The 71,680-nt window shown below is 37.3% G+C and overlaps 5 protein-coding genes and 1 pseudogene across 6 annotated transcripts; 4 read left to right on the top strand and 2 right to left on the bottom strand.

Annotated features, from left to right (window-relative positions):
* Positions 1-2,833: 2,833 nt before the first annotated feature.
* Positions 2,834-6,043, top strand: LOC137727468 (B3 domain-containing transcription factor ABI3-like). Its single transcript, XM_068466324.1, has 6 exons — positions 2,834-4,705; positions 4,803-4,895; positions 5,049-5,149; positions 5,300-5,352; positions 5,571-5,647; positions 5,882-6,043. The coding sequence occupies exons 1-6, from the start codon at positions 2,834-2,836 to the stop codon at positions 6,041-6,043; spliced, it is 2,358 nt and encodes a 785-aa protein (XP_068322425.1).
* Positions 6,044-13,185: 7,142 nt separating this feature from the next.
* On the bottom strand, positions 13,186-17,046 carry LOC137727625 (LRR receptor-like serine/threonine-protein kinase RGI2). Its single transcript, XM_068466449.1, has 2 exons — positions 14,073-17,046; positions 13,186-13,703 (listed from the first exon to the last, which is right to left on the bottom strand). The coding sequence occupies exons 1-2, from the start codon at positions 17,044-17,046 to the stop codon at positions 13,186-13,188; spliced, it is 3,492 nt and encodes a 1,163-aa protein (XP_068322550.1).
* Positions 17,047-41,149: 24,103 nt separating this feature from the next.
* Positions 41,150-43,554, top strand: LOC137729301 (uncharacterized). Of its 2 annotated transcripts, none has more exons than XM_068468201.1 (4): positions 41,150-41,502; positions 42,504-42,565; positions 42,691-42,795; positions 42,996-43,554. In XM_068468201.1, the coding sequence occupies exons 1-4, from the start codon at positions 41,271-41,273 to the stop codon at positions 43,143-43,145; spliced, it is 549 nt and encodes a 182-aa protein (XP_068324302.1). In that variant the 5' UTR covers positions 41,150-41,270; the 3' UTR covers positions 43,146-43,554. The 2 variants fall into 2 exon arrangements, with proteins under 2 accessions (XP_068324302.1, XP_068324303.1); XM_068468202.1 differs by having other exon boundaries at positions 42,782-42,795; positions 42,996-43,116.
* Positions 43,555-45,809: 2,255 nt separating this feature from the next.
* Positions 45,810-48,059, top strand: LOC137730211 (pentatricopeptide repeat-containing protein At5g48910-like; annotated as a pseudogene).
* Positions 48,060-53,075: 5,016 nt separating this feature from the next.
* On the top strand, positions 53,076-56,301 carry LOC137729500 (putative kinase-like protein TMKL1). Its single transcript, XM_068468461.1, has 2 exons — positions 53,076-54,547; positions 55,284-56,301. Exons 1-2 carry the CDS (start codon positions 53,164-53,166, stop codon positions 55,922-55,924), a joined length of 2,025 nt encoding a protein of 674 aa, XP_068324562.1. The 5' UTR covers positions 53,076-53,163; the 3' UTR covers positions 55,925-56,301.
* A 1,032-nt stretch (positions 56,302-57,333) lies between these two features.
* On the bottom strand, positions 57,334-62,095 carry LOC137729440 (probable pectate lyase 8). Its single transcript, XM_068468386.1, has 7 exons — positions 61,889-62,095; positions 61,743-61,796; positions 61,086-61,151; positions 58,325-58,967; positions 58,107-58,210; positions 57,796-57,934; positions 57,334-57,567 (listed from the first exon to the last, which is right to left on the bottom strand). The coding sequence occupies exons 1-7, from the start codon at positions 62,020-62,022 to the stop codon at positions 57,352-57,354; spliced, it is 1,356 nt and encodes a 451-aa protein (XP_068324487.1). The 5' UTR covers positions 62,023-62,095; the 3' UTR covers positions 57,334-57,351.
* Positions 62,096-71,680: the final 9,585 nt, after the last annotated feature.

Here is a 71,680-nt window from a genome sequence, read left to right as displayed (position 1 = left end):
AAAGTAACCAGCTATAAAACATAAGAATTAAGTCAAGGGGACGAGCTTCATCCACACAAATTCTTTCTCCGTGTATATTTAGGAAAAATCAAGAGAGACAAATTTCAATTAATCTGAGGTGGCTGTTCGTTATTGGGTTACATCACCCAGACCCACGTGAGACTCCACAAACCCTAAGTCGCATAGAACAAATCCGAAGTGACTGTGATGTACGGAAACAAGAAAGCCTAATAGCAAGCAGCCAGCTACGAAACTGAAAAGGGTCCCGCACCACAGGAAATGATTCGGCCGTCAGGAATTGTGGAGCTGTATAGGTGTGAATCTAACTGTCGCTTGTACAGTGGCGTCAGCTATCGGGAAAAGATAGAGTGAGTTGAAACGGAAAGAAATTTTTCAATATGACCGGCACACTAGATGATATATTAGTGTTATTATACAAATAATGAAATATATATATTAAAATAAGAAATTATTATTAACATTCTAAAAATTTCATTTTACACTTCATACAAGTGTAGTTTTCTTACTAATTATAAAAAATTTAAAGTGCAAAATAAAATTTTTAGAGTACAATAACAGTTCTCTTAAAATATTAATAATTTAAAAAAAAAATATTTCTCATCACTTTCCATAAAAATACATATACTAGGGTTTAGGAGCTATGTACTATTAATGTTCTCGTTATAATTAAAAATTTCTTGTTACGTCAGAAGTGCATGGACGCGTAGCAGCAAATGGTGATTCCCGCCGCTTCACCCAGGAATCCAGACAAGGCTTGTTAGGTCAATTATGGAACCTTCATATTTTATTTTCTTTGTTTTTAGAAAATATTTTGGACTTTTTGTAGTTGAGTTAATTACAATCTAACCAATAGAAATTACAAAAACCTAGTCGGTCCATTCTCTCTCTCTCTCTCTCTCTCTCTACAAATTCTGGAGAAAACAGAGAAAAAAAATCAAAGATAATAACCGTTGCATCTAACATTTATTTCGTAAATTTAGTTGGTTTACACTGTTTTTGCTCGTTTAACGGTGGCATTTTTGCAAACTGAATGCATTTACATGCATCATGCAATTCCTTTCGTAATTAGGGTTTGTTTGCATGCTTTATTTTTGTTCATTTATTGGTATAACCATGGCATAAATATGTAAGAGAAATTAACCCTTTTGAACTGAAAAGAAATGACCTTGCACAACGGTGTGAATTCAAACTTATCCATTGACCTCCTAATCTAACTTCTAATCTAACAAATTTATCGTTTGAATAAATAAAAAAATGGCAATAGTTCTTTAGAGAGTTTTAACAATTTTTGCATTAACATTTGTATTTAGATATTTTCACTTTAATAAATATCACGTGTAACCTTTTTGCACCAAAAAACAAACTTTTTAATGTTGGTTAAAATTAGAAATGGAAAATAAAAAATATAATTCTGACTTAATATGTCTTTATTTTTTAGTAAAAAATAATACATGACATTTGTCCGAGTAAAAAAATTTTAAAAATTAGTGCAAATTACTAACATGCTTCTAAGTCTTAGTACCAATGGTTAATGTAAGATGGTATGCGTTAATGATGATGAGGGTGAGCAGATGATTAGGTGTGTGATGAGTGTATACCATAGTTATAGTGATGAGTAAAAATGTTCTCTAATAATAATAGTAAGAGAAATACTAAAATGACTTTTCAAAAGTAAAACTTTCTATAAACTCTCCGTCATCTCATGTTGATGGTGGAGAGTCCATAAAAAAAGTCACTTTAAGAAAACCTCTTTAATTAGCATTCTCTTTCTGTAATGGTAAAAGGCTGAGGCACCGCACGGTGGCACCATTCAGGTGGGAACGTAAGGCGGGTGTCACAATATCCGGAGTCAGGGCTGAGAAAGTAGAGGCACGTGGTTTTGTTTTCTTGTTTCTATAATCCTTCGTCTCTTTACTCTCTCTCTCTCTCTCTCTCTCTCTCTCTCTCTCTCTCTAAAACTGCCTATTCTTCTCTCTCTCTCTCTCTCTCTCTCTCTCTCTCTCTCTCTAAAACTGCCTACTCTCTCTTACTTAATGCGTCATGTATGTACGTGAATGGATAGTGGGATGAAATTCAGATCAGAACCCCGGGAAAAAACCAATTGAACTTTATCTCCGCAAAACAAAACAAAAAACAAAAACAAAAAATATCAGAAAAGTTGGTGGTGCAAATACATTGAAACTCCCCAGAACATACCAGAACACACATGGGGGTTGTTGAGAGCTTTTCCTGTTCCCCCTCCGTTTAACCATGCGCCTTCTCTCTCTACACAACTGAAGAAGATCGATCACTTCTCACCCCCACTATTCTACTCTCTGTCCACCGCGGCTCCGCCGGGTTCCAGCCGTGCCCGTGAAGAACTAGGGTTTATTGGAGTTGTTTTTCTGTTAATCTGCACAGAATTAGTGTTTGGTGAGTTTTGTGATAATGACGGGATTAAATATGAATAGATTCACGGATTAGAGAGTGGTGACGTCGCTTTCTGCGGCTAAAATAGGTTTATGTTATTTTAAATAATATTATTTTGTGTGGTTTAGATGTCTTTGCTGTTGTTGATAGACCAGATGCTTTATGTTGCTTCTGTGTAAGGGTTTGATACCAAAAGCGGGCCCTTTCATTCTCTTGCTTCCTTAATCCAATACGGTCTTTCTTCCTCCCCGCTTGCACTTATCCGTACACAGAAGAAGAAGAACAATTAATTCACTCTCCCTTACATCAAAATATCTGATACCAAAAGAAAGAAAAAAAATACCCAATATAAACCCCAAAAAGTGTTGATTTTGTTCATTGAGAATCAAAAGTTTCAAGAGATATGAAGGGCGAGCAAGTTCAAGTTCAAGTTCAAGTTCCGGTTCATCACCAACATCAAGATCTGCATGCAGGAGATCTGGATACTGTTGGAGTGGACCCCAGAAAGACGTGGCTTGACGATTACCAAGAAACCGCTCTCGATGTGAATGACCCTTCCATCTTCTACAACGACAAGTTCCCTCCTCTCCCAGACTTCCCATGCATGTCCTCCTCTTCCTCTTCATCCTCCACTCCTGCACCGGTCAAGACAGTCACGTGCTCCTCATCCTCGTCCTCGGTTTCCTCGTCCTCCTCCGCGGCCTCTTGGGCCGTTCTCAAGTCGGACGCGAAGCCCGAAGAAGGGGAGAGAAAGCAGCAGCAGCAGCACAACAGTTACCACCACCAGTACTCGCAGATTGATGATCAGACGGTTGATGCGCATGCCTTGTCCTCCACCGCCTCGATGGAGATCTCTCAGCCGTTGGATCTAAGTGGCGGAATAGATTGCATGGATGAGATGGGGACTTTTGGTTACATGGATCTGTTTGAATCCAACGAGTTTTATGACCCTTCTTCCATTTTCCAAAGTGATAGCCTTTTCATGGAGCAGTTTCAACAAGATCAAGATAATCAGCATTTAGCCATGGCCCACCAATTACAAGACCATCATGAAACCGCTACTACTATTCAGTCTAATGCCCAACAACAAAAACAAGTAGTTGGACAGGATGAGGAGAATACTAATAAGGATCAGAGTAATGATAACAAGGATCCGGATGACATGGCCATGGTGTTCTTGGAGTGGCTGAGGTCCAACAGAGAGACGGTCTCCGCCGAAGACTTGAGAAGTGTGAAGATCAAGAAGTCGACGATCGAGTGCGCCGCCAGGCGCTTGGGCGGAGGAAAAGAGGCCATGAAGCAGTTGCTTAAACTTGTCCTTGAGTGGGTTCAGACCAACCATCTCCAAAAGAGGCGCAGCAATAGCATCACCACCAAAGACTCCAATCTAGTCGTCCAACAACAATACCAAGACACTTATCAAAACCCTAACCCTAACTCTATCCCTAGAGTACTTGAATCAAACCCTTCTTGTAATTTCACCCAGACACCATGGATGGCGCCTCCACCACATGCAGCCGCCTATGATCCGGCGGCGGGGGGACTACTTGTCCCCATTCCGCCTCCAGCTTCTCCTCCGCCGACGGCTTATCCTTCCATGATGGGGTATATGACGGCTGACCCTTTTGGGAATGGGCCAAGCTCATACCAACCATCTCCAGAGTATCATCATCACATGATTGACTCCGGTCAGCCATCATGGACGTCGTCTCCGTTTGGTATGGTAACGGCCCCTTACGGGTCCTTCCCGGATAATAACATTCACCTAGCCCCTCCCCAACACCATCCCCAGGCTTTTGAAGGGTACAGCAGTCAGTACCAGCCTTATCAATATTTTCCGGGGAATGGTGAGCGTCAATTGATGAGGTTAGGGCCTTCGGCTACCAAAGAGGCGAGGAAGAAGCGGATGGCAAGGCAGCGAAGGCTTGTGTCTCACCATAGGCACCACGGCCATCAACAGAATTCTCAGCAACTTAATAATCAAATGCCAGATCATAACCATCTTCAGCAGACAAGGTTTGTTGGGAACACTACTGATCTTAATTGCACTGGTGCTGCGCCGCTGCAGCCAAATCCGGGCAACTGGTTTTACTGGCCCACCGCCACAGCAGCCCTGTCCCCTTCTGCCGTGGCCATGATGCCTAGCATTACGCCAGAAGCCGCACCACTTCCTCCAGTGCAGCAAATGGATCGGCCGGCTAGTACTCAAGCACAGATTTACAATCAGGGCCGTAGTGCTGCACAGGAAAGGCAAGAAAGACAGGAGAGGCGCCAGGTTGGTGCAGTTTTGCTACATTTCTAATTGATTCGGATTATATAAACAACATAATTGATTAAGCAATATTTACATGAAATTGTGTACTTTTTTCCAGGGATGGAAATCTGAGAAGAATCTTAAGTTTCTCCTTCAGAAGGTATTGAAGCAGAGTGATGTGGGTAGTCTTGGAAGGATTGTGTTGCCAAAAGTAAGTTATTAATCTTAATTATAATTGAACTTATTTTTCCATTTATTAATTGAAATTGGTTGAAAATATTAACTTTATTGATTGTATGGGAAACAAATTGCATTGATTGGGAATTGTTTGTGTTGTTTTTGGTGTTAATAAATGATTAAACAGAAAGAAGCAGAAACCCATCTTCCTGAATTGGATGCAAGAGACGGAATTTCCATTGCAATGGAAGACATTGGGACTTCTCGTGTGTGGAACATGCGCTATAGGTATTCTACAAAAGTTGGGTCTATTAATGTCCATTTTGCAATTACAAATATTTGGTTTATTAATGTTAATTTCGTTCGTGATCATTGGTTTTAATACATTGAGAAATTTTAAGTAATCTTGTTGTCCCCCTTTCTTCTTTGCATGTGGAGTTTCAGGTACTGGCCCAACAACAAAAGCAGGATGTATCTCCTTGAAAACACAGGTGTGCAAGGATTGCTCATATTTATTAAGCATCAAGCATGTTTTCATTGTCTTTCTAAATTGGGTTCCACTTCGGTGCTATGTAGCATCAAATGCTATGAGCATTGGATGACACTTATTAAAAGCAATAATTCAAACCAATATGGATTATCCAATGCTCGTAGCATTTACTGCATGAAAGAATTTTCCCTAAATTTCCACTGATTTATGTTGTTGAAGGAGATTTTGTGAGAGCCAATGGACTCCAAGAAGGAGACTTCATAGTCATCTATTCCGATGTGAAATGCAACAAATATGTAAGCATCAAGGACCTCACATCCTCTTCTTAATTAGTTATCAATTACACTAATATTGATCTAATTAGACACTTAGTAATTCTTCAAATGTTGTTTTTAGTTAGTATATCGCGAGTTTAACCAAGTTGGCTATTCTAATACCCTTCACCCTAAATAAAAAATAAAAAATAAAAAATAAAATAAAATAAAAAACACTTTGTTGTTAATTACGTGTTTATTAATGTATATGTATAGATGATACGAGGAGTGAAGGTACGGCAAGCGGGGCCAAAATCGGAGAGCAACAAAAGGCCGGGAAAGACACAAAGGAACCAGCATGCAAGCACTCCAGCTGTCAACAATGGATTGTCACCTTCTTCAGCCACAACCGCACACAAGAAAATAACAGTTAAGTAAGAGACAGAGGAAATGAAAGAGAAGACCAACTGCAACATAGCCACCTCTTCCGTATTTTCTTCTCTCTTCCATGCATGAATCGAATCGAAATGGATGGTGAAGCCTAGGGTTTGTTGAATCTCAGTTGATCGACGACTCTCTGCAAATCATAGCTAGCTAAGCCTCCTTATCTTTAATTGGTCAATTTTTCTCACCGGTCAAAGTTAAAGCTACTACTTCATGGATGAGATCATAATGCGTTTACAAATAGTGAAGCTTTTTACGCAGGTTTTTGGGTAAAATGATCTGATCAGTTAAAACGTACGGGCATTTTCCAAATACTGTTTTGGTTAATTAGGGTGGTTAATATTATGTGATATTATATGTGTTTCGGGTGACGCACCCAATTAAGTTTAGTGTATGTTGTGCTTGTTAATTATTGATATGTATCTTGTTAATTATTGATATGTATTTTGTAGAAGTAAAGCTCGTAAATGATGTATATATATGAGAAGGGATATAATGCTCGCTCATTCGTTATGTACTATAAAAAACATGTTTGCATTGCTGTTTGCTAGCTGCATGTTGTTACAAGTGGTCTGCTATTTGATCATATTGAATATAAACTGAACTGCAATATAAATGTATAATCTTCATTGGTGGTTATCAGTGATCTATCTGTCATTTTATATATTTTAATGAATATCATCTCATTATACTAGATCCATGGATCCAGTTATGTAAAAGGTTTCTTTCAGAACAAGAAATATATGGTCATCATTTTGATTATTCATAGGAAATTGGATTTTATCATACAAGAAAACTTTTAGAAGAGACGACATAAATTTCATGGAGAGTGCTTGAGTTCTTTCATGGAGTGCCTACTTTTTCCTCACTTATGATTAAGGTATATGTTATAGACTCAAACCTTATGCATTTTAAGTTTTTTATTGAAGTGCCTCCCCTACCACATAAATGACATAATAATAAAAGAGATGCAATAATATCAATATAACTCAACCCTTTTTTTCTTTTCTCTTTTTTTTTTTTTTTTTTTTTTTTTGCTTTCATTTACACTACTAATTCAATTATTCAAAATTGCTTATGGGTTTTCATAGATAAAAAAATTTAAAAAAGAATGCTTATGGGTGCATTCTAGGTTATAAAAAAATGGGATTTTATTTTATTTTTATAAAATATGAGTACATTTATATAGGCTACATTTCACAAAAAATGGGTACAATTTGTATATAAAAAATAAAGGTACATTCTAGATTAAAAAAATAAATAGATTTTACATTAAAAAATGGATACATTTTACATAAAAATGGTACTTAAAAAAAAAGGATACATTTTGCATATAGTAAAGTGGTACATTTGTAACGAAAAATGGGTACATTATAAATAAATTTACATTATAAATAAATTATGAGTACCAAATAAAAAGTTAAAAAAATTCTGAGTACAAATAAAAATTCTAAAAATAAGGGACAAAAAGAAATTAATATATGGGTGTAAATTAAAATTTAAAAGAAAATTGGTACAATTTTAAAAAAGGGTTGCAAATTAAAAATGGGTACAAACTACAAATAAAAATATATTATAAAAAGTTTAGCCATAAATATAAATATGCAAAATGTAACGTTTCTAACACTAAATAAATGACGTTTATTAAAACTCAAGGACCTTGATCAAAAAATAAAAATAAATAACGTGTTAATCAATGGAGTATAAAAAATAAGGATGAGAACCTAATTTCTCACTTCTTATTCAATTGGCGAGTGTTGGTTATAATCTCATATATTTGGCGAGTGGTGTTGGTATCCTACCTTTATGGTCTATCATATTTGTATTTAAAACAATAAAATAATTAAGATTGTTTTAGTTTGAAAATGGGAAACTGTTTGCATTTCTCATGCTTGATAAGGCCATGTTTGCTATGGAAAATTATAGCTGCATTTTCCTTATTCGGTAAGAGGCCATGCTTGGGATTTGGAAATGATTTTTAGGCCCATGCTAAAAAGAAAAAAAACGAAGCCCGTCATGGTGGATAATCATTTCTTTTTGGGTTTTTATCACAAATGATTCTTGAAATTGACTATCATCATCAAGATAGTCCCTGAAATTAAAAATCAATCGATGTAGTCCCTGAAAATAGGTGTCGCAAATCTATATGGTCTTTTCGTCACAATTTTGTTAAAAATTATGTTCAGTGCTAATGTGGCACATAAATGGACTTCACAAGATTTTCGGGTTTTTATCACAAATGGTCCCTCAAATTAACCCACACCATCAAGATTTCCCTGAAATTGACCCACACCATTAATATGGTCCCTGAAATTGAAAGTCAATCAATATAATCCTTGAAAATAGGTGTTGCAAATCAATATGATTCTTCCGCCACAATTATGTAAAAAAAAAAAAAAAAAGTAAAAAAAAAAAATTTGTTATGTGCCGATATGGTAATAATTAATTAAAAAATTTGTCTAAATACCTTTTTGCACAGTGGAATTTTTTTTCCTTATAGTAGGGCTTACTCCAAAGAGAGATCCTTCAAACACACAAGGCTTAACCAAGGCCCAAGAAGGGGTGTGAAAATAGTTTTCAACCAACAATAGACACACCTCGGTTATAACCTCATTATCTCAAGGCAGACCTCGTCGTTCTTTGCATCACCAAACCACCAGAGAAGTGTCGAACAAGCTCTCCAAGATTAAGGTTGTGAGGATATTGATCGTCTAAATGTTAACGATGATGTATTGATTCAAGTTCAATTCGGTGAAGGGTGTCAAAGTGCGTAAAGATGGGTGTATTGAGATTCTTTTTAGAGAATAGAAAGCGGATGAGGTAAATAAATGTGAGATGGGATCAGAGGTGATTGCAGGACTGGGTTTTTGGCAGACAATAATTTTTTTTTTAAATTTAATTAGACTTGTGTGACCCATTATGTGTCACATCAGCACATAACAGAATTTTTGATAAAATTGTGACGGAATGACTACATTGATTTGAGACACTTACTTGCAGGACTACATTGATCAATTTCAATTTCAATGACCATTTTGATGTCGTGAGTCAATTTCAATGACCATTTGTGAGAAAAAATGACTTATGGGTCCATTTATGTGACACATCAGCACTTAACATAATTTTTAACAGATTTGTGACAGAATGACCACATTGATTTGTGACACCTATTTCAAGGACTAAATTGATAGATTTTCAATTGCAAGGACCATCTTCATGGTGATGGTCAATTTCAGGGACCATTTGTGATAAAAAACCCTTTTTTTTTTTTGTTCAAATGTTTACTTTATTTATAACACAACAGATTACAGAAGAAAATGTCCAAATACAATAAGCACACAAACAAAAAGATTAGTAACCCAACAGTCCAAAACATAGTTTTGAGCCCTAAACAAAAAAAACACCAAAGCAAACCCTAGTGGCATCCTACCTCCGCCGCCAACCTGCTTGTCACACCAAAGCAAACCCTAGTAGCATCCTAGCTCTACCGCCAACCCGTTTGTCGAATGAACATCCCCTGCACCCATTTGAAATCAAAATAATTAGAGCTCCAAAGTGGATGAAGAATAAGCCACAACAGGACCCCAAAACAGAGCCCCAAACTCTTCCACATAGCACCACAGCAGTAGCCGCCACAAGCAAAAAAAAGTCAGCAGGAAAAAATCCACTAACAATAGTGCCAACAAAGGCAAACCAAAGGAAGGAGGTGGTGTGAACAACCAAGCTAAAGCTCTACTCACCTTTTGGGAGAAGCGCAATAAATTGCGTTGAAAAAAAGTGGGAGTTGATCTGGATTATGGAGTAAAAAAAGGATGAAGCTGATCCGGATCGGGGAAAGTGGGGGGAAAGAGGGGGAAAGGGTGGAAAGAAATAAGGGGAAAATGTGGATAAGGTGGAAAAGGTTGAAGGAAGACGAAAGGAAACAAAGGGGAAAAATGGAAGGAAGGAAGAAACAGGAAAAGTTGGAAAATGGACTGAAGTTAAAGAAAGCAGATGCACATGGGGTTAAGTGGCAAACAAGCCATTGGGCAAAGGAAAATGGAAGATGAAGGAGAAGGAGAAGGAAAGAAAAGGAAAAAAGAGAAAGGAGAAGAGAAGGACTGCTACCGACCCTGGCCATAGCTAGTGTTAGTGGCTGCGGTAAGAACAAGGCGGAGGACACACTCACACATTGGTGAGAAAATCTCTCACAAGGAAAGGAGATTTTTTCAATCTTTCCAGACGTAGATGTTTTCTTGTTTTAGGGTTTGGTTGCAGAGAGAAAGAGAGGGTGGAGAATCATTTCTTTCACCACGAGAAACCAATGTAAATTAATTAATTTTTTTTAATGATCAAACTACTCTAATTGATATTGAAATGTCCATCATATCCCAAAAAGTGATATTATTTCCAAAGCTCTAGGAAAAGATCGAAGAAATTATTCACATGAATTCATCAAACATAGTTTATAAGGATAGGGTTTCTTCTACACACCAAAAGTTCCTATAAGTTTAGGGATGGAGTTTCTTCTAGACACCAAAAGTTTTTAAATCTAAACTTGATTCCATATTGACTTGCTATAAGAGCATCTAAAAGAGGGGGATGTATATGGGGCTGCAAAAATGGTGAATATACCAATATAGCTCATTTTAGAGCCTGAGGAATCTTTGGGACTATAAAAAAGAATCTCTCACTATGGAGGTTGTATACCTTCCGAGTTATGAGAAATGCTAAGTGACTCTCTATGGTCTCTATGACAGTTCATGTTTTTGGCACAATGCTTTATAAGCTGGCATGAGAATTGACAATGTTAGATTTCATCACTTATCAACCGTTTAATTAGGTTCTTTTATCTCAAATCTCATATGTTAGTTTATTTCACTATTGATGCAAGAAATATGAAAGTAAAAAGAGGGAAAAAAAATGATTGTTGCTATAACAAGTTTGGCAAAAGAAACAAGAATTGAGAAGCTTGTGAACGATACGAATTTTTGAAGAAAAACAAGTGATCAATATGTATAGCAGTATAGGCAAATAGGCTCACCTTTTTTTTACTTTCCACACACTCTTCTCAATTTCTGATTGTTGGATCAAATGAATTGAAAAATATCAAAAGACAGAAATTAACAAAGGGTATGTAGGAAGTAAAAAGTTACAATATATCAACAATATTTATATTAATTATAAAAAGGTTAATCATTTATGTAGTACATAAATGCATTTAAAATAAACAAAAGTTAAAAAATATGTCACTGCAGCTGTCACTCTCTTTCTCATATTTTTGTATTTTTTTAATAGGTAAATACGGATTCAGACACTGCATTGCAGTTTATGTTATGCAGAATTTTTATATTCAGCCTATTCATTACATTTTTTGCATTACCATAGTCAAATTAAACAACTCTGATATGCAAGAGTATATTAAACAAAAATTTAACATAAGATGTGACTAATCAAACATATGTTGAAGATCAACACTAGCCTAATGAGCCCATATTTAATCAAGCCCAATCTATATGTGAAGAAGCTCCTACAAAACTCTAGAATAAGAAGTTGGCTAATAAAATAATATTCTAAAGTAATCTAAAATACTTGAGATAGAAAGAGTTTAGAAGAATGGTGAGTGTGTGTTTTAGAGTATTTCTAGCTAGTGAGAGTGTCATAGCTTCTAAAGTGTGTCTTTGAAAGTTGTTGTGTAGTAATATTTTGTGAGTTAATACAAGTAATTTGTTTACTTATTTTATCTATCCAACATTTGTGTTAGAGTTGTATACTCTAATTTTTCTCAACAATATACACTGCAATGAATAGTCTGAATCCACCTAAAGACAACCACAAAATAGACATTGCAATGTAGTGTCGGAATCAACAACAAAATTTGCAAATTAACCTTTAACCCTTCTTTGCCATGAACTGATCTTGCCAGTGTCCCAACAATCTCACCTTGATCAGTTCCCCAGCTCTCCAGTTTCCTCTCATCATCTTCCAAATTCGATTTCAATTGTTTTGTGTCTCAATTAATTTTGTTCATGCACTGCTTCCGTAATGGCTTCGACTTCGGAGGAGCCGAACGACGAGTCCAAATTCGGCGAGTCGTCATAGCGAGCTTTACCGACGTTGTTTCTGACCAAGACGTGTCAGCTCGTTAACGATCCCTCAATCGACGACGTCATCTCTTGGGACGACGACGGATCTAACTTCGTCGTCTATAACCCCCACCGTCTTCTAACTAATGTCAAAAGGAATAATTTTCTTTGTTAAATTGTTTGTTAGGTGGCCATTAATGGATGTCAAGTTCTTGCAGGAGGAAATAAGGAAAGGGAAAGGGCAAAAACTGAAGCGCGGGAGAGAGAGAGAGAAGGGTAAATGATACAAATAAAAATAAAAAAAATAAAAAAGAGAGAAGGAGAAGGGTATGTAAGTCATTCTCTAACCATTTGTACGGGCCTAAAGTTCATATGGCATTTTTCATTGACATGTGTCTAAGTAATACAATTTCTAATTGATTAAGTTCAAAATAAAAATTGATCATTTATATAACGTAATTAGTAAAGTTTTTATTGATTTTTGGCTAAATAATTTAAAAATTTGTTATCGATATATGACTAATTAGTAAAATTTATATTAATTTTTGGCTAAATAACCTAATGAAAATATATTATGTGTTAATAAACGCATAGACAATCAGAACTCAGAATAATTAGAAATTTACAACACTCATGTTAGGCAATTAACCATGCAATTAGTTGAGTATATAATGGGATGTGTTATCCACACATCCTATTTTATTTCTTACACACCTTTTAATAATTTATGTCCATTGATCTTTTTCAATTCATTCGATCCGACGGTCAAAAATTAAAAAGGTGCGTGAAAAGTAAAATAGGATGTGTGAACATCACACCCCTGTATAATAACCTTTGGTGAAAGGTTGCTTTCACTTTTCACATTCTAAATGGTTCCATGCCACTTGAAATTATGCAACCGAACTTTAAGGATATCGCTATAAAGAAAACTAACAAGTAAATTTTTGCTACTCCTGGTTGTTAAAAAATTTGTCCCTTTTACACGAGAAAACCTGAGATTTGTAACCAAACTTAAAGCAGAAAACAAATTTCCTAGCTGAAGTCTGAAACAACTTCTTATTTGATGATTAATTATTTGGAACTTTTTCGGACATTAGGAGGAGGAGAAGTGTTTAGCAATGAGGATGCTGAGAAACTTGCGCTGGTACTCGAAGGGTACGAATGTTGCTGCACCGCCATAGCCGATGAGCTTCCTCCACTGCAGGTTATGTTATTTTCTTGTCCACCATGTTCAGAAGATCCGTTTCGAAGCATGTTAGCTTTCATGCACTCCTCCCTCTCCTGCCTTATTTCTTTGAGCATTGCCGCTACGTCTTTCATGGTTGGTCTGTCATCTGGGTTTGAGTTTATGCAGAGCAACGCCACACCTAGAGTCTGCAGCATTTCTTCAATTTCGGACTCTGGCCGGGCAAGTAGGCTTTGATCGAGGACTTCAACTCCCCCTCTCTTCTGCCTAACCCAATCTACAATGTGCAACCCGTCTGGTATGGTTGGATCAATCGGTTGTTTCCCTGTTAGCACTTCTAACACAACTACACCGTAGCTGTATACGTCACTTTTCTCTGTTATCTTCATCATGTATCCATATTCTGTAAATCACAGGAAAAGGGTACATTTAGCTAAGAATATTGTTTCTTGCTATGAATGAACATTTTTGTGATGGTTTGAAGTTTATATGCCCTGTGCTTTGATGAAAATATAACTTTTTGCAACTGTGTGGCTTTGGCTCATGTTCATTCATTTCATGTTTCACGTTGCCCCATTCCCGTCAACCGAGTCAAGAAAATTGTTAACTTAGCTGATGTGGCACAAGGGCGTTTGATTTTTGGTCTGTCATACAGTTAATGATTTTCTAGACATAGTCAATGCAGTTTATAATCACTTTGTTTATATATAGAAATTGAGAATATGCAAGGAGGTTTCTGATTGTGATGAAATAATGTACGATTTGTACTAACCAGGAGCAATGTAGCCATAAGAACCAGCAACTGTGTTGGAGGATCGAGCAAAATCTCCTTCGTCAACAAGCTTGGCAAGCCCGAAATCAGCAATGCAGGGCTCAAAGTCCGGACCAATGAGGATGTTATTGGCCTTGATGTCCCTGTGAACAATCGGAGGAACGCAATCGTGATGCAAGTAGGCCAAGCCTTGTGCCGCTCCCAGCACAATCCGATATCTCAATTCCCATTCCAAGCAGTTACCACTTCTTTCGTGAAGTAAACCGCCCAAGCTCCCATTCGACATGTACTCATACATTAGCAGTCTCGTGTTTCGATTCCAACAGCAACCCAAGAACCTAACAATGTTCTTGTGGCGAATTGAGCCGAGGGTCTTCACCTCAGCTGAAAAGGAATCGCGAACACCTGCATTGATTCCAAACCTGTCACGTTGACAGTCATATCTAGTAGCGATCTTTGTTGGCCAGAGCTTCTTTACTGCAATGTCATCGTTCTCCATTTCCGCCCGGTAAACAACTCCTGAACATCCCTTTCCTATTACATTGGTTTCCACCAAACATTTTAGTACTTGATCCACCGAAAAATTTACCTTCTGGAAGGGAGTAAACTGCCAAGGCCACGAGTCCCCTCCCATCTCAGAATCGTTTTCGTCTCCCATCATCTTTCGCGTTCGATACACTGCAACAGCCCCGAAAATTGCTAAGGCAATGGTCAAGGCAATCAACAATCCAATGGCTAACTTAAGCCTCCATGACCTCCTGAAACGGCCGCTATTTGTCATGCTCACTGTGGTCCCATTGCTGACGAAACATTGGTCATGGCCTTTAGAGCACAACCCTTTGTTTCCTGCCAGGTCCGTTGGTGACAACTGTCGAAAGAGCTTTTCATCGGGGAGATAGCCGGTAAAATTGTTATATGAGATGTTCAAGGAAACAAGATTTGCAAGCCCGGATAACACCAGCAAGTCACCTTCAAGCTTGTTGTGTGAAAGGTCTAGTATGAACAGCTTGTTCAGAGCAGATATCTGCGGTGGGATTACACCGGATAAGGCATTGAAACTCAGGTTTAGAGCAATGTCAAGAGCTTCAATCTCAAACAAGTCCTCGGGGATTGCGCCACTGAGCTTGTTGCTGCTAAGATCAAGTAGCTGAAGGCTTGAACAATGACCAAGGGAAGAGGGGATCAGTCCAGAGAGGGAGTTCCTGCTGAGGATGAGCCGGTTAAGTGAAGCAAGCTTGCCATAACTCTCGGGAATCTGACCCGAAATTTGATTCACAGAGACATCCAGTACCTCAAGCCGTGTGAGGGAAGAGAAAAGGCTAGGCAATGTACCTCCAAGGGTATTGTTACTTAAGTTCAGCAGCTGCAGTGAACTGCATTTTCCAATTTCATCAGGCAGCGGACCAACAAGATTGTTTTCGGACAGATCAAGGAAGCTAAGGTTGTCGAGAAACCCAATTTCTTTTGGGATCTCTCCACTGATTCTGTTGTTTACAAGGCGGAGACGGATAAGAGAGCTGCAATTTCCAATATCAGAAGGTATGGAACCGGAAAGTTCATTAGAAATCAATAGAAGCTTGGTTAAATTTTGGAGCTGAAATAGGCCAGGAGGTAAGCTACCGGTGAGAGCATTGTGTGAGAGATCAAGAGCCTGAAGGCTCTTACAGCTAGCCAATTCGGATGGAATGCTGCCTTCGAGTTTGTTCTGCCAAGCGAAAAACACTGTCAGCTCTGGCAACATTCCAAACTGAGTTGGGATTAAACCCGAAATCTGATTAGTGTCGAGCTGAAGTTGCAAGAGTTTTGTAGCATTGGAAAGAACTGATGGGATTGAACCAGAAATGTTATTGTTGCTAAGCATAAGCTCTTGGAGATTCGAGAGGTTCCCAAATGATTGTGGTATGCTTCCAGAGACAGAATTCAAAGAGAGATCTATGGTCATCAAGCTTCTGCAGTTACCAATTTCCTCAGGAATTTTACCATCCAGATTGTTTTGCCACAGTAACATCTTCTCCAATTTCTGAAGCTTACCTAACTCTGATGGTAGCGAACCGGACAGATCATTCTCGTACAAAAACAAGTTCACAAGCTCCGAACAGTTGCCAATCTCCGGCGGAATCTCACCCGAAATCATTGTGGTATAAACAGACAGAGTTTGCAGCATGCGTAGTTTACCTAATGAAGCAGGTAAGGAGCCGGAAACTTTAGTATCAGCAAGGCCAAGCACCAGCAAGTTCTTGCAGTTTCCAAGCTCATCGGGGATTTTTCCTGAAATGTCTTTGTTCCCACCGGCACGAATAACTTCCAAGTTTACTAGTTTTCCAAGCTCGGCAGGAATACTCCCGGAGAGATAGTTGTCAAATACGTGGAGATTCTTCAGGCTGGTGCAATCTCCAAGCTCTTTTGGTATCTGCCCAGTGAGTTGATTAGAATTTAAAATCAAGTCCTGAAGATTTTGCAGCTTTCCAATGGTTGAAGGAAATTCTCCCACAAGACCGTTTGAGCTAACATCAATGACAGTAAGTGCATTGCAGTATCCGATATCAGGTGAGAGTGTCCCGGTGAGGTTAGCACCAGAAATGATGAGCTTTTGGAGAGAGGCAAGGGAGGAGAGATTGGAAGGAAAGGGAAGGGCTAGTTCAAGGGATTGGATATTGATTTCGGTGACAAAGTTTTGAGGAGAACAGGTTATGTAGGACCAGCTACAAGGGTTGGGGTCTTTAGGGTTCCAGTTGGAGAAATCCGATGAGGACGGCGGGGGCAAGGTAGAGGTTTGAAGCCATGAATGTAGTGTGACAACCTCAATGTTTGTAGCTGAAAGCGGTAGAAGTGTGGATAGCAAGAGGAAGACGAGGAGAGGAGAGAGCAAGTGGTGGTGGTGGTGGTGGTAGCAGCGAGTGGTGAGGGATTGCCTCGGCATTTGGTGGTGGTTGTAGGAGAGGAGAGAGGAGTGCTTGCTGCTCAGCATTGGCATTGACAAAGTTTGCCTCAAAACCCTAACCACAACTCTTGGTTTTGCATTGGGTCTCTCTCTTTTCTTGATTCTTTTCCTAAACTCTACTAGTTGCCTAGTGCAATTAGTCTACATTACTATATAATATATGCATGCATCCCTTGCAGTCAAGCAAGAAAAAGGAAGGAGAGAGAGAGAGATTAAAGAATTGAGGCAGACCAGCTCCACCACCTTCACCTCGGGGTTCTGTTCTTGGCTACATATTTTAAGTGCAATTGAATTGAATAGGCCTCATAGTTAGATTAGTCATGAGCACCTACACCATGTGTGTTGCATTGTTTTCCTCAAAAACTCAGTGAAATGGGCTGTTCTTAGTTTTGATAAAAGAGCCCTCTTATGAAGGCCATTGTCACATTCATCTTGGATTCTCTTGCTTTTTACTACAAATTAAAGGATTTGGTTTCAAAATTTTCAATAATGTAGCTGTTGGCTAACTAATAGTCTTTGAGCAAACAGGCAGCAATGGCCAGAATTATTATATAAACACAGGAATTCGTGTGGCACTGGTAACAATATAAGCATCACTTAGTACTATTTTAAGTTTTAAGACAAATTCATCTCTGAATGCAAGGTTTATCAATTAGTAATTTAGTACAATCTCTAATTGATTCTCAAAGTTTGCACTGTGCTCTAATAATCCATAATCTCCCGTTCAAATCTTTTAGGGCCTGTTTGGTATTGTACTTGAATCCAAGTTTTTATACTTAAAAACAATTTTCAAGTTTTAAGCCTTAAAAACTTGTTTGATAGGACTATTTTTAAAAACTGAACTTAAAACTAACTCAAAACTATAGTTTATTCTCTAAAAATATAAAAAGTGAGTTTTTAGAGTTTTTAAACTTAAACTCACTCATTTCTTTTCTCTCCCTCCTCCCCTCTTAGTCTTACTCCAAATCTATCTCTCTTTTCTTCTTTCTCTCTCCTCAATTTTTTTTTACCTTTTTCGTCTCTTTTCTAATTCGCTCTTTTCATTCTCTCACTCATCTTCCTCTCTATCTCGTCTGATCCTCTCTCTTCTTTCTCTTTCATTCAATCATCTCTTACTTTCTTTCCTCCTCTCTCATCTTTCTCCCTCTCCTGCGATTCCCTCTTTTTAGACCTCTTTGTCTAGTTTAAGTTATAAGATTTAAAAGTTTTAAATCGCAAACCAATCAAGTTTTGAAAAATGATAAAAATTTCAAATGGGATACCAAATAGACCCTTATTTTTCGGTGGGTCGCAACTCACAAGTTATAATAGCTAAGGTATTGCTAATACAAGATCATCTATAAACTCTTCATCTAGTGATATAGTTGAGTTTATGATGACCTTACAAAGTTGATTACCGTCTTTATAATTTACTTAGATTTGAAGACATTTGTCAATTCAATTTATGTTTTTGTAATACATATAGTCCAATATCTTAGTGGATATGGTGTTGGGTTTCTACCCATGCATTCATGAAAGATTCTTAGTCTTAATGATGTTCATCCGGACCTTATTATTGTAATAGTTTCGAATTCTCCGCCCTTCCCCTCTTAAACATTTCCTATTTGGCTAATATTTTACAAGGATTATCTATGAGGTGCAACTTGAAAAATAGACGGTTCGGATTGTTAAAGTTCGATGTAGTGTGGACCCCACAACTACTCCCCATTTTTATGAAGAAAAAAAAAAATGGGGATCCCTTCCCTTATAGATTTCCTATATTTATGGGGTTTTTTTTAACTTTAATCCTTCAAGAAGATTGAAATTTAAAATAAACCTGGTGTTAGATTATATATTGATTATAGTCCCTTGATGTGTCCTTAATTTAAAATAATTAATGTGCATTTTATTTAATGTCTCCCATTAAATATTTAAATATATTAATATACAAATTTTAATTTATTTTTTGACCATATTTTTTTTTAAATTTATTAATTTTTTTTAATAATATTCTTCAAACTTGAAAGACTCAATTAATATACCTAAATGTATATATCGAAATGTATTATATTAAACTAATGTATTTAAATGTTAGTACCGAAATGTATGTACTGAAATATATGCACTGAAATGTATTATATTAAATTAATGTACCTAAATATGTGTACCAAAATGTATGCACCAAAATGTATGTACCGAAATGTATTATATTGAATTAATGTACCTAAATGTTTGTATCGAAATGTATGTACGGAAATATGTGTACCTAAATGTATGCACCAAAATGTATTATAATGAATTTAATGTAGCTAAATGAAGAAAACAAAGTACATCAAAATATATTGAATAAGACAAAGTACATCGAAATATATTGTATAACAACAATTAGTTTATCTAATCCGTAGCTGTTGAATCAAATTTCAATGAGCCGGATCCATTGATCTCTAGGCTCCAGTTGCACAGATCCAGAGAGGATCTGTGTTCCAGGAAGAGTCCCACTTTTGAGAGTCTCCTTAACATTTATCTATTAATTAATTAAAGAGAGACCAAATTTGCAAACTAAATTATGTGTCATGAGTAGAAAATAAGCACGTTAATCAATATTTAAGTAATAATCTAATTATCAATAATCACATCATTTAGTTTACAAAATTTAATTTAAAATTTTGGTCTTCCTATCATTACCATTAATTAAATAAAGAAATCTCAATTTATTTTTAAAGTTAACAATATTACACCATGTCTCGCAATGTACAATGTCCAGTTCGAAATTAATCCTTCTGTCTAGTCTAATAATGCGAAGGATGAATGAAAAATAGGCATCTGTGCGGACTACGAGGTCATAAATTTCACTTATTAATCAGCTAGAGAAGAGTGAATATTGCTGGTATTTCCTCGTTATTGTAGTTTCCTAGCCAAAACAAGGAGAATTCTAAATTCCCAGGGAGAAAACAAGAATAGGGTTTTTTTGGTAGAAGGAGAATAGGGTTTGGACTAGATATACTTTCTTCCATTGAAAATTAGGGCAAATTCGTACGCAAGAAGGCTGCCACCATAAGTCCTCCTCCTTCCCGAAGAAATTGTACACAAAATCTTCTTGAAGTTGCCCATCAAATCTTTACTGAAATGTACTGCAGTGTGCAAGTCATGGAATTGTATGACCAAAAGCTCTACTTTCGTTCGCAAACGAAAGGATGATGTTGAACTCGTTCTAGTATAGGTTTCTGAACCGTTCAAACCCAACGAGAGAAAACGTACATACTTGCAAATTGCGTTGAGGTAATGCTGCATTGGACGAGTTTGCAAAGCTTAAGAATCCATTGAGATGTTATGTATGGAGACATAATAGATTTGGATCGGGATACGGATGTGATCGGAACTTGTAACGCATATGCCTTGTTGCTCCTAATTGTTGAATGTTTCAAGAATATATATATGATTTGGTGCTGCATTGTGTAGCATGTGTGTGGTGTTGTAGCGTACAGCAAGTTACAGTCAGCAACCTTTACAAAAGGTTGGGTTTCATTCAACCTTTTGTATATCTTGTTGAATGGTTACAATTTTTAGTTAAAAGACATGATACTCAAATTGTATGAGTAGAAGTAAAAGATGTAATTGGTCAAATTTATTTTCTGAAAATTCTAAATAGAAGACATGTCTTTTGGGTCAACACTATTAAGAAAAGTTGTATATCGTCAACTAAAATGAAGGGACTCGATGAACGGACGCTTTAATGTCTATAAATACATATTGTGACATAATGTGTCACACACAATTTTATAACTTTGTTTCTACATTCCTTACTCTCTTCTTTCTCCATCACATTCATAAAATTTCTTTCTAGTTATTTTTAAGGGAATATAATTCGGTTTTGCTAATCGAATCCATATTTTGTTGTATCCTGGAAGTGATTTGCCAAGAACCCTTTAATAAACTCATTCAAGTGGGACCAAATAAAACTTTAAGGAAACGATTCAAGTCGTACCTCAAAGTCATCATTCAGATTCCTCTCTATATTTCTACATTTACTCTAACAATCTTAAAGTGTTATTTTCGTCATAGAGAACAAATCTGATAACATGGCTTTGAAGATTATCAAACAAGATGTCTACAAGGTAGACAAATTTGATGGATCAAATTTCACTCGATAGAAGGACAAGATGTGTTTCATGCTTACTGTTCTATATGTCATAATGTTGGACCCGAAATTGGAGCCTATTTGTGAACCAAGTGACAAAGATTTGGACAAAATAGTTGTCGATCGAAAGAAGCATGAAAAAGATGAATTGGTATGTCGAGGACACATCTTGGGCACATTATCTGATCACTTATATGACATGTACGCACACATTCAATTTCCAAAGGAAATTTGGGAAGCACTTGAACACAAGTAAACAACGGAGAAAAGAGGTACCGATAAATTTTTAATGTTCAAATATTATGAACTCACTATGTTTGATAACAAACTCATCCTAGACCAAGTTCATGAATTATTGGTCTTGGTCTTAGAGCTTCGTGAACTTAAAATAGTTATTCCGGATCCTATGATAGTTGGGGCTATTATGGTAAAATTACCCCAAACATGGAATAATTATAGAAAGAAACATCTACACTTGGTGGAAGATATTAGTTTGGAGGATTTGAAAAAGGGTATTCAAATTGAAGAGAAACTCAAAATCGTGATAAGAATTTTGCAAATTAAGATTCCTCTAAAGTTAACATTGTCGAAGGTAACAAATAGGGGTGGGTTCAAAAAACCGAAAAACGAAAAAAACCGAAAACCGAACCGGACCGAGACCGAAAAAAACCGAACCGAAAAAAAAACCGAACCAAAATTGTCAAACCGAACCGAACCGAATCTGACCGGTTCGGTTTCGGTTTTTGAGGCTCGGAAACCGAACCGAACCGAAATATATATATATATATATAATTTTTTTGAATATTTATAAATAGTTTAGTCATACAATCATAACAAAACAGAACCTGTTGCCAAGTTGGTTTCAGTGAAACTTTACAAGCATGGAGGCATGGGTTCGAACCCTCATGCCTCTAGGATTTGTGAGATTATTTTTAATTTTTTAATCTTTTTAACAAAACCCTTAACTGTAACCCTAACCCTCCTCCTCCTTATTTTTCATTCCGCCTGGCCTCTTAATATGAATGTGAACTTTCATATTTCCTTTTTTTTTTTTAATAATTTTGGAGGGAGAAGAGAAAAAAAAAAAAAAAAAAAAAAACCGAAAAAAAACCGAAACCGAACCGAGAAAAACCGAACCGAAAAAAAACCGAACCAAAAAAAACCGAAAAAAAATTGAACCGAACCGAAATTTCGGTTCGGTTTCGGTTTTGAGAAAAAACCGAACCCAGCCCTAGTAACAAATATAAAAAGATCTTCAAAGTCAAAATTGACAAAGGGAACTTTAAGAAGACCAATTCCAACAACAATAAAAAAAATGCAAATGGTGTCTGATAAAGGCCATTACATTCGTAATTGTAGACACATAAAAGTAAGTGAGGAATATGCCAACAAGACCAATAGCCAAATATGGTGGAAAACCTTGGAATTGATAACCTTGTTGCAATGGTATCAATGAGGCATATTGGCATGATTACCGAATTGAATATGGCAGTGGCAATAAAATCCTCTGATTGGTGGCTCGACTCAAGGGCTACTATACATGTGTGCAATGACAAGGCACAATTCAAGACATATGAAGCATCAACGGACAATCAAGAGGTTTTAATGGGGACTCATAATTCCGCCAAAGTTCTAGAAAAAGGAACCGTTGAACTTGAGTCTACTTCTGGGAAGAAATTGACATTGCTAAATGTACTGCATGTTCCAGAAATTAGAAAGAATCTTGTGTTTGCAAATTTATTATGTAAGAACGATATAAAGACTATTCTTGAGTCTGACAAGTTAATAATGTCGAAAAATGGGATGTTTGTTGGGAAGGGGTATTCTTGTGATGGGATGTTCAAACTAAGTATTAATAATAAAGTGAATTCTTTTGCTTATATTGTTGAATCTTCCTCTCATTTATGACAATTACGTTTAGCACATATAAATTTTAGATCTTTAAAATGCATGCGCACACTAGGTTTAATTGCTTGCAATGATGATTATAATGATAAATGTGAAAGATGTATTCAAGCGAAAATGACTAAGAAACCTTTTCCAAATACTAAAAGAAATACAAATTTATTAGACTTAATACATTCTGACATATGTGAATTCAATGTTATTTTAATAAGAGGAGGAAAAAGATAATTTATCACATTTATAGATGATTGTTCTAAGTTAACTTATGTTTATTTATTGTCTAATAAAGATGAAGTTTTTGAGTGTTTTAAGCACTATAAAGCTAAAGTTGAAAACCAAAAATGAAGGAAAATTAAATGCCTTCATAGTGATAGAGGTGGTGAATATTTTTCACATGAATTTGATATTTTTTTGTGAAGAGCATGGTGTTACACATCAAAGAACTACACTTTATACACCACAACAAAATGGTTTGGCAGAAAGAAAAAATAGGACACTCACTTAAATAATTAATTTTATGATGATTAATGCTAATACTCCAAAATATTTATGGGGTGAAGCATTGTTTATTGCATGCCATATACACAATAGAATTACAACTACAAAGACACATGTGTCACCATATGAAATTTGGAAAGGAAGAAAACCAAATTTGTCATATCTGAGAGTATGGGGTTGCGTAGCTTTTTATAAGGCACTCAATCCTAAGAGATCTAAATTGAGTCCAAGAGAAATTAAAAGCATATTTGTAGAATATGCAGAAGATTCAAAGGCATATAGGTTGCTTAATTTAGACTCAAATATAGTAGTTGAGCCTAGAGATGTTGAATTTATAGAAAATAAACTTTATAATGACTACTCAATGCCTGGAAAACAGAATGATCAAACACCTTCCTCTAATTCGGCTACTAGTCATTCTCAAGGTGAAAAAAGAAAACAGTCTGAAACTGCTAATGAACCAAGGACAAGACAAAGGGTAAGAAAAGGAAATACTCTAGGCTCTGATTTTATTTCGTCTCAATCTATTGTATTTTTAGTCTAAGGAAATAGAAAGAAGGTTCTCAAAAAAATACCCATATTGTTGAATGTTTAGGATGACCTTAAAAGTCTAAGCGAAGCATTGACTTCAAGAGATGAAGCCTTTTGGAAAGAAGCTATAGATGATCTAATCAAACATGGGTTTTAGTAGAAGGATCAAAAGCAATAGGTTGTAAGTGGGTGTTTAGAAGAAAATACGATACAAACGGGTCTATTCAGACATTTAAAGCCAGGCTGTTGCCAAGGGTTTTAAGCAGAAAAAGAATAGACTATTTCGATACATATGCACCAGTAGCTAGGATCACATCAATTAGAATATTGTTGGCATTGGCTTCGTTATATAATTTGCATGTGCATCAAATGAATGTAAAAACGGTATTTTTAAATGGTGATTTAGATGATGAAGTCTATATGGAACAACCAGAAGGGTTTGTTCTCCCTGGTAATGAAAAGAAAGTTTGTAAATTAGTCAAGTCGTTATATGGATTGAAGCAAGCACCAAAACAATGGCATGAAAAGTTTGATATTATCATTTTATCATATGGATTTAGACATAATAGTGCTGATAAATGCATATACTCTAAATTCACAAATGATTATGGGGTTGTTATATGTTTATCTGTCGACAACTTGCTAATTTTTGGTACAAACATGAAAGGTGTATCTGAAACTAAAAAGTATCTAAACTCAAAATTCAAAATGAAGAACTTGAATGAAGTAGATACTATCTTGGGAATTAAAGTAAATAAGCATAATAGGGGTTACGCCTTGTGTCTGTCACATTATATAGAAAAAATTGCTTCTTAAGTTTAAGCATCTACAAATAAAAGAAGCAAATACCCCTTATGTAGGTTTGTTGCACATCTTGAGTATGCTAGTGTAATTGAAAGTTTAATGTATACCATGCATTGTACCAGGCCAGATATCGCATTTGCACTAAGCAAACTTTCTAGATACACTAGTTATCCAGGTACTGCCTATTGGAAAGAAATAAATAGAATTTTTGGTTATCTTAAAAGAACTATTAACCTAAGTTTAACTTACTATGAGTTTCCAGAAGTACTTGAAGGATATTCGGATGCAAGTTGGATAACAAGTGCTAATGATAATAAGTCTACATAAGGGTGGATTTTTACAATTGCCGGAGGAGCAATTTCTTGGGCTTCAAAGAAGCAAACACGTATAGCACATTCAACTATGGAATCTGAATTTATAGCATTAGCGGCAGCAAGTAAAGAAGCGGAATGTATTAGAAATTTGTTATTAGAAATAGAGTTATGGCCATAACCAATGCCATCTATTTCTTTATACTGTGATAGTGAGGCTACTTTGTCTAGAGTATACAATAAGATATACAAAGGAAAGTCTAGACATATTAACTTGAGACGTGAATATGTCAAGCAATTAATAACTAATGGAGTTATTAATATTGTTTATGTTAAATCAAGTAATAACTTGGCGAATCTGTTAATGAAAGCACTTTCAAGAACTTTGGTAGTTAGTACATTTAGTGGAATTGGGCTAAAACCCTTTACTGAAAATCAGCCACCAATAATGGTAACCCGACTTTATCTGGAACATCACTAGTTTAAAAGTTTAATGGGTAATAACAAGTTATTGATAAGTGGTTGTGAAAGCACTGAAAATTAATATATAGCTTATTCCAAAATGATCAGTGCAAGACTGCTACGTTTAGGAGGATGAATTTTATCTCTTAATGAGGTTATTTGTAGTTATGTCTGTAGTAGCAGGGACATGGGAAGAAACCTCACCTATATGAACATAAGAAGTGGTGCTGCTTCTACCAAGAGTTGGGTTTTCTCTTGTAAATGTTCATGAAACAAGGATGAAGCATAAGGCCATAATAATGCTTAATTAGTTCAGAAATTTCTTTAAGGAAATAAAACATAGTCATGTGTGTAGTGGTTCTGGTTTTAATATAAGAATGGTTGGTTTAAACTTAGGTCACCATCGCATTCGTTATAACTTTGAATTACTTACACTAATTAAAAGTTTAATTCGAAAGACACCATTATTGTAAGCATGATTATATCGGTATGCTTGTGATTAATTAAAAAGAGAGAAGTATTGTAATACCATTTATTATATATTCTTAAAATAGGAAAGGATTGTTGAATATTTCAAGAATATATATATATATATATATATATGATTTGGTGCTGCATTGTGCAGCATGTGTGTGGTGCTGCAAAGCGTAGCAAGTTACAGTCGGCAACCTTTACAAAATGTTGGGTTTCATTGAACTTTTTGTATATCTTGTTGAATGGTTACAATTTTTAGTTAAAAGACTTGATGCTTACTCAAATTGTATGAGTAGAATTAAAAGTTGTAATTAGTCAAATTTATTTTCTGAAAATTCTAAATAGAAGACATGTCTTTTGGGTCAACACTATTAAGAAGGATTCTATATCTTCAACTAAAATGAAAGGACTCAATGAACGGATGTTTTAATGCCTATAAATACCTATTGTGGCATAATGTTTCACACACAATTTCAGAAATTTGTTTCTACATTCCTTGCTCTCTTCTTTCTCTATCACATTCATACAATTTCTTTATAGTTATTTCTAAGGGAATATAATTCAGTTTTGCTAATCGAATCCATATTTTGTTGTATCGTGGAAGTGATTTGCCAAGAACCCTTTAGCAAACTCATTCGAGTGAGGGCAAATAACAATTTAAGGAAACGATTTAAGTCGTACCTCAAAGTCATCATTCAGATTATTCTCTATATTTCTACATTTACTCTAACACTAATAATGTTGACTTCACATGTTCACCATAGTTATTTGGAACCCTTATATAAGAAGGATTATGGTTTTGCCTAACCCCTAGTGTTACCTCGATTAGGGATCCTGGTGATCATGAAGTAAATTATGCCTTTGCTTATGATGTGTACCAATGACTACAAGATGTTTAGAGGTGTGAGTTATATTCCGAGGCCATAAGATCATGTCGAGTTGAAATTTGTTCATTATCCAGGCCCTTGGAAGAGTCTTAGTGGGATGATGTTCATCCAAGCTTTGGATTATTTTCTTCTTTTTATAGTTCGATTTTTGTCAATAATGCTTGCATTGGGTTCAGTTCTGCCAGAATGGAAATTGCTTCATCCTGTCATTTGATGTGTCTAGTGAACTATTTGGCGAGATATATGGTATCCGAAGATTTGAGAAAAAAGTTTTTCTACAATACTCCTCCAAGTACTTATTCTTATTGAAGTTCAAAAGGATATAGAGGAATACAATTCTTCACTTCATATATGGGTGATGAAAGATTATGGTGTGGCATTGTCGTGGGCCAAATTATTTACTCTACCACTTCGACCACTTGAACGTGTACTCAAGCCAGTTGGTTTAGAAAAGAGTGGTGAATTAGTGCTTCGTATAGATGGTAAATGTACAAGGACCAGTTCAAATGGTCAATTGGTTGTTTGGTAATATTGGTCAAAACTCGAAGTTCTACGTCTAGCATGTGCGGATGAAAAATATGGTGACAAAAGTTAATGATTTTAAATTGTTTACTGTGTGCATGGAAAATCTATATATAAAGCCGGCAGGGCTTTTGAACAGTGGTTTTTTGGGTCACAGGCTTCATCAAAACAAATTGGACATAAATGTCCCTCAAACAAAAAATTTCAAAAGTAGCTCAAAATAGTGTATCAACTGTGGCAATGGTATTTTCGTCATATAAACAGTTATAAACAGTGTTTTAATTTTAATATTTAACTATTTATTGTGCAACGATAAACAGTGTGTTTAATATTTAACTTTTTTCTGTACAATGTTTTTTTTTATTATTAGTACCTCACAATGGGTTAGTAATAATGTAATTCAATCAGTTATTTATTAAATATTATTTTCTCTATTTTTAATGTAACTTCATTAGAATGTAGATTGAAACTGAAAGACCGATTTTATTATGCGGATTCAGCTGCTTTGATTAGTTTATGGGGGGTTTCTTCTATTATGGTCTAATATTATTCATTTAAAATGTGTAAGTCGCACAGAGCAAGTAGTGATTCAAAAAATATCTCATGCACACGTGTGAGCGCGTGCATAGTATTGATGTGCTTTGAAAAAAATATTTTTGCTGTGTTGTGAGAATAAGCAGCTGTGAAATAAAGCAGCAGAGTGTTTGGTAAACTTTTTTGTAAAAGTGCTTTTGGAAAAAAAAGTAGTATTATAGTGTTTGGTAAACTTTTATATAAAACAGCTGTGACTGTGTGTTATTATGATATTTTATTTAATATTACTATTTTTATGTGACGATTTTATGTGGCCATGGGGCCCACACCCCATTACCCTTCTCCCTGTCTCTTCCTTTCTCTCTACACTCCCGAACTCTCTCAAAAACTCTCAGCTCTCTCTCTCTGTACTCTCTCCTCCACCAAGATAACTCTATACACAAACCTTCGATCTCAGACCATCTCACCACCAGATTATCATCATCTCCACCCCTACGAATTTAACCCTAAGTTTGGGTTACGAAATCATGTTTTGGGTGCTGGGGATAAGAAAATCTGAGAACTCAAATCCCTGAGCTCTCCGGCAAGAATCAAGACAAAATCAGTTAGCCACCCACTCCCTCTCTCATCCTTCTCTCTTTGTCTCTCTCTCCCATCTAGAATTCTAGAGTTATCCTTTTTGCCTAATTTTTTTTTTTCATCTGATTTTCTCCACTCTGAGGACCACATCGTCCAGAAGTTCCTTCTCATCTACCTCAAGATCGACTTTCTGATTCTCATCTACCTCAAGATCATTGACAAGATCAACTTTCCGAGTGAAATCCATACCAATATTCCTTGTTTTAGGTGTAGTTTGACCTATGGATTTGAATGGTGGCGTTGCATGTGAAGATCAAGTACTCAAAAATGAAGAAAGCTAACCCTTCCTTCTCGGTGAAAAACTCTTCGACGAGTTGACCTGAGGCTCAACGAAATTTGGGTGCTTCAAACTCAATTCAACCTTCATTTAATCTCAGGTACAACTTCTGTATCCTACATATTGAATTTTGGCATGAAATTCTTAGGATTTAACCCCAATGCCCTCTCTGTGTTCATGCCCAGAAATCCGTTGACCTTCATGGTCATTTTTCCGGCAAACTCAAGACTGAATCTACACCAATCGCCAAATCTCAACTCTGGGTAACTATCTTGACTTTATCTGTGAAGTTTGAGGTTAAATTTGAAGGACTATAGCTAATGCATGCTCTATATTTTCTGCCCAGAAACCAACGAAGCATCACCAGTGCCATTACAACTAATCAAAGACCAATTCATTCCTAATCGACGACTGGGTAAATATTTGAACCTTTGTGTGAAGTTTTAATTGGGATTAAATGAAAATTTGGGAGAATATCAGGGTCGGGGCATGTCATCTTTCATCTATTTTGACTTTTTTTTTTTTGCAAGCAAGAATATTTTTCTCGCTTGGATTCTGGACTAGTTCTTGCTCGGATTCTGGGTTAATTCTCACTCGGATTCTGGGATAATATCCAATAGGAAAATTTTCAAAAATGGTTTCTCAAAAAGATTGAATCATTTTCTTATTTGTATATTTGGAGGATCTGGACAAAGAATAGGGATGAATGTTGGTGCAGTGGTGGTGGTCGGTGTTCAACGGGAGTGGGCGAGACGGCTACGGTCCTACTCTGATGTAAGGGAAAGGGTGAACGAGTGTGAGAGATTCCAGTTTAAGTATTAAGGACATGGTCTGTCATTTTGTAAAAATGACAAGGGTGTTATTGGACTTTAGAAAGTTTCATTAAAGATGCACTGTAGCTCCGCGTGCTTTGAAAAAAAAGCCAATTTTCCAAAGCAGCATTTAGCTGCTTCGGCTTTTCTGATTATTTCATCTATCAATCACCACAGCTTCCAAAATAATCTCCTATTTTTTTAGTTTACCAAACACCTTCTGAATAGTTTCAGCAAAAATGGTAAAGTTGATGAATCAATAGACCTATACCACAAAAGTTAATGATTTTCAAATTAGTGGATGTCACTCCCTCCTACTTTTCAAAAATTGATGTGGCACTTTCATAAATGAGTACTTTTTTTATGGCTTCTCTTCGAAAAACATAAAATCTTAATGGGAAATGCTAACTGGTTAGTGATAATTAACTTGAAAATATCATCATAATCTATTTCTTTGGTACATCATGTTTTATCAATTTACTTTTGCTACGTTTAAATCTGCAAATAAAATAAATAAACAAATTCAAAGGAGTAATTGGAATTCCCTACATAGATCTTTTTGCCATTTTGGGAAATATCTTGACCTTAACTTCTTCTTTGTCTGGGACTGGTGACACTTGTACCTTCTTTCCAATTTATTTAGACTAAACATGTGTTTCTTTGCAAAATTTGATTCAAATGCTTCAATCAATTGTCAACTCAACATTTTTCTATTTATTACATACACACACACACACACACACACACACACACACACACATATATATATATATATATATATATATATATATATATATATCCACTTAATCTAGCTAACAACTAATTCCCTACAATATAGGAATTTTAAATTTGTGGCTTATTAAAAATAATTATTTAACTAATCCTTACTATCACTTCAAAAAAAAAAAAAAAAAAAGAACTTTTTGTTTCTGTTATTATATTTAGTTAGTCTATTCCTCCATTACATCATCAATACTTTCGTAACAAAACTTCATTGATTTGTCAAAATTTTACATATAGTTGTAAAAAAATGTATTTAAAATTTATGATACATTTGAAAATAAACATACCGACTTTTGGTACATTTAGATTCTAAATGTACCAAGAAACAAATTCTACCAAACAGCTAAATATATCATAGGCTTTTTAGCCAAAATGGTCTATGAGATTTGCATACCTCTTCACTTTGGTCCCTAAGATTTGAAATCAATAGAAGTTGTCCCTGAGATTATCCACCATTAATCATTTTGGTCTTTCTATGACACGCGCCGATCCCGATGTCCTTGAGACATCGGGATGGTTATTTGCTAGCCGACACCTAAAGGGTGACGAAAGCCATTTAATTTATGCAAATGCTGAGAACATGTGAAACTGATAGGAACATATTTTATGCGACTTTATTAGCCTATTTCCTTGCATTTACTTAGTTAGTTTCTATTTATTATAGTGACTTAAGGTATTTTCATGTGTTTGTAGGTCCAAAAGGCTAATGTAGCAAGAAAGTGCAATTTGGAGCATTTTAGAGCAGTTTTGAGCTTGGGATGGATAACACATGCATGGAGTAAGGTGGATGGACGAAATTGAAGTTCAAGAAGGGCTAGGAATATGCTAAAGGGCTGAAGAAATTAATTCAAGACTTGGAAGACAAGGAATCAGCAAGAAAGAAGGAAACAAGAGCCAAACTACCTTATTTTGACTTAGTCAATCCTAATCCTTCACTACTTAATTTCCAGCTGTTAAGGGGGGTCCTAATTAATTTAGGACACTTAAATATATGTTCTAGAAGCCCTAATCCCAGTCCTAAAGGGATGTTGCATCAAATCTGCAAGGAATCATTCCTTGCCGTGCAAGGAAGTCACATTTCCCTTTCTTTCTTGGCTTGCCGCATATCCCGTTCCCTTTTCCTCTTGGGATTCTGATTTGTTACCCTTTTCTTGGAGGATTTGGAGTCTTAAACCTTTTCCAATTTAATTCCCAGCTGTGCCCCTTCCTTCCCATATAAATAAAGAGCTTGCCGCAAATCCCTAAAAACCATTCATTCAACCATTCATCCATCCATCACCCTAATATACCATAACACAATTTCAGCCACAATCACCCTTGTGCCGCAACTTTTCAAGGAGAAAGGAGAGAGGATAGCTTGGAGCCGTGCTTGCCATTCAAGTTTGGATTGCTATAGCGTTTCTAGGTGTATTCAATCTATTGTTTTCAATGTTTAATTTAAGTTTTCTTGGTTTAATTGCGAACATGAGGAGCTAAACTCGTTTTAGCTAGAGGAGAATTCAAAGCTATGAACATATTTCCAATATGAATTGATTACTTCCAGTTGTGATTTCATAAATCGTGAATGCAATTTACTTAACTGCTTGATTAAGAACTTATTCTTGTTTGTTGATTAAGGGTGCACACTTAGTTTGCATGCATGAATTTGATGCTAAAATATAAGGGAGTTTCACCTAATCGTTATGAACTTATATTTGCAAGTAGTGGAGGTTACTAGTCACAATCGTGTTAAGTAGATTCCTGGCAGGAGTATCATACTGTTCATAGTTACGAATGCCTTGTCAATGCTTATGATTTTCACAAAGCTTAATGATCTTTGATTGTATCTCTATTATGTTGTTCATGTAGGGAACTATTGAAGAATAATTTGGTTGCCGATGCGTATTCCATCCAATTCAATGACTTAAGGAATCTAAGGGTTAATTAGTGCTGTTCACGATTAATCTAGGGCGTTGAGGTTCATGGTTTATTGGAAAAGCAATTGGAAATCGATTTGTATGCAAGTGTGTCATGTGTGGAGAAGGACCCTCTAGCTAGCCACTACCCGTCAATTCACCCAAATTCGTTCCTTTTACTTAGTTTTCTGCAATCTGTTTGTTTAAGTTTTAAATTTGTCAAAAACCCAATCCCCTTTACTTTGTTGTGTCAAATTAGTTAGAATCTGTCCAAACTTGTATTTTTAAGTGTTTTGAGTCAAGTTAAGATCAATTTTCGTCCAAATCACCCCTTAGTGTCTAGTTTGAGTCTATTTGATTATTTTGTGCTGTTTTGAGTCCCTTTAGTTTGTTTTGAGTCCTTTGAGTCTAGTTAAGTGTTTTTAAGCCTAGTTTAGTGTTTTTGAGTTAGTTTTAAGTAGATTAGTAATCCCTCCTAATCACCGGCTTAGAACAATCCCTACTTGCATATATACTACAATTGTCAACAAGAGGGTTTAATTTGAGTGCTTAGTTTTATAACACATCAGAAACATGCATATAATTTGGGACTAATCATGCAATAGGGACAAATAACACAATACTAAAGTTCAACTACTAACAATTTAATATTAAGATAATGCATGACATGTTCAGAGCATACGTCTAATACAAAGCACGGCGCGGAAATTTAAGATAGACAAAGTGTTATTGTAGTAGATGTCGAAGCAGAGAGAATATAGCAAGATATCACTGGTAGGGGAATGCCTCGTAGCTCAGATCAAAATCCTTGTTCCTATGTCTTGAAGGGGGCGCAAAATAAACATGAGTGGACCAAGTTGATATACATATAGTAAAACAGTTATCAACGTACTAACTCCCAGGTTTTATGAAAACACATATATCATGATAAAAATAGGTTTACCGAAACCTAGCATGCCCATGCAATGTCTCAAAACATATCTCGTATAAATAATAATCACTAGTGAATGTCCGATAACCCCCAGGCCCCATGCCAGCTCCCCGTCCTTGTGCTAATAGCCAGAGGAAAACCATCTCCAGGCCCTATGCCAACATCGTAACCGTCACCCGGGATGGAATCTATCCCTTGTCCCGTAGCGGAATAGGGACCACTAGGTAAGTACAAAACCATTGAACACACATTTATTTGAAAGGCAACTTCATAGTATAAAGTCATCCATCATCTATAATATAAAGAGGTGTTCTAAACATGTTATAAATTGTATATCGTCATCCATCAGATATTCCATAAAGAACATGAGTTAGAGGAAAAATAATAGTAATTCAATCTAGCCTCAGTAATTTTTAAATCATGTTTTTCATAGTAATTCAATCTCAAAGCATTTCATAGAACATAATTTTTAAATCATGCTTTTCCATGTATGCATGCTTTTCCATGTATGCATTTTTACTATTAAAACATGCATTTTAGAAGGGGTTCACTCACAGTACTTTGCCGTTGAAAAGCCAAGCCACCTAGCGAATAAGGAAACGCCACAAATAATTGCCCCTAAGCACATAAATGGTACATTTAGCCAACTCTACTTAAACAACTTAATTTGGGAATACGAATGTCGAAAACGGGTTAAAGACTTCAAAAATAGCCTAGGAAGGGTCCCAGACGAAAACCCGAAAAGTTAACGGTCAAAGTCAACATTGACCGTTAACCGGTCAAAGTCAAAGTCAACGCTGACCGTTGACCGGATCAAAGCCAACAGGTCCAGGTTTGGGTCAACTAGGTCTGGGCTTTGGTTAATAGGCTGGTACCTGGCCCAAGGGAAAAGGGTTTAGGGTTAATGGGTTTAAGGAAGTAGGCTTAAGGTTGGGCTAGAAGCCCAAGTTATATTTGACCCTAAGGCCATAACCCCTGGGTTTTAAACACACAGGCCCAGGCTTAATGCCTGGCCCAAATAGAAGGGTTTTTGGGTTTAGCTTAAAAGGTTTAGGGCCTTAACAGATAAGGCCCAAAGGCCTTAGTTTTAGAAAAATAATTAAAAACAAAAAGGAAAAAGTTTTGGGCTTGGTGTCACGGCCCTAAGGCCTGAGGTGTTTGAGAAATGGCTTGAAGGCCTGACATGGTGAAAGGGCACCGAAGCTTTCCCACCTTTGACCGACGACAAACAAAGACCCAAGGCCCCAATCTAGGTATCAACATGTAGAGGAAAGTGAGAGGAGTGATTTGATACCTTTGGTTCACCGTGGAACGGCCGGTGATGGTCGGATTTCCTCTCGACACCCACGACTCGCTGTAGTGGGTTTTGCTTCCCCAGCCGAAACAACGCGTAAAACCACAATCCATAACCAAATCTAGGTTAGAATTAAGCCACAATGACAAAAATGGAGAGTGTTCAAGTGTCCCGAGGCTTACCCGAAACGGAGGGACGAGAAATCTCGCTGAAGAGTTTTTCTTTTTCTGGGCTTCGCCACACCTCGCGGCGACGAGAGAGAGACGACGACGAGGTGTTGATGATGTTGATGATGATGATGTCATTGACGTTGGGGAGGGTGTGGGTCAAAGGGTGAGAGAGTGAGAGGGTTTCGAGAGGGGGAGAGTGAGTGTAGAGAGAGAATTGAAAGTAAGGTCTTGGGGTGGGGGAAAGAAAGAGAGAAGTGGGGAGAGTTGGGGTGTTGCCACATGGCAACTTGAGGGTAGAGAAAATCCAACTTTTAGATCCGGATTAGGTAAAGAACTAGAGACTACATTGATAATTCCATTGAACTTTTGGGAAAATTATGGAATTATACATATAATCGGGGGTGGGTGTAAGATTCCGTGAAAAATTATGTTAAAATAAGGATCAAAATGACAAAAATACGCTCAATTTAACGGCCAAAATGATTTGACAAAAAATTGAGAGTATTTTTGTCATTTTATTCTTATTTAATGAAGATTTTTCATAGAATGACCAAAGTGATTGATGATAGACAATCTTAGGAACCACTTCTATTGGTTTCAAATCTCATGGACTAAAGTGAGTTATGCAAATCTCAGAGACCATTTTGGCTAAAAAGCCTATACCATAAATCAAATGTACCCATATTCAATGTACCAATTAAATTAAACATACCTCTAATAAAATTGTGAAAAAAATATATTTAATCAAATTCTTAAAATGAACAGAAGTTTAATCAACGAAATTAAAAAATGAGGCACCTATATCAAAACGTCTCTTGAAAAGACATTTAAAATTGGCCCATGAAAAAGGTCCATAGAAAAAAAAATAACTCTGTTACATTTCACCATTAGTAGGCCATTTCCAATGCTCTACTTGTGAGGCTGAGAGCAATTTTAGTGTGTAAGGGCTCCCCATGGCAATAGGCAATTGAATCCCCTCCAATGAATAGTAACTACCTTTAATGAACAGTAATTGCATTTTACATATCCACGCCTAAACTAAATAGTCATAGCAATAGGTAATAAAATATTAGTCTTTTTTTATTTTAAAAAATAATTTTATTTCTAATTTCGGATAGAATTTTTAACCGGTCTCGTCAAGCTACGTGTCATTATCCGAAAGTGCAACTTTTGGTGATAGATTCGATATAATTTTTTGTGATAGATTTCGATAAGACTTTATCCAATTTCATCGCGCCACATGTTGTTACCTTTTAAAAATTATTGAGGATAGATTTCCAATAAGATTTTTAACCAATCCCGTCGCGCCACGTGTCACAATCTGTTTAGAATCTTTAAGGATAGATTTCGTTAAGATTTTTAACAAATCACGGCATGCCACATGGTATTATCTACAACCTAATCATTTCTTCTTTTTTTTCTCCAAATAACCCACCATCAATCCTCAGAAATCACACACCAAAATCAAAATCTTTATCCTTATTCATAGTTTCTCTTTCCTTCTTACAATGTCTTCTTCAAGGATGTTAGGGGAAATCGATGAACAAGAGAAAGAATTATTTAAGCATGGGGAAGAAATGTTCAATCTCCAAGAGGGAGAAAATGAGATGGAAGAGGGAGAAAATGAGATGGAAAGAGAGATGATGAAGCAAGAAGTTAAACAGCCTCACATTCTCGTCCAGTCATCCAAGTTGTGGCTGAGGTCTCCAAGCACAGACATTCCACAAACATTGATAGAAGCAAGCAATGACGAGGTAAGGATCTCTGGGACGATAATTTTGATCGTAACAGTGCATTCCCTAATGCGTACTTTAGACGTCGTTTTAGAATGCAACGACATTGGTTCAACAAAATCATGAATTTGCAACCATGATTCTTACTTTGTGCAAAAGAATGATGATTTTGGTGTCATAGCTCTCCTTCCTGAGCAAAACATTAATGCTTCCTTGCAGATGCTTGTATATGGAACATTTGCAGACCAAGTGGATGAGATAGCGAGGATGGGAAAAACAACCATTTTGGAGTCCCTAATCAGGTTTTGCTCCGTAATCAAATCTACATACACCAAAGAGTACCTCTGGAAACCCACGACAAGGGACTTGCAAAGGCTTATGAAGAATGGTGAGCTACGAGGTTTTTCTGTTATGATTGGAAGCATCGATGGTATGCACTGGACCAGGAAAAACTATTCAAATGCATGGCAAAGAGCTTATAGGGACATAAAATGAGCCAAAAGTATCATCTTGGAAGCGGTGTCATCATTTGATACATGGATTTGGCATGCTTTTTCGGTGTTCCAGGAGCTCAAAATGACCTCAATGTCCTTGCTCAATCCCCTGTGTTCAACGATGTCCTGCAAGGAAGAGCTCCTCAAGTCACATATACAATCAATGAAACTGTACACTCAGGGACATACTACCTAACATACAGCATCTACCCAATATGGATATCATTTGTCAAAAGAATGTCACGTCCACGAAGTGAAAAGGAAAAACACTTCGCAAGATGTCAAGAGGGGTGTAGGAAGGATGTGGAGTGTTCTTTTGGTATCCTTCAAGCTCGTTGGGCGATTGTCAAGGGTGTTGTCAGATTGTTTGATTTAGAGTCACTTCGATCCATCATTATGACGTGTATCATTCTTCATAACATGATTGTGGAAGGTAAGTATGATTATGATGTCGTTGATGAATTTGAGCCAAACACAATGAACAATTCCAAAACACAAAAATATTGCGCTCATGATGCCACCGAAGAACCCATGCAACACGAGCTATTAAAAAGGGATAGACGTTACAATGTAAGGCTCATTCAACGATATACTTCACTTCAATCCTCATACTATCACAAAGCCCGGCAAAGTGACTTGATAGAACACTTGTGGTCATTGAAACAAGCTCACGAAACTTAAAAACAAGCTTGTGGTGGAAGAAGAATGCTCTTAGTTTGTTTAGTGTGTTTTTTAAGTTCATTTAGTGCGTTTTTTTTTTTTTTGTTATTATTATTTTGTGTGTTTTTTAAGTTCATTTAGTGTTTTTTTTTTTTTTTTTTTGTGTGCTTATGTAATTTTATTTGGTGTGTTTATGTTGTTTGAATAAAGATTCTCTTAGTTTAAATAAAGTACCAAATTAAATCAAGATACTCTTAGTTTAAATAAAGTACTAAATTAAATAAATACGAAATTACATAAAGTACTAAATTCAATAAATATAGAAATTACATAAAGTACCGAATTAAATAAATACAAAATTACAACCCAAAGTGATTGGAAAATTATGGGCTCCGATTATACAACAAATTCCCTAGTCCCCCGTGAATAGAAAATTATCACCTAACCAATTTGTGGTGCTAGGACCATCTTCACTTTCTCCTTCGTCTCTTGTACGCCTCCTTCACACCACGTCCGCTTTCTCCGAATTCCAAAAATATTTAGAATTCGGATGCATCGCATCTACAGGCGTGTTCATAATGCCACGATCTTGTTGAGCCCTTCTTTCTTCTTTAAACATCTCCCTTTCTTGCATAAGTATATCTCTTTCTCTTTCATTAGCTTGAAATAATCTCTCAACAACTATAGCTTTTGCTTTATCTCTAGCCTTATCAGCCTCAAATTTAGCCATTTCCCTCGCCAAAGTCAATTCACCTTGGCGAGCAAGTTCTTCCATATATTTTGCATAATCATTTTTGGAAGAACTGCCTTTTCTCTTTGACGCCTTCTTACCTTGAGGCCTGAGTGGATAACGAGTCGACCCCGACACTTGCTCAAGGATCGCTTCCGGCACTTGTTCTGTGTCACTTTCATGAACATACGAGTTGTGATCTGGCATAAAGTGTAGAAGGGTGATATTCATGACAATTTCTGGACCAATAGTGTTACATCCCATATCGCCCAGGGGAGTGAATCATGTAAGCTTTATTTGTATATTCTCATCTCTACCTAGCATGAGGCCTTTTGGGAGCTCACTGGTTTCGAAGTTCATCGGAACTCCCAAGTTAAGCGAGTAATGTGCGAGAGCAATCCCATGATGGGTGACCCATTGGGAAGTTCTCATGTAAGTTCCTAAAAACAAAATCGTGAGGGCATGGTAGGGGCCCAAAAGAGGACAATATTGTCCTATGGCAGAGTCGAGCTCGAGCCGAGATGTGACAATTTGGTATTAGAGCCAATCCATGGCCGGAAGTGTGCCGACAAGGACGTCGGGCCCCTAAAGGGGTGGATTGTTACATCCCACATCGCCTAGGGGAGTGGATCATGTAAGCCTTATATGTATATTCACATTTCTACCTAGCACGAGGCCTTTTGGGAGTTCACTGGTTTCGGAATTCATCGGAACTCCGAAGTTAAGCGAGTAGCGTGCGAGAGCAATCCTATGATGGGTGACCCATTGGGAAGTTCTCGTGTGAGTTCCTAGAAACAAAACCGTGAGGGCGTGGTCGGGGCCCAAAGCGGATAATATCGTGCTACGACGGAGTCGAGCCCGGGATATGGTGAGGGCCCGGGCCGGTATGTGACAATTTGGTATCATAGCCAATCCCTGGCTGGAAGTGTGCCAACGAGGACGTCGGGCCCCTAAGGGGGTGAATTGGCCAGAAGTGTGCCAACGAGGACGTCAGGCCCCTAAGGGGGGTGGATTGTTACATCCCACATCGTCCAGGGGAGTGGATCATGTAAGCCTTATATGTATATTCTCATCTTTACCTAGCATGATACCTTTTGGGAGCTCCCTGGTTTCTGAAGTTAAGCAAGTAGGGGCCAATGCATTCCCAGGATGGGTGACTTATTGGGAAGTTCTGCTCGTGAGTTCCCAGAAACAAAACCGTGAGGGCGTGGTCGGAGCCCAAAGCGGACAATATCGTGCTACAGTGGAGTCAAGCTCGAGATGTGGGGGGCCCGGGCCGAGATGTGACAGACATGCACAACTCTGAATTTGGGACAATCTTTGACAATATTCCAACATTCCCACCGGTTGAATACTTTTTTTTTTTTTTTTTTTTTTTTTTTTGGCATTGTACCAAGTTTGTGTTTGAAGTGTATACAAAATGTGGCAGAAGACAAAATTATAATCAAAGTAGCTAATGTAAATTTGGGTATAGTACAAACAAATAAATAATATATTGTTACCTGATCCGCGTAATTTTCCTCACTTCGAATATTAGTACTAGATTGTGCCAAGGTGTTTCTCTAATGAGTAAACGATTGGCTGGGTATTCTCCAACGACTTTAGAGCGATTGTTTTGTTCTTTTGCCACCAATTTTCTCAAGAAAAAGGGAATGAATATTGCTCCACATTTCTCGCAACTGCATCTCATTACCCGTAATTGGATCATGAGTAACTTCAACCCAGCTAGAACACAATGCAACATCTTCAATAAGCGTCCAATTTGTACCTGCATTATTGGCCTTTTTTTTTTCTTTTTTTTTTTTTTTTGAAACAAAAGTATATATAAGCTTTGAGAGAAAGATTGGAATGTGGTTGAAATTATTTGAGAAAATATGAAAGTGTGGTGTAAGGTGGAAGATAATGATAAGGTATTTATAGAAATAAAATAATTTTTTTAAATTTTTTTCTGATTTTTTTAATTTTTTTTAATTTTTATTAAGTTAATTAATTTATACCGTTGGATTACACAATATTTGAAATCCAACCCTCCAGATTGTGACACGTGGCATAACGGAAACATATCATTTTTTTTTAAAGCCAAAAAACTTGGACTATTAATCTGGATTCGAAAGGACCAGATCGTGCCACGTCATCTATCGTTGGGGGAGTTTTGAAATTTTTATTTACCGTTAAATCGAACAGTCCAGAAAAAAGAGTCGTTAAAATCCAACGGGCGTTAGGGTGCCACGTTGCACCCAGCAATGACTACAGACAGCCTATCCAACGCGGGCCCTATCGCCTGCAAATCTTGTCGGTGACGCACCCCCACTCGCACTTGTGTTGCACGCGCCTGACGCAAAATTTTTAATAACGTAGTTGACGTCAGTCCCCTTCAGGCGCTTGGACCTTGAATTTGCGCTCGAGCTCTCCCTCGAGCTCTCCCTCAACCCAATAACCCGAATGTGCTGGAGCTACTTAGTCTGGAGATTTGAGTTGTTGGAGCAGCCGATCCCCTTGATGTTTAATCAGATTCTTAAAATGAACAGATATTTAATCAACAAAATTAAAAAAATGAGACGCCTATATCAAAAAAAATCTCTTAGAAAGACATTTAAAATTAACCCATAAAAAAAGCCCCACAGAAAAATAATAACCCTGTTACATTTGGCCATTAGTAGGCCCTTCCAACGCTCTGCTTGTGAGGCTGAGAGAGGGTCTTAAACTATCTCCTCCTTATCTGTGTAAAACCTCAAATGGCGGTTGAAGCTCTCCCAATTAATCTTCCGTGACATTTTTGCAGAAAGATAACTCAATGGCCGGTTCGGTTATGCTGCAAAGCCTGTGCTGCATAACCCCACAGTCCCCAAATTGTTACAAGAATCAAACCCTAGCTTTCTCCAACTCTCAGCTCTTCTCCTCCAGTTCATCTTTTAGATTAAAGAAACAGACTTTACCGTCAGCTATTCGGATTAAGAGGCGGAGGACTCAGAATCATCGCTCTGTGGTTCCTGTTGTGTTTGCTTCACAGTCCAACTTCTTCAAAGGTTAGCTGCATTTCGCTGCTTTTGTTGCTGTTCTACTTTCTCTTTTGATTTTGTACTTGTTGATTGGCATCCCTGAACATTTTTATTTGATGGGTTCTTGTAATTTTCTGTTTTCTGAATTGAGTTTGTTCTGTTTTTGGTTTTTGGTTTCTGGGTTTTGATAAATAATGCTATTGCAGCTGAACGGTAATGGTGAGTAGGAAGTAATGTGCATATGTATGCAGAAAGCATGCTGGTTTTCAGTTAGATTCTGGAATTTTGTAGTCTCTAGAGTTAGATATAGTGTAACAATTCACTGCGTTGTCCAAAAACTTTAAAAATTCGGGTGATTTTTGGTTAGTAGAATGTGCCTGGCCCGAAAAACAAATGCGATGATTTCTACATAGAGGCTCTTGTAGTGAAGTTGTAACTAGAATGATAATTTTTGTGAATACTAGAATCTTGTTGCCGTAAGATTAAAGAGGGGGACCCGATTTTAGACTATAGTTGAGGGAACTGGCTAATAATGCATAATCCATGAGAGCCTAATATTTGGCGGGTGCAAGACTAACTTATTACTGATGTGCAATGTGTAGCAAGTGTGATTTTCTTGGGGCAATTTTGGTTATGTGGCATTTTTTTCTTTTACGTTTATAGGTTCATAAGAATAGGTCCCCTTATTAGTTTTTTTTCAGTTTTCGTCAACGGAAAACTTGTATGGAGGATCCACTTCCAATTGCATGAAAAAGTAGTCCAAGAAGGTATTCTATTACGACCTTTAAATGCAGGCTAATTTTGAGTCAGAATTTTTTTAAGTGTTAGGATAAGATGTTAGGTTTGTGGTTGAGTTACATTATCACATGGAGGATGTTATTTTGTTCTTAAAACTTAAATTCACATCAAATTCAATGTTCTTAGCATCACATGAACTACTTTTGTTGCTGTCCTGCTCATACAAGAGAGCATATAGTTACTGTTGTTTATTTTTACATGTGTGTTAACTGCTGGTGTAAATTATGTAGTTCTGCAAACGGCATGGAAGGTTGGGAGAGATGGAGTTGAGGCAGGAACCAATCTTGTCCCAGTAAGTTCTATAGGGTCTCCCCTTTCTTGCGATGATTTGCATTTCAGTGCCCGGTGTTTTTCTTTCTTTCTGTACAAATTGGAGATTGTTAATATTTTGTTTTCATTTTGCTTTGGGGATGGTAGAATTCAGTACCGAGACCAGTTGCAAGGGTTTCTGTGACTATAGTTGCATTGACACTTTCACTGTTTGTGCTCAAATCTTTCCTGTCTACAGCTTTCTTTGCGCTGGTATGTTGTCCATTTCTTTCCTCCTCCAAGAACAGTAAATTGCGAATTTTGCTGCCTTACTATAAAGAAATGAGATAATACGTAGACAATTTATCGTCAATAAGAGAAGATTGTTCTTATATAGATATTAGATAGTCCTGTATTTGTAAAGTACATATATGATAAGTAATTGTATTGAAGTAAGCATTGTATGATAACAGGCTACGATGGGACTTGTATACTTTATATTCATTGCTTTGAATAAGGATGAAGGGCCCAGGGGGGGTGGAGGCACCACCTCAACGCCAAAGGAGGACGGGATAGACGACAGTCTAGAAGAAGCCAGAAGAATCATGGAGAAGTACAAGTAACAGACACATGGGTGGACCGTGGAATGGAACAAGGTATCTTCATTGACAGAACAAAAATCTCTCATTTGCTGGTTTAAGCTGTTAGGAAAGGCCTAGCATAGCGAACCTGACTGTGAGGAGCCGTCCTTTTCGGAAAGTTGACGGGAAGTTAATTAGTTTTAATCTTTGCAAAGCTCATGGAGATCTTATTATACACAAAAGAATGGTCTTTTCTGCAGAAGTTGGCATTGATGGTAGGAAATTGTCACGGTTAATATAGTTATTAGTGGCAGCATGATAAAATGAGACGGAGAGCAAGGCGTATATGATAAGTTACAAGACGAGAGGGAGACAGAGAGAAATGAGTATACGCTGCGAAGTGATTATCGCACTTCCTTTTATGAGCCGTTAAGATATATGGTTTACAATCTTATTTTCTCAAAAACTAAAGAATTTAATCTTTGAATTATTTTCTCGTTCTTCTTGTTGAATTAGAAATTTCAGAATGCTACTCACCGGGAATCACAACCGGATTGATGAGTAGCACAGAATGAAGAAGATGGTAGAAAATCACGCATATGCAGTAGATACACAAACCAGTACCCTAGTCCTAGACCACTTCTCTTCCTTTAGCCATTCCACGATCGCCGGATTATATTTCGGAACCATTTCATGTTAGAACCAATCATATTTCCATCATTAAACAATGACATGTAACTTGTGAGGCAAGTAAACATACATCATGAACACATTCATAAGCAGACATGAGGGGATTGATGTTGCCGGTGCGCTCTATGCTACTATCAACCCCACCGTTGGTCATCTCAGCAATAACCTGTTGATTTCAAAGATCAACATATAAGTAGTAATAGACCAGAAGTTACCAAAAAAAGAAAAAAATAGAGGAAAAGAAACAAGAGCATATAGATTTGCAATGCTGACCCGGGCTTTCCAGATGTGGACATCAGTGTGACAAAGTGAGGTATATTTGATCTTGAATATTACTAAACTGTAGAGCAACCTCCACATTCTCTATTGTCAATGGCTTCCCACACAACCACTGCTATAAGACCTCTCACTTACAAGTGAAGAGGGATATTACTAAACTGTAGTACTAAATAGCATGTTTTTAGAGAATTAATTTCTTAGATTGATGTGCAAGTGGAGTTCACAATGGAAAAGTAGCTAGCATTCCTTTTCCACGTAACTCAACTCAAACTCTTTCTCCTTCACCAAGTATCTTCATGAAGAAGATTTTTGGTCACTTAGATTTAGGTTTCAAATATTAAATTTCACTCTCATGAACCCCTAAAATTCTGAAACCTTCCTTGTTGTCGGCTCCTTGCTCCAGCTTGGGATCGGCTGCAACCCAGTGCCTATCCCTCCTTGCCCTCTTCCTTCTTCCCCTTTCTCCCATCCTCTGATTCCTCCCTTTCTCCCCTTCTCTCCTTGTTTTTTCGTCCTCCTCTGTCTTCCCCTTTCTTCAACCTTCTATTACCTCTATATCTTCCCTTTTCTCCCTCTATTTTCCCCTTACCTCCCCATCCCCCCTTTTTTTCTTCCGACTCCATCCCGCTTTTCACTCTTCTAAACCACCAGATGATTTGGATTTACTTTTTATGCATTTAGCTTTCAGCTTTTTTCTCTCTAAGCATTTTGTGTTTGAGATTGCTCTGAGCTTGGTCCCAATTGTCCCTGAGTTTATCTCAGATCTGGCTTTTATGCCTTGCTCCTTTCCAAATATCGCTCCTCAACGTGAAATTACAACCATCTACTCTTGTTGCTCGTTTCATTAGGTGTCTCTTCCTATGATCTCCTCCGGATGTGCGCTTTGGTGGCTTGTAGCATTTAAATTGCATTTTACACTATTTGGTAGGATTATGGGAGTATTCAACGCGGCATATCTGCGGTGGCGGTGGTTCTTTTTTGGTGGAGGCGTATGCTTTTACATTTTCATGTCGAGGCTTTTCTGGTTGTTTGTTACTTCGGGCTGCTCACTTTGGACCCATTTTATTGTAATTTTCTTTTATCGAGTTGGGCTTTTGCTTGACTTTTGTGGACTCTCCTTTTGAGTTGTCCTTACCATATACTAGCTTTCTTTTTTAATAAAATTTACTTGTTATTCAGTACTATGGTCTAGTGGTATTCCTCTTCACTCATAAATAAGAGGTCATAGGTTCGATTCTCACCAAATACGAGTTTGAACCACATTATGCTAGGCCATTGTGAGGCGAAGCCCACCCCATCCCCTTTAGTGTAGATAATATCGTTTATTCCAAAAATTAAAATTAAAATAAAATTTACTTTGATTAACAAAAAAAAAGAAATAAAGTCGTTGTTAAAGAAATAATTATCGTCAATAAATGAATCAAAATTTAAAAAAATGAAAACTAATAAAAAGGGTTTGAAAACTTTGAGTTTTAACGATAAGGACAAAATAAAGGGTAAAGTGAATAGTACCATGATTGACTTTTTAGTGTAAAAATATGATTTTTCGTTAAAATGAACAGTAACGTAAGTTTTTCGTTAAAACTCCTTTTAAAAAAAGCCTTATGGCGCATCATCAGCTAAATAGTTTCTAGCTTCAGCATATTCCTTAAATTTAAGATTTTTCTTAATAATTATTGAATCCTATCTGAACCGTCCAGTCGAAAAAATAAAAAATAATCTGAGATGGCAAGCTTCATGATGATACTGTAATACCCGTATTCTACAGAGCTGAGCCCAAACTCTTTCTCCGTCACCAAACATTCCCAGCTCCGCCATGACCCCCACCATCTGCAACCCCACAATTCCGCCTCCCTCTCACCCATCTTCCCTCTTCCCACAAATTACATCATGCAAAACCATCAGAGACCTGCACCAAGTCCACGCCCACTTCATCAAAACCCGCCAAATCCATGACCCCCTCGCCGCCGCCGAAATCCTCCGCTTCTACGCCCTCTCAACCCACCGCAGTATCCAATGCGCCCGATCAGTTTTCACCCAAATGGAGAAGCCCAATTGCTTTTCTTGGAACACAATCATCAGAGCTCTCGCAGAGAGCTCTGTTAACGACCACTCGCACGATGCCCTCTTCTTCTTTTCTCAAATTGTTGCTGATGGTTCTGTGGGACCCAATAAGTTCACCTTCCCCTCTGTGCTCAAAGCCTGTGCAAAAATGGGGAATCTTGAGGTGGGTAAGTGTGTTCATGGCATGGCTGTGAAGTTTGGATTGGAAAATGATGGGTTTGTTGTGAGCAATCTTGTGAGGATGTATGTAATGTGTGAGGTTATGGAGGATGCAAATTTGTTGTTTTATAGGAGTGTTGGGATTTTGGTGTTTTGAATGGAAGGAAGCATGAGGGCAATGTAGTTTTGTGGAATGTGATTGTTGATGGTTGTGTAAGACTTAGGGATTTTAGAGCTGCCAGGGAGCTGTTTGATAAAATTCCTCAGAGAAGTGTGGTGTCGTGGAATGCGATGTTATCTGGGTACACACAACACGGGCTTTTTAAGGAGGCTGTGGAAATGTTCCGGGATATGCAGATTGGGAATGTGTGTCCAAATTATGTGACTTTGGTTAGTGTCTTGCCTGCGATATCACGGCTTGGTGCACTTGAACTAGGGAAGTGGATACATTTGTATGCCGATAAGAATGGAATCGGGATTGATGATGTGCTCGGTTCTGCTTTGGTTGATATGTATGGTAAGTGTGGGAGCATTGAGGACGCTCTTCGAGTTTTTAAGCAACTGTCTAAAAGGAATGTGATTACTTGGAATGCCATAATCAGTGGGCTTGCTATGCACAGTCGAGTTGATGATGCACTGGATTATTTTTCCAAGATGGAACGAGCTGGTGTGGTGCCTAGTGATGTAACATATATTGGTATCTTGAGTGCTTGTAGCCATGCCGGTTTGGTGGAGAAGGGAAGAGCATTCTTCATCCATATGATTAATGTAATTGGCTTAGAACCTAGAGTTGAACATTATGGTTGTATTGTTGATTTATTAGGTCGTGCCGGATTGTTAGAAGAAGCTGAAGAGCTTATATTAAAAAGCTTATATTAAACATGCCAATTCAGCCGGATGATGTCACATGGAAGGCCTTGCTCGGTGCTTGCAAGATGCAAGGGAACATCGAGATGGGCAAACGTGTGGCAGAGATTTTGATGGACTTGGCTCCTCATGATAGCGGATCCTGCGTTGCTCTCTCAAACCTGTATGCCTCTTTAGGAAATTGGGAGGCAGTTGCAAATGTGAGATTGCGGATGAAAGATATGGACATTAGGAAAGATCCTGGAGGTAGCTCGATTGAGCTTGATGGAGCAATTCACGACTTTGTGGTGGAAGACGAATCCCATCCTAGAGCCGGAGAAATCCATTCAATGTTGGAGGAAATTTCCGAAAAATTGAGCTTGGAAGTCCATAGACCTAACACCACACGAGTGTTGCTCAACATGGATGAAGAAGAAAAACAAAGTGCATTACATTACCATAGCGAAAAGATTGCAACTGCCTTCGGCTTAATCAGTACAGCCCCTCGAACCAGTCTTCGAATTTTTAAGAACCTACGCATATGCGAAGATTGTCACTCTTCGATAAAGTTGATCTCGAAAATTTATAAACGCAAGATTGTTGTCAGGGATCGGAAGCGCTTCCACCACTTCGAAAATGGTTTATGCTCTTGCAAGGATTACTGGTAAATGCCTACACATATCAATTCAATTGTATTCTGATTCTTCTTCTAAGCTAACCATTGTGTTATGTGACGAATGTACAATATTGTGATGTTTGACAGAGTTAGGAAGTCTTGTATGCATACTTATTGCCGGGAGCTATTATTTACACTTCAAAATACTAATCATGCACTCTTTCTCGAGTGAAAAAATTGAAGAGGAAGAGTGCATGATAGCTTTTGCTAGTGGTTTAACACTTTTGTTTCCAGAGCTAGACACACTTGATTAGCAGAACACGAAAGTCACAATCCCAATATCTTCATGCAGGTCGCATGCAGCCATAGACCAAAAAGGCTTTTTTCATAGGCACTTTGACTTCCAGCCAAAAGCCATAATTATTAAACATAATGATTAAGCAATTCAATTTGGGGGAAAACAAGAAATATTATGGTGGTAATCTGGATTTACTTATGAATAGTCAACATTTAAAATTTAAATTGGAGGAAGGCATGATTTATGTTTTTTGGTTTTCAGGGCTAATTATATTTTACATCATTGAGGTCTGGGGTGATTTTTAAAAGTGTTACGAAGTTCTAATTTTCTCATTTACATTATAAAGTATTAAAATTGCATCTTGTATGCCTTTGGCTAGATTGATTGTTTGATCCTTCATTAAATTAATGACATCATGAGCATAAGATCCTTTTATGGGCAGTGTGTAAGCCACATTGATAGAAAAACTTATCAATTTAATCAAGGCTTAAATATCAAAATGGTCCCTATGTTATAGCCATTTAGCCAATTTAGTATATGTGTTTTCAATTTGGCCAATGGTTATCGTGTTTTATCTATGTTAGACAATTAGGGCCATTTTATCTAGTCTTTGTTTAAAAAAATCATAAATTATTATAAACTTATATATAAGATTCTCTATTTAATTTAAAATTAAATTAAATTAAAAATTAAAAGAAAAGTACTCTCCCCTTTTCTATGTCACAACCTTAACAATTTTTATCAGATTGAAAGTTATATCTTTTATATGTGTTATTTCTTATTGATTTGCATTTTTTTGAAAATTTGAATTTAAATAAATGGCTTTCTCAATTGCGGTCTGTAACTCAATTACACAGTTGGAGAAGAGGTGGTCAGGATTAATTTTCTTAGGACTACGATGATAGGTGGGATCGAAGTGGATCTACAAACACATTCGTCGAGTTGCAAGCGTGTGTTGCTAGGATTGGGGTTTCAATTAAAAATATTTTTCTATAATAGCTTGTAATATTTTTATGAATTTTTTAACAAAGATTAGGTGAAATGTTTTTAATTCGCTCATGAAGATAAACACGATGACTAATTGGCCAAAAATTGAAAACGTATAATTAAATTGGTCAAATGACTCTAATACAGAGACCATTTTAATATTTAAGCGCTTAATGAATGATTAAATATTCAAAGAAATAAAAGGTGCAAGTTAATACAATTTCAAGACCTCGGGGTATGGTACGAAAAAATTAAAACCTAGTGATCAGTTTTGGAAACCAACTGTTTTTTTCTTGACTGCAGTATGAGGTGCAAAACCAAAAGAGGCAATCAGTGTGTCGCCATCATGCTGAACAAGGAAGTGCTTTTAAGTTTCATTAGCTGCTGACCACTTAACAAAAAACAGATAATCTCGATTAATTATCTTAAACAAAACAAAAAAGGAGATTCTTCCAAATAGTAGATGGATCGATGATGAAAATCATGCAATTAAGGGAATGATTAATTTGAAATTGACTGGCGTGAGCATGAACAGAAACCAACTCCATCAAATCTTTATTTCCCTAATCATCAATTTGAACATTATTTCATTAAATTAATCGATACTAAATTTGATTGTGACCCACATGATGGAATGGTGGAACTCACCACATGAGAACATCACCTTTTACACCCTCACGCTAAAATCTTTTGCCTTGTATAATCTGACTCTGACCCAGCTGTCAGCCACAAAGCATGCGGACCCACCGGACGCGGCGTGTGGAACACCATCAAAACCGACGCTCGCTCTCCATCTCAAACTCCAAATCAAAGAAAATCGACACGTGTACGGTTGTATATCAAGGACCACCGCAACTACAGTACAGCCGCGCCTACACTGTCCCTTGAAAAGACAAGACTCGGTGGCTTGCTGCTCAGCGAAAGCTTTCTTCTCAAGAAAAGCAACCGTTGCTGCAACCCTATGAGATTTTAAATAAATAAATAAAACCAATTCGAAAGGTGGGCGTGCACAGCGCAGGCAAAAATTAAAATATCAAAAGCAAACCCCCAATAATTTATTGAACCAAGTGAGTAGTGTTCTGCTAAAATTTTAGTTATTTTTGGTCCCTCAACTTGAGTCTTAGTTTCACTTTGGCCCTCAAATTTTCTTTCTTCTCAAGTTGGTTATAAAATGATACTACATTATTTCTCCTTCTGCACACATATATTTGTTTCTGACAATTGAATTAAATAAATTAAACATTAATACTGAATTTGTCAGCAAGAAACTCTGTTTGGATCAACATCAAATCAATGTAGCTTCGGAAAGCCCAATTAAATTGAGACACGTTTAAAATCAAATGTGTAGATTATTGTTTGTATTACTACGCATGGGCATAATTGGTCACATGTAAGTAAGTGGAGGACATTTTTGTCAAAGTAAATGAATTTTCTAGATGCAATTCAAGAAATCAGATGTTGTTATCTAAACTTTCGTAACAAAAATCATTTCTGTCTTTATTACTTATGTTATAATAAATAGGCGGATCTCAATGAAAGTGAAGTATTCATTATGAACAATAATGTAAAAGGATTCTATGATGTTGTAAGAAGAGAATGCTAAGAAAACTTTCTCAAAGGCGAAGCTCTCTATGAACTTTGTGCCACTTAATATTTTTTACATAATATTTTATAATTTCGTCACTAAAATTGATGTTAAACTGTAAGATAACATAAAGTTCTTAAAGAATCTCACTTTGAGAGTCTCCTTAGTATTTTTTTTAGTATAACGATATATTTTATACTAAAAAATGAAAAAGTTTGACTAAACTACATAATAGACAACTTAACAGAAGTCTTCTTAGCATTTCTTGTTGTAAGAAATCAAATAGTTAAGTACAATTATAAATGTTAGGGTAAAGTACAAAAAACTACCTCAACTATTGGGGTCACGACAGTTTCATACCTCATCTTTTAAAATTGACAATGTCATACCGCATCTTACGAATTTGTGACAATGTCATATCTCCGTCAATTTTTCTGTTAGTTTTTCTGTTAAATGCTGACGTGGCAAGAGACGGGGACCACTTTCTATTAAAAAATTAATAAAATATTATTAAAAACTAAAAAAATATTTAATATTTTTTAAATATTAAAATAATAAATAAAAGTAAAATTTAAAAAAAAAAGGGTAAAGTACAAAAAATTACCTCAACTATTGGGGTCACGACAGTTTCATACCTCATCTTTTAAAATTGACAATGTCATACTGCATCTTACGAATTTGTGACAATGTCATACCTCCGTCAAATTTTCTGTTAGTTTTTCTGTTAAGTGCTAACGTGGCTTGATTCGGGACCTACTTTCTATTAAAAAATTATTAAAAACTAAAAAACAATTATTTAATGTTTTTTAAATATTAAATTAATAATAAAAAGCAGGAAAAAAAAAAACCCTCATTTTGTCCCTCCCCTCCCCCCTCCTCCCTCCTCTCTCCTCTCCCCATCTTCATCTTCTTCCCCCACCTGCAAATCCCAACAAAAAATAAAATAAAATCCAATTTGTCTTCCCCCCCACACCCACACTCAATTTCCCCACACTCACACTCTTCTCCCTCCTGCAACCTAGGAAAAAAAAAAAACCCAGATCCCGTTGGTGGGAAGAGGGTGAGCAGAGAAGGTGGAGGATGGGTGCGGAAGAGGATGTGGAGAATGGATGAAAGTGGTGGATTTGGGGTTTGATGGGTTTTCAAATTTTTTTTTTCTTTTTCCCTTCTTTTTTTTCCTCTTCTTCTCTTCTTCTTCTTCTTCTTCTTCCGCAGGGGAGTTGATGGTTTTAAAAAAAAAAAAAAAAAAAAAAAAAAATTTCTTCCTCCTTTTTTTCCTCTTTTTCTTCTTCTTCCTCCTTCTCCTTCTCCTTCTCCTTCTTCCGCAGGGGGGTGTTGATGGGTTTTCAATTTTTTTTTTTCTTTCTTCCTCTTCTTCTTCTTCCTCCTCCTTTCCTTCCTCTTCTTCTTCTTTCTCCTTCTCCTTCTCCCTTCTTCTTCTTCCGTGCCGACAGGGGGGAATTTTTTTTTTCCTTCCTCCGTTTTTTACCTCTTCTTCTTCTTCCTCCTCCTCCTCCTCCTCCTCCTTCTCCTTCTTGTTCTTCCGCAGGGGGTTGTTGGGTTTTCAAATTTTTTTTATTTTTTTGGGTTTTCAGGTGGGGGGAAGAAAATGAAGATGGGGAGAAGAGAGAGGAGGGGAGGAGGGGGAGGGGAGGGACGAACTGATGGTTTTTTTTTTTTCCCCTCTGCTTTTTATTATTATTTTAATATTTAAAAAATATTAAATAATTGTTTTTTAGTTTTTAATAATTTTTTAATAGAAAGTATGTCCCGAATCAAGCCACGTGAGCACTTAACAGAAAAACTAATAGAAAAATTGACGGAAGTATGACATTGTCACAAATTCGTAAGATACGGTATGACATTGTCAATTTTAAAAATGAGGTATGAAACTGTCGTGACCCCAATAGTTAAGGTAGTTTTTTGTACTTTACCCTTTTTTTTTAATTTTACTTTTATTTATTATTTTAATATTTAAAAAATATTAAATATATTTTTTAGTTTTTAATAATATTTTATTAATTTTTTAATAGAAAGTGGTCTCCGTCTCTTGCCACGTCATCATTTAACAGAAAAATTGACGGATGTATGACATTATCACAAATTCGTAAGATGCGGTATAACATTGTCAATTTTAAAAGATGAGATATGAAACTGTCGTGATACCAATAATTAAGATACTTTTTTGTACTTTACCCTAAATGTTATACGCACATTCAAAAGTCTAGGACCTCTTTTCAAAAAAAAAAAAAAAGAAAAAAAGTAGTCTAGGATCAATATGAGACCAAAATAATTGTGAAGGCCGAAAGTGATAAAACCTCAAAAATTTAGGAGCAATTACAAGAAATTAAAACTTTATGCTCCAATCCAACGGTAGATAATTAACATAGTACGGATGTGAAATCAAATCAAAGGCCCCTATACATATACTAGGAGATCACTTGTAGTTGACACTCCTGTCAGCTTTTCCAAAAATAAGAGAGCTTCTTTGAACCGCCCACCACCTACAATACCACCTTTCCTGTCTGCTCCTTCCATGGAGGTTTCGAAACGTTTCTCTCTCTACATTTTCCTCCTCTGCTTCCTCCTACCCTTGAACAGCAAACCCACCGACTCTGTTTCTGCAGATGTCGAGCTCCTCCTGGGAAAAATCAAAGCTTCACTGCAAGGTAACTCTCAGAACTTGCTCTTATCTTCCTGGAACTCCTCTGTGCCTCTCTGCCAATGGAGGGGACTCAAATGGGTTTTCTCCAACGGCTCTATTTTGCTCTGCACCGACCTATCCTCCCCTCAGTGGACCAACTTGTCACTCTCCCGAGACCCAGCTCTCCACCTTTTTTCCCTTCAGCTCCCATCTGCCAATCTCTCTGGTTCTCTTCCCAGAGAGCTGGGGGAGTTCTCTATGCTCCAAAGCTTGTACCTTAACATAAATTTCCTCACTGGGACCGTCCCATTGGAGCTTGGGTACAGCTCTTCCCTCTCTGACATCGATTTGGGAAGCAATTTGTTGAATGGGGTTTTACCGCCGTCGATCTGGAACTTGTGTGACAATCTGGTTTCCCTTAGGGTTCATGCGAATTCGCTATTCGGTTCGGTTCCTGAACCTGCATTGCGAAACTCTAGCTGCAAGAATTTGCAGTTTCTTGATTTTGGTGGGAACAAGTTTTCTGGGAATTTCCCAGAATTTGTAACCCAGTTTGGTGGGCTTAAAGAGCTTGATCTTGGAAGTAACATGTTTTCGGGTCTCATTCCTGGGGGTTTAGTGCAGTTAAACCTCGAAAAATTGAACCTTTCGCATAATAATTTTAGTGGGGTGTTGCCTGTTTTTGGTGGATCAAAGTTTGGTGTGGAGGCTTTTGAGGGTAACAGCCCTGGACTTTGTGGGGCGCCTTTGAAAAGTTGCAGTGGAAGCTCTGGGTTGAGTCCCGGTGCAATTGCCGGCATTGTTATTGGTTTGATGACTGCAACTGTGGTTTTGGCTTCATTGTGTATTGGGTATGTGCAAAACAAAAAGAAAAACAGCACGGAAGAGAGTGAAGATGAAATAGAGGAAGAAGAAGATGAGGAAAGTGGGGGCGGAGGCGGTGGCGGTGGTGATCAAGGAAGGCTTATTTTGTTTCAGGGCGGTGAGCATTTGACGTTGGAGGATGTGTTGAATGCAACAGGACAAGTGTTGGAGAAGACCAGCTATGGGACTGTGTACAAGGCAAAGCTCTCAGATGGAGGGACCATCACTTTGAGGCTGTTGAAGGAAGGTAGTTGCAAGGATGGGAGCTCTTGTCTTCCTGTGGTGAAGCAACTGGGGAGGATTCGCCATGAGAATTTGATTCCGTTGAGAGCTTTCTATCAGGGGAAGAGAGGGGAGAAGCTTCTGATATATGACCATCTTCCTCACAGAAGCCTTCATGATCTTTTACATGGTATGCATATATTTCGTGCTTATCTCTGTCTTTTGTTGCTATTCAGTTGTTCTGTGAGATTGAATAGTTTTGTTTGCCTATTAAAAAATTAGCTTTGAAATACTTTGTTTTGTTATTGATACATCGTATGTCTTTGGCCTCTTGTGATTGTTGAAACATTTCAAATCATCAATGTTCGATGATCGCCCTAGATATTTATCAGTTTCTATTAATAGCTAATTGTAATACCGGAAAATACGATCAAACGAGAGTTTGAACGGTTCACTGCCCTTGGCTTAGTAGGCCTCTGATACCTGAAAGGATTCACTGGCATGAAATGTCTCAGGAGATGGATTGGTTTCACTGTCCGGCATATGATTACAGGTTTACTTTGTACAATTTACATGGATATGAAAGAGTGGAAACTTAGTTACAGGGATCTTGCAGTCAACTGTTATGTAGGAGTCGTTTTGAGAATTCATAAAAGCCCTTTGGAAGATTTGGAAACAACAGATTATATTTAGGCTGTCTCACGTTAAGCAACTTCAAAGACTCTTGCTTTCCTAATCCTATGTTTCTCAAATTGGAATCAACATATCTTCCACAACCAATGACCTATAGAGTTGTGAAAGCATCTTGAAGAAAATGTACACATCCTCAAAGGGTTCACATATTATTTGCTGCCTATTTCTTAACTTATCGACACTCACTGTGGAATTGTTTTAACTATTTTTTCATCTGTTTTTGTTGGATGCAGAAGCCAGAGCAGGGAAACTTGTGTTGAACTGGGCTCGGCGACACAAGATTGCACTGGGAATAGCTCGAGGACTAGCATATCTTCATACTGGTCTTGAAACACCTATCACTCATGGGAATGTAAAATCTAAGAATGTGCTAGTGGATGAGTTTTCTGTAGCTAGGATCACAGAATTTGGGCTTGACAAGCTAATGATCCCTACCGTGGCTGACGAAATGGTGGCGGTCGCAAAAATTGACGGTTATAAGGCACCAGAGCTTCAAAAGATGAAGAAATGTAATTCAAGGACAGATGTTTATGCATTTGGAATTATTCTGTTGGAAATTTTGATAGGCAAGAAGCCTGGTAAAACCGGGAGGAGTGGTGAATTTGTGGATTTGCCTTTGATGGTGAAAGTTGCAGTCTTGGAGGAGACGACACTGGAGGTTTTCGACGTGGAGGTACTGAAGGGGGTGAGGAGTGCAATGGAAGAAGGCCTGGTTCAGGCATTGAAACTCGCAATGGGTTGCTGTGCGCCGGTTGCTTCGGTTAGACCCTCCATGGATGAAGTTGTGAGGCAGTTGGAGGAGAACAGGCCAAGGAATAGGTCTACTTTGTACAGCCCAACAGAGACAAGGAGTGAGATTGGTACCCCGTTTTGAAGCTTCCATTTCTTAAAAACATGTCCAAAATTATGACTTAATTGAAGGCTTCACCTGCTCGCGCTCTAACGCATGCTCTCTTATCGATTAGCCTCGGCATCTTCGCAATTGAAAATGTTATGTATCTCTGATTCAGTAGAGAATTGTAGGAGTTCATGGTGATAGGATTTCTTCATATGGTGGTTATATTTTTAGGATGAAAAATTAATTCATGGTCGCTGTGTATTTTATGATGGCATTGCCTCTCTTTTAGTCTTCCTTTTCAAGCAAGTGTGCTGGAATGTGTACCAAAATCTCAAATATATTTATGTTTATGCTGCAAATTTCAATGCAGAAGAACCCAAATGTTTCACTATAAAACAATCCATTAAGACATAAACACACATATTTGTAATAATCAAGAATGTCTAAATTCTTTTTTATTTATTATTTATTTTTGTTTATTATCAATTTAGCTCATGAGAAAAATGTATTTATTAAGACATAAACACACATATTTGTAAGAATCAATAATAATACCACTATTATTATTGCAGCAATCTTCTAAAGGAGAACTTACTGTTGTGTCTGCAACATTTGATACTTTATTTATTCTATAATAAAAAAAGATTGAAATATTCTCATTTTAAACTAAGCGGGGTTGGTGTTTTTACAAGAAATCTCTGGCCAACCTTTTGCGATTGATATGTTGTGATAATATCAACAACACATCGATATAGGGAAATGGTTTTTGTACTACTTTTTAGTTTATGATGTTTGAACAAGTAAATCAAAGAAAAATTAAGGAGCTGGAACAAAGGGAGAACAGTGGAAAGAGAAAACGGAAATGATTAGAATTAAAGAGCTGAAAGAAAAGGAGAAAGGGGAAGGAGAAAACGAGAATGACGAAGTCATTTCATATGGATACAATGAGACCATTCGTTACCGTAATAGTGCTATTTGGGAACATTAGCCTAGCCTAGGTTTCTCATTGCCTAACCACATGGCAAGAACAAAGAGGGTGACAACTGCGTAGCTTATACATGCAAAATCTCAAACAAGCTTAGTTGGATAAAATGTGCCCATGTTTTTTTAGGTCACATGCAAAACAATGTGGCCTTGTCATCAAATATTTCATTGCCTAAAGTGCAATTACAATATTATATGGACCAAAGAAAATAGAAAATTACAAACAAAAAAGAAAATGTGACTAGAAAAAAATGTACACTTCTTCAAATACTTGATTGGGGCAAATAGGGTGGAAGGAAGGGATGTAAACTTAATGGCTCCACACCAATAATCAAGGGAAAGAAAGAATGAGTAATAATTTCTTTCTTCCTTCTGTTCTTGTTTCTTCTGTTTCTTTTTTTTTCTTCTTTTTTTTTTTTTTTTTTTTTTGGGTGTTTGGGGGGGGGGGGGTGTTGGGGGGTGGTGGGATTGAAATATAATTAACATTGGTAACCCCTCCGGCAGCTGAGGACGCCGGCGCTAGCCGTGATGGAGCCAACCAGTGAAGATGACTTGGCCCCCAAGCTAGAGGCCCTGGCATAGCTTGCTCCAGAACCAGTTCCCGATGCAATGAAATAGGCTCCATTGAGCATCAGGTCTCCTTCTGATCTCCAGTTCCAGTGCGTCCAGTCATTTGGATCAACTCTATGTGTGACCTGCAAATTATCAATTAAACAAATTGCAAATGTTGTCAAATTCCAACCTCATCATCTTAATTAGAAGAACTAAATAGACGGGATTGTAAATTGCGGTTTGTATATAGCTTATTGTTTATTTACCGTCTTTCAATTCATTTTTTACTAATAGTTTGTAATAGGTTTTATTTGTGCCTATTTCAATCGCTTTATCAAAATTAGCTTCGTTTTTGTATTCCGAATTTATACCTCCTTTGCAAAAGCATTGTTAGGGGCCAGATATCTGTTGCCCTGGCTGTTAATTGTGGGTTCAGCACTTCCACCAATGGCATACATTTCCCAATGTGTGTAGTCATTGTTCACCACATGGAAATACCCGTGCCTACACCTGCAAAATTAATTCAGTTGGCGACCAATTAATAAATTTAGAATGTGTGACTCTTTATGGTTGCGGAATGTGATCAGCTGGTAGACCGGCAGAATACAGCCGGTCGATCCGCGACTCACAAACTGCAAAGTTTATCAAAGAAACTAATAGTTAATCACTTCAGAAATGTTACCTTGGCATCCTTTGAATAAGTCCCTCACCAAAATGATTGTAAGCAATTGTAACTTGCATAAGCTTGTCCCTTACATAGGAATCACTGTGACCCAGTAACATAACCTGTTGCAATCACCAACATAAATGTTCGTTAATTTCTTATTGTGTTTTTAATAAAAGTGTTTATGAGTATCAATGCTTCTAACGAAAGCAACCCAGACGAGCCTAGTTATGTACCTCATTATGATGGGTGAAGTAGTTGTTGGAAATGGTAATTGCAGTAGAGCCCATAATAGCATCAATGAGCCCATCAGCACAATTAGAAAGGGAATTGTGGTCAATCCAAATGTGGCTAGATCCAAAAATGGAAATGCCATCCCCGTCCGCCATCGTCCTCCACCCGTAATGGCTCGGCGAGCTCCGGACCAGGGCATTTCCGGTAGATTTGCAGTCATGGATATGTAGCCCATGGATAATGACATTAGTAATATATTGAATCGTAATGCATGCCCCATATGCAATGTGCACATTGACTCCACGTGCATCAATTGTCTTGAAGCTGTTCATAATTAGCTCTTGCTTTAGTGTGATCACCATGTCACGCTTGAACACAATCCACAACGGCCTGTCCTGGATGACGGCGTGGCGGAGGGTTCCGGGTCTAGGATTGACGGGATCATCATTGCTGGGGTCGTTCACGACGTAGTATCTCCCGTCGCGGCCACCCACGGCGTTGCGCCCAAACCCTATGCCGCAGTTTGCAAGGCGCTTGCGGTGGAGCTGCCACTGTGGGTCACATCTCCAACAATCATCAATTGGATTCCCCGTCGCACATGAAAAGAATCCCAAATTTCTTCTCTCTGTGCTATTACGAATGGTCCTGAAAATAATTGCAAATAAACAAATAAATCATCAAATTTATATAATATAAATAAATAAATAAGCATGTGAAGCAAATAATGTAATGTCACATGCATAAATAATCTTAAGGGGCCTAAGGGCCATGTGAATACATGGTAGGGACATACTATGTTTGGCCATAATAAACACCAGGGATAAGAAGGATACGGTCCATACGGAATTACGCCTTTTTTTTATTATTTATAATTATTTTAATGTTTTTCCTAAATTTAGTGACACAAAGTAATAAATGGGGAGGTGAACAATTTGTTTGTTCATATTGCAGTGTCGGTGGAGAATTAGGGTCTTATAAAAATTGCATGGAAGTATTTAATGAGGTCGCGGCGGATCCATTGAACGACGTAGTTTCTGTCAGTAGGGTTAGCTGTTGTATCAGCTAAAAAATGAAGCAGAATTCTGTTGAGAGAAAGTCTTTTGGTACATAAACCAGATCTGCGATCTCTTCACCAGGCTGGTGATGGGGAGCAAAATTGAAGAAGAATAGACCCCACTAAATTGGGGAGTTATGATCTTTTTTAAGTGAAAGGAACAGTTAATTGAGTGTTAAAAAATAAATTTAGGGAAAAATAATGTGACTTCTGACTTTTTATATATGGATGAGACAAATTGTTCATATGAGATGGATTGAATGATGAGAGCTTTTGACTCTTGAGGGCATTGTATTCATCACATATGAGGCATTGGATTCTAAGGTGTTGACTATGCTAATTTGGTTCCCATGATTGGCTTATGGAAAGGCAAGAGATCAGTTTGAGTGAAAACTAGGAGATGGTTTTGTATGGTATATAACTAAAGTGTGGTATGTGATTGATATTTAAAGGGTATAGCGATTTTATCACTCTGAATTTAGCTTCTCGTACTCCAAATTGAGTACTTCATAGTTTTATAAACTCTAAGGGAAAGTATCAAAAGTTAAACTACAAGTGCTCAATTCGTTGCTATGAGTAAAGTATGAATACCATACTTGTTAGACAAATTATTGTGTGGTACTTTAACACTATCACGTATGTATATTATCAATTCACATATAATAGTATATAAGTATGGTTGCCTATTGATATCAAACGATAAACTATGCACCAATGTTCATCCGTACAATACGTGAGCTGGTTACACCACGTAATAGTGTTCCACCATCACGCTAACAATCTTTCCACATGAAGAGGAGGGGCTTTAGACTTTAGTGAGATAGAAAAACAACCCAAAGGTGCACAAACAAATGCATTGGCACATAAAGCTAATGTGAGATAGAATGAGATTTGGATAAGGGGACGGAGAAAGAAAAAAAGACAAGAAAATAATAATGCGAAAGCGTGAGGAGCGGATCTGGCGACATGGGCATGTGAGGAAAAGAAAGAGAGGTTGCTGCCGCAAGAACATGCCAACAACATGGGTGGTTGATTCCCCAGAAATCTATAAAGTTTAAACACAAATTCCTAAGATAATAATATTAATAACATAATATAATATAAAAGATAGATTATTTAATCATTAAAGACGCAGAGAAAATGGATCTTTGTAGAATATAAGATGACAAAGAATTTGTACCATCAGAAATAGCAGCAGCTTATAATAAAACAATGTAGTTTTGATTCTCAATCAGTTACTTTTTAACCTTGATCTGTACGTTAGGTTAAATTTACAAGAAGTGGTCCTCGGGATCTTTTTCGAACAATATAAGTGTACCAATCCTAACCCAGCATGGTTATTTTTGCTTGGAACTGTTGACCCTTTTTAATTTGACTGGATTTTTTGGCGGTAAAATCTGAATTGTATTTGACTAGATTTAATCTACATATCGGAAAACAATAGAAGAGACTTGTATGAAACCGGATGCATTCCATTGTATCCTCTCTTCTTTCGTATATGTCTCTCCTTTCGCGTAGTGTGATACATAAAAAGAAAGGTAATACATAACAAATTGACGTTTCGTGTAAGTTTTAACCGGAAGAAAGGTATGCGGAATGAACATGTAATAAAACAAGTTGGTTTGTAATTGAAGCGATCATGCATCCGTAGCACTTCTTATTAATTAGGGTAACATGCAAATCATAAAAGAGAGAAATGAGAGACTTACATGTCAACCATGGAGGCTATTTCATCCGGATTATCTACTGCATGCTCATCCAAAGCTTCATCAGACCTGCAAACACAAAATTACTTCCACCAAATTAGAATTCTTTTTTTAATTGAGAAAGAGTTACTAAAAGTTATTATTAACGTGAATCACCTAATTAAATAAGCACAAAGAGATACACACAGCCCGATAAGCGTGGAGAGAGAATTGGATTATGGCAAAAATGACATGATTAATTATGACTTAATTTGATTAGTGCAAGTATTCAAGATTGCTATTGGATAACTGTACATGATATGAAAAAGGTAATTTTGGTATGTAAAAAACTAACATTTCTAAAAGAAGGGGAAAACTATGATCACCAAATAAAGGGTCTAGATTTTTCAGATCCAATCTCAGTTAATGCCTTAAATTTGCACTCTTAGCCAATTCGACGATCCAAATCAAATGTTCTAAAACCAGCCGGGGCAATCCTTGGTTGTCTCCGAAAATGTATCATTATTTTTCTATCTCTCACATTACGTTACCATTTTGTTAAAAATTGTATTATTGAAAAACTAAGAAGCTTAGGAAGGAGGATGTATCCCCAGTTGAACGCTAGAACCACCTTAAAGCTGAGAAGTTAAAAAAAATAGCAAGTACTACTGAAAAACTGACCTTTCTGCCATTGATGAGTTCTTGGAGCTCAATGACTCCTTTGGTCCCACAAACCTACCACACAAAAAAAGCCCTAATCCAATGAGCACCCAAAACTTAAAGACTCCACAGTGAAATGCAGCTCAAATTAAAAATAAAATGCATACCTAGAATTTACATTCTTGTCAGTCTCTGCAGAGGCATTTGTGCTTGCAACCAGAGCTAGAAGAACCGCCATTGTCGAAAGTAACAAAAACAAGTTCAAAGAGACCGCCATTGTTGGTTTAGAGCAAGCTCTCATGCTCTAATTTCTGTATTTATGTTAATAATGGCGCTCGACCGGTGTGAAAAATTGAAGAAGAAGAGGAGGAAAAATGGAAGGCAAATGGAGTCGAAGAAAAGTTGTCATGGCGCTGTGTTTATATAGTGAAAGGGCCGGGCCTAATTACTTTTCTAATCTCACTTAAATTAAACCCTGGTTAAGTTAATCACAAAAGTAAACAATATTTAACATCCTTTATCACCACCCTTAACTGCCACTAACTGATTCTCTCACTATCTCTTTAAGGTCCGCCACTTGTCAAAGGTGTGTGTCGGTCAGTCATGTGCCGCACCCTTTCTGGTCTCTCTTCACACTTCCTCCAACCCCGAAAGCCCACGTTACCGCATTTATTTTCATTTATTTTTATATATTTTTCTATTTTTTTTAGGGTGATCTACAAACACATCTTTTTTTATTTTATTTTATTTTTTCCTTCTTTTTTCACCCCATGCATTTTTTATTAAAGTATGATTATCTCTCATTTTATTCTCATCTTTTTCCCTCGTTTTCTTTTACATATTATTTTTTATCTTTTTCTGGCTATTAAAAAACTAACACACAATGTTGACATGATATAACTGTAACCATTCAAAATGGAGGGAATGGAAGAAGAGGGAAACTACCAGGAGAGAGAAGACGTGGCTTAACATTAACCGTTCAAATATGAGGGAAAGGAAAAAGAGAGACTAGGAGGGTGAAGAATCCTACTGTTCTTTTTTAACTTCTTCATTTTTAACTATCAAATCAAATGAATTAAAAATAATAATAACAAAGAAATTAACGAAAAGTGTGCAACGTAAATTGAGTGTATAGCATAATAGCACTACTTTTTCTTACTGAAGCATATTTCTTCATATAACGTAATCGCGGTGGTTTTTAATCTAGTCTACTCGCTGGCTTTTGGAGCCACGCAGCCACGTGTGGGTACCTGATTTTCCGGTGGCGTATGAGCTAGCTGGAATATTAAAAGAGTTGACGACTGACAGGTGTCCTCGAAATTTCCAAAGAGTACGGTACTTGCGGGCAATTAAAGTTTCAAGATCCGCTACGTCACCGGTTCTTTGAGTAATCGTCCGTACTCAGATCCGATTAGGGGTTTTTCATCTTAACTTGGCTTCTCTGCCCTTCCAGTTCTTATACACTTTTATTCTTTTCTATTTGTGCAGTTACGGTTAAATCAAGTTAATATTTTATATCACTATTGATTTTTGTTTTATTATCTCTATAAAAAAAATCAATATAAAATATTGACGTGGTTTAACCGTGATCGCACAAAATAGGAGGGGATGGGAGTATATGGGAACTAGGAGGGCAGAGAAGCTGAGTCCTTTTCACCTTGGCAATGTTGGCATTGTCGCTTCAGATCAATTTTTATTATTAAAAATTTTGGAAATTTATAGTTTCTTTTTTAGTTGGCATTTTCACCAACAGGATCCTCTATGGATTCTTTTGCTGAGGATTCTGGAGATCTGTGAATTGTGTCTGTTCATCGTGAAGTTAGTTTTTGTCAAGCACTGTTTATGTTTATTTTTAAATAAAAATATTTAAAATGATATATGACCGCACGATGTACGATGAACGGACATGATTCACGAATCCCCGAAATCCTCACAAAGAGGGACTCTGCATTTTCAAGGAAGGAGTGTTTCTTCCCATGCAACCACCATACTAATATAAATGATTTTATATAACGATATAATTATCCTAAATAGTTGCAGGAATAAATTGATTGCGGACTCGCAATTTTTGAGTTTCAAAATTAGAGAAATATTACTAGACTTTGTTACTAAGTGACACAAATTAGAGTCATTGGAATACTTTTTTTTTTGTTTGATTTTTGCTTTCAAATTAAAAAAAAAAAGAATTAAACAAGTTTTCATTTTTCAGTTTTCATAAAGATGAAAACACACAAGAATATTTGCTTTTTTGTTTTGAAACCCAATACAATTACCAAACGGACCATAAATATTTGTTTATTTCTTAGTAAGAAAAAATAGTTGACACTTCAAAAAAATCATCATATATGCACTCCTTAAAATGTGATTATTCCTTTTCCTAAAATAGGTAGCTTTTGTATAATTTGATATAGTGTTGATTAATTTGAACAAAAATGCTATTCCTATCACAATTTTCACACCACATTTGTATCACATCTCTAATAGAGATGAAACTCATATGTGTTGATGAACCCTACTTCTATTTGAGAGGTAGTACAAATGTCGTATGAAAAATATGATAAGTGCAACATTACTCTAATTTGGATGAACACATCAATGCATGCCATATATTTGTATAGTCTCAAATAATTTTTATATGGTGTTATAAATTTGGTGAATTTCAACACCGTAGGCCATATATATATATATATATATATATATATTTGTTCTTTGTTGTTTTGTGTTGAGAAATGTTACGTTATTGTAAATGTAAACGGTGCACATAAAACAATATGTTGTAAATGTGGCATCGTTAAAATCTTCTCCGGTGTTTTCTATCCGATATAAAGAAAGAGAGACGTTGTATGTTTAATGGCGATGAATCAAGTATCAAGTGATGTTGAGCTAGAATGTCATGTTAGCAGGCTTAGAGAAAATCTCATTTGATTGGACATCCAATCCATTGCACTACCCAAAAATCCATAACAGTTAGGAGTCCACCATTAATGCCGCACCAACTCTCCCACCACCACCCTTGGCCCACCATCACCGCCCCTTACCACCGCCTTGATCTGCCACCACTGTCGTCATCACCCTGTCCGCTTCATCCCACTGTCGCCACCATCACCACAACAGTTTTACATAAAATTTTACTAAAAAAGTATATATTGTGACACTACTTTTCACACGCAAACCACTTTAAAGTATATTTTACTACTCGCTGAACTACTTTACTTTACGATAGAATATTATTCTCAAAACAAGCAGAAGCAACTTTTATTAAAGCTACAACATTACCAAATTTGCCTGTATACCCTCTTTGTATTTGGTTTGATGTTGTTCCTCCGAGTGTAGGGACTTTTTATTTACCTGTTTCACCCTCTAAAAAAGAAAACCAATTCTTGATAATTTTTCAACGTTCCTAAATAAATATTGGATTGAATTAACTGAAAAAAAAAACTCAAAATTAGGATAGATTGCTTTGGGTTCTAAATTTGTGTTCGTTTTTTATTGAACAACCCGAAAACTTGGTTGTTATTACTCATTAAGCATTCTTGACCACTCAACCAAAAGGCCAAAACATAGGATTCATCTTGGGCGGCCTAAAAAACTCATGATTGATTAATCATATGTGACGTTTTTTTATGTCTGTGCATGAGAGTATGACTATGGATTTCAAGAATTCAACAAAGACGAAGCTCCTTCCATTTTCATTCAAACAATGCAGATATTATGAAAAATAATTTCATTTGGCTGTAAAGCATAGAAACTTCCAAGGTGAATTAGAGGATGAATAACCTATGCGTAAACAGATGATAACCTAATTAATTATTGAAGACTGCTGAATTTGAGGATGGTGATTGATCTAATCTGATTAATTTGTCAATAAACATGTATCATAGTACCTAACTCAACCGCCTTAATTTATTGTACCTTAGGAACCAAAAAATTGATCATATGATATGCAAGCCTACATGTATCCCACGTTGTTTTAGAATCTTTCACCCTAATTTGTTTTTAAAAAAGGGTGGCGGTTTTATTTTATATATATATATATATATATATTAATAATTGACACAAATATTAAAGATGAGATTCTAGATAATATTCAAGAGGTCCTTGATTTAAGGAAACTTTAAAAAAAATATAAAAAGCCAATTTCGTTAAACTAGTTGTCATTGTATTAGCAGATTTGAGAGCAAGACATTGTTAGGATACTAAGTTGGGTTATCCAAATTAATGAGATATGTGTATGTTCTGTTAGGTAATGGAACCCTACTAGATGATTGACACTTGTCATGAGATGGGATGATTTAGTTAGTTGGGTGGTTACTGTCTAGAAACTTACCTTGCAAGTCTGAGATAGATATATAGCAGACTAATTGTGCAAAGGAGGTTATGATATGAAAAAGTATGTTGTGAACAGTTATATAGCAGGCTTATGTGTGTCATGCGTTGAGGTTAGAACAAGGTTCTTATTATTGGTATCAGCCAATTCTACGATCCCACGTTTCCCTTGCGTATGTCGAGGGCAACCACTCGAGCCACAAAGATGGATGCTCGCGTCACCGCCCTTGAAGCTTCGAACTCCAGAATCGAAGAATCGGTTCAGAATCTAACAGCCCAAATGACCAAATTCATGGCGTCGATCGATACTCGTCTCTCGTTGGTGGAATCTCGGTCGGTTTCCATGGAAGAGCAAGGCCGTGATCGTACCAATCGTGTGGATCCGTCTGAATTGGGGGGAAATCCCATGGATTCGGAGTAAACCTTCAGCGATCAGAATCTTGATCCCAATCTGCAATTCCAGCGTCAAGATACTAGATTCCGTCATCAAGATTATCAATTCCAGTTTCGCCAGCCACCAATCAAGCTCGATTTTCCAAGATTTGGTGAAGGTGATGATCCCTTAGCTTGGGTGTATAAGGCGAAACATTTCTTCGAATATTTCTCGGTCGCCGACGATCGCAAGGTTCAATTGGCATCTTTTCATTTTGATCGAGAAGCCCTTCAGTGGTTTCAATGGCGGAATTGTATCAAGAACTTTCCTCGTTGGCCTGATTTTGTTACGGTTTTCTGTCGTGAGTTCGAGCCATCGGAGTTTGAGGATTTTTCTGAAGCTTTGATTCAATTGCGACAGACGGGGTTAGTTCGAGATTACATTGCAGCGTTTAGGCGTTTGGCAAATCGAACCCATGAGATTGCTCCGTCGATGCTTAAAAGCTGTTTCATTGGGGGATTGAGACCGGAGCTCCGTCACGATGTCAAGCTTCTGCGACCATCGGACGTTTATGAGGCGCAGGCTATTGCCTTACAACTCGATGCTAAGCTTGCTGATTCTAAGATCCGATCTTTTTCGAAGACTCCAAATTTCTCTTGGCATAATTCGGTGGGCAGTAAGGTTACTCCAGGTCTTACGGATCCAGGTAACCCCAATTCCTCTGTTACTTTTCCTAAACCAAACACTGTGAAGAAGATGACTTTTGAGGAAATTAGGGAACGACGGAAAAAGGGTCTTTGCGATTATTGTCCTGTCAAGTGGTTTAGAGGGCATGTTTGCCAAAGTCAACAACTCTTACTACTTGATTTGTCTGATAGATCTGAGGAGGTTCTTGATGAGGATCTTGTGTTAGATGAGGGTGATGAGTTATCGAATGCTCGTATTACTACCTGTGCTGTGTATGGTGTCTCTGCTCCTGATAATATTCAAACTATGAAGGTCCTAGGGTCTATTAAACATTGGCCTGCAGTGATTCTTTTCGATTCGGGAAGTTCTCATAATTTCATCAACTCTGCCCTCGCCAAGAAGATGGGTTGGAGAGTCGACCCTCTTATGAAGTTTGATGTGATGATTGCCAATGGTGGTACAATTCCCAGTATGGGGTGTTGTTCTCAGGTTAGAATTAGTATCCAAGACTACGAATATATCTCGGATTTGTATGTTTTGCAATTGGGTGGTTGTGATGTTGTCTTGGGTGCTCAATGGTTGCGAACCTTGGGACCCATTCTCTGGGATTTTGAGAAATTGAAGATGGAATTCACCTTAGGCCAACGACACTATTGTTTGTATAGCTCTCCTCCTCCTGCGCCAAGTTCCGTATCAGTGTGTCAAATGGAACGATTGCTCAGTCAAGGGTCTTTTGGGGTTGTTTTATTCTTTCTTGATCCGAATACAACAGTAGCAGTGGTTGGAGATCTCTCGGATAGTCAACAAGCAGGGTTGCAGGAATTGCTTTCTCAGTTTGACTCTATCTTCCAAACACCTACTACTTTACCTCCTTCAAGATCCTATGACCATCAAATTCCACTTTTGGAGGGCAGTAAACCACCTAGTGCAAGACCTTATCGTTACAATCCAATACAAAAATCTGAAATTGAGAAATGTGTTCAAGAGCTATTGGATTCCGGGTTTAGCCGTGCTAGTAACAGTCCATTTTCCTCTCCTGTTTTGTTGGTTCGGAAAAAAGACAGCAGTTGGAGGATGTGTATGGATTACCGGGCTTTGAATTTGTTGACGATCAAAGATAAGTATCCGATTCCTTTAATTGATGAATTGTTAGATGAACTCTTTGGGGCTCAATTTTTTTCTAAGCTCGATCTCAGAGCAGGATATCATCAAATCCGAGTTCATCCTGATGATATTGCCAAAACAGCCTTCCGTACTCACAGTGGCCACTATGAGTTCCTGGTAATGCCCTTCGGCCTCACTAACGCTCCAGCAACTTTTCAAAGTCTCATGAATGAGATTTTTCGGCCCTTTTTACGTCACTTTGTTCTGGTCTTTTTTGACGATATCTTAGTTTACAGTTCTACTTGGGAGGAACACTTGCGACATCTCAGTACAGTTTTTCACGTGCTACAGCAGCATAAATTGTTTGTAAAGAAATCAAAATGTGATTTTGGTAAAACACAGATTGAGTATTTGGGTCATGTGGTATCACGGGATGGCGTTGCAGCGGATCCTTCCAAGCTCCGGGTCATTCAAGATTGGCCTTTACCTGGAACCATTAAAGCCTTGCGTGGATTTTTGGGTTTAACTGGGTATTACCGCAAGTTTATACCAGGTTATGGCAGAATTTGTGGCCCACTAACTGCCTTAACAAAGAAGGATGCCTTCCATTGGAATTCCGACGCTACGGTTGCTTTCAATCAGCTTAAAGATGTGATGTTATCTCCACAAGTTCTGGCTCTTCCAGATTTTTTGCAGCCATTTGTGATTGAAACAGATGCATCTAACACGGGCATTGGGGCTGTTCTACAACAAGAAGGCCGCCCTATAGCTTTTACAAGTAAAGCCCTTGGTCCTCGGTCTCAAGCTATGTCGGCATATGAAAGGGAGATGCTTGCAATCGTCCATGCTATTAAGAAATGGCAAACTTATCTTCAAGGCAGCCACTTTGTTATCCGCACAGACCATCATAGTTTGAAATTCTTTCTGCAAAATCGGGCTCATACTCCATTCCAACAAAAATGGATTTCTAAACTCTTGGGCTTTGATTATGAAATCCAGTACAAACAAGGCACTGAAAATCAAGCTGCGGATGCTTTGTCTTGACTACATTCGGAGGCTCAGTTATGTGCTATTTCCTATCCCTATATGGGTTGGTTAGACGACTTGAGGCGCCACTTGGAACAAGAGCCTTGGATTATTTCAAAACTCAAGGACCCCTCGGTGTTGACTAGTGTTGCGGCTACATCTTCCTCTTCCTTCCATTTTGATAATGGGTTCCTTAAGCATAAAGGCAGAATTGTGTTGAGTCCGACGACCAATTGGAGGGATAAGGTGTTTCATGAACATCACAGTACCTTGATGGCGGGACATTCCGGGTTTCTTAAGACTTACAAGCGACTCTCTCGCTCTTTCTATTGGCATGGCATGAAGACTGATATTCGACGGATGGTTGCTGACTGTCAGGTGTGTCAACAAAACAAATACGAAACCTTGCCTTCACCAGGCCTCTTGAATCCCCTGCCAATTCCTCAAACTGTGTGGACTAATATTTCCATGGATTTTATTGTTGGGTTGCCGCCTTGCAAAGGGAAGACGGTTATTTTTGTAGTTGTTGATCGGTTCTCTAAATACGCTCATTTTGTGGCACTGTCGCATCCATACACGGCCCATTCCGTTGCTCAGGTTTTTGTGGACCACATATTCAAGCTCCATGGAATGCCTGCCACGATCGTTAGTGACCGAGATCCGGTGTTCCTAAGTGCATTTTGGAAAGAGTTCTTTGCATTACAAGGGTCTAAACTCTGTTTGAGCTCGGGGTATCACCTCCAGTCTGATGGGCAAACTGAGGTAGTCAACCGTTGTCTGGAAACATATCTGCGTTGTTTTTGCAGCCTTCAACCAAAAAAATGGCTCCAATGGTTATCATGGGCTGAATGGAGTTACAACACTTCTTATCACTCTTCTTCGAAGCTCACACCATATGAAATTGTGTATGGCTAACTTCCTCCTGCAATTCCAACGTATGAGTCTGGCACCACCAAATTGGACATGGTCGATCGCTGTTTACAAACCCGCTCGCAGATTTTATCTCAACTCAAATCTAATTTGGAAGCTGCTCAGGTCCGAATGAAGCAACAGGTGGATAAACATCGTACTGACCGTTCTTTTGAAGTAGGTGACATGGTATACCTCCGGCTTGTTCCTTATCAACATCAGTCTTTGGCTAGTCATCCATTTCATAAGCTCCAACCAAAATTTTATGGACCTTTTGAGGTATTGGAGAAGATTGGATCAGTAGCCTATAAGATCTGACTGCCAGTTCACTCCAAATTACATCCTGTCTTCCATGTCTCATGCTTGAAGAAGCAATTGGGTGTGGGTGTGGCTCATACTACTCCGCTCCCTGATGTCACGGATGATGGTCTGCTACCAGCAACCCCATTTGCCATTCTCCAGTCTCGTGTACTTACCAAGGACAATTCCCAGATCCCTGAAGTTCTTGTTCATTGGAAGAATCATCGCAAGGAGGATGCCACCTGGGAGCCGTATGACGATTTCAAGTGTCAATTCCCTTCTTTTCAATCTTGAGGACAAGGTCTGTTTCTATGGGCAGGGTAATGTTAGGATACTAAGTTGGGTTATCCAAATTAATGAGATATGTGTATGTTCTGTTAGGTAATGGAACCCTACTAGATGATTGACACTTGTCATGAGATGGGATGATTTAGTTAGTTGGGTGGTTACTGTCTAGAAACTTACCTTGCAAGTCTGAGATAGATATATAGCAGACTAATTGTGCAAAGGAGGTTATGATATGAAAAAGTATGTTGTGAACAGTTATATAGCAGGCTTATGTGTGTCATGCGTTGAGGTTAGAACAAGGTTCTTATTAGACATACCCCATAATAAACAAAGAAATGCTTCTAAGTCTTGAAATCATCTACACCCAAATTCAAAAAACTGAAATGGCCATCTGAAGTCAAAAGAACTGTATTCTTGATGAAAATGTTACACACTTCACGAATTGGGTAATCCTCAACCTTGTAATTGCACGTTAACTTGACCATATCATGGCAATCGTATTCGATATTGATTTTAATCGTTTTAGTGCATGCATGTAAACATTTTTGTGTACGTAATAATAATATATATAATAAAATCAAATACAAATACAACAACCAAACCGTCATCTGTGATTCTATACAATGAGTTGGTACCCACTAACTAAGCCCTCTAGTTGATATGTATACGTATACGATTTTTGACAAAAGTCAATGATAATACGGTGCAATATTTTCTATTATTCAGGGAAGATAATGTGATACGAGAGGTGCAATAACCTATTGACATCATGAACTTTTGATGTTTTTCCGGTTTTTCGTATTTCGGGTGTGATAAGTCAAATGCCTCCTCGGCACGTAGGCTTGCAGGTTAAAGGTATGCATGCATGTGCTTGGAAGGAATCTGCCATTGTCATTGGTTGGTTCAAAACCCTAACTATTTTCACATGGGCAGCTACATTATTATA

The sequence above is a fragment of the Pyrus communis genome, chromosome 3 (genome assembly GCF_963583255.1).
Source record: "Pyrus communis chromosome 3, drPyrComm1.1, whole genome shotgun sequence".
Taxonomy (NCBI): domain Eukaryota; kingdom Viridiplantae; phylum Streptophyta; class Magnoliopsida; order Rosales; family Rosaceae; genus Pyrus; species Pyrus communis.
The sequence above is the reverse complement of the archived record's forward strand: the minus strand, read 5'-3'. Positions and strand labels throughout refer to the sequence as shown.

Bases quoted from the DNA above. Each gene is read 5' to 3' on its own strand.
- LOC137727468 (XM_068466324.1), top strand. From the start codon at position 2,834: ATGAAGGGCGAGCAAGTTCAAGTTCAAGTTCAAGTTCCGGTTCATCAC. The intron at 5,150-5,299 runs GTATTCTACAAA...TTGCATGTGGAG, and splicing joins GTGTGGAACATGCGCTATAG to TTTCAGGTACTGGCCCAACA. The intron at 5,353-5,570 runs GTGTGCAAGGAT...ATGTTGTTGAAG, and splicing joins GTATCTCCTTGAAAACACAG to GAGATTTTGTGAGAGCCAAT.
- LOC137727625 (XM_068466449.1), bottom strand. From the start codon at position 17,046: ATGCCAATGCTGAGCAGCAAGCACTCCTCTCTCCTCTCCTACAACCAC. The intron at 13,704-14,072 runs GTTAGTACAAAT...TGTGATTTACAG, and splicing joins TTATGGCTACATTGCTCCTG to AATATGGATACATGATGAAG.
- LOC137729301 (XM_068468201.1), top strand. From the start codon at position 41,271: ATGGCCGGTTCGGTTATGCTGCAAAGCCTGTGCTGCATAACCCCACAG. The intron at 41,503-42,503 runs GTTAGCTGCATT...TAAATTATGTAG, and splicing joins ACAGTCCAACTTCTTCAAAG to TTCTGCAAACGGCATGGAAG. The intron at 42,566-42,690 runs GTAAGTTCTATA...TGGGGATGGTAG, and splicing joins CAGGAACCAATCTTGTCCCA to AATTCAGTACCGAGACCAGT.
- LOC137729500 (XM_068468461.1), top strand. From the start codon at position 53,164: ATGGAGGTTTCGAAACGTTTCTCTCTCTACATTTTCCTCCTCTGCTTC. The intron at 54,548-55,283 runs GTATGCATATAT...TGTTGGATGCAG, and splicing joins CCTTCATGATCTTTTACATG to AAGCCAGAGCAGGGAAACTT.
- LOC137729440 (XM_068468386.1), bottom strand. From the start codon at position 62,022: ATGAGAGCTTGCTCTAAACCAACAATGGCGGTCTCTTTGAACTTGTTT. The intron at 61,152-61,742 runs GTCAGTTTTTCA...TTGTGTTTGCAG, and splicing joins AACTCATCAATGGCAGAAAG to GTCTGATGAAGCTTTGGATG. The intron at 57,935-58,106 runs GTAACATTTCTG...TTAATTTTGCAG, and splicing joins CTTATTCAAAGGATGCCAAG to GTGTAGGCACGGGTATTTCC.